The sequence below is a fragment of the Physella acuta genome, unplaced genomic scaffold (genome assembly GCF_028476545.2).
Source record: "Physella acuta isolate Inbredline_101_S28 unplaced genomic scaffold, ASM2847654v3 ptg000356l, whole genome shotgun sequence".
Classification (NCBI taxonomy): Eukaryota; Metazoa; Mollusca; class Gastropoda; family Physidae; genus Physella; species Physella acuta.
Genome location: NW_026731875.1, coordinates 9,833 through 81,921, shown reverse-complemented (window position 1 = coordinate 81,921; position 72,089 = coordinate 9,833). Strand labels below are relative to the sequence as shown.

General features: G+C 38.7%; 4 protein-coding genes across 4 annotated transcripts; 2 read left to right on the top strand and 2 right to left on the bottom strand.

The window, feature by feature from the left end:
• Window positions 1-1,247: 1,247 nt before the first annotated feature.
• Window positions 1,248-3,989, bottom strand: LOC131941300 (adhesion G-protein coupled receptor D1-like). The gene is made up of 3 exons (XM_059300490.1): window positions 3,687-3,989; window positions 3,276-3,377; window positions 1,248-2,186 (listed from the first exon to the last, which is right to left on the bottom strand). The coding sequence occupies exons 1-3, from the start codon at window positions 3,987-3,989 to the stop codon at window positions 1,248-1,250; spliced, it is 1,344 nt and encodes a 447-aa protein (XP_059156473.1).
• An 8,667-nt stretch (window positions 3,990-12,656) lies between these two features.
• On the top strand, window positions 12,657-24,216 carry LOC131941301 (uncharacterized). The gene is made up of 9 exons (XM_059300492.1): window positions 12,657-12,771; window positions 15,628-15,832; window positions 16,077-16,365; window positions 17,051-17,221; window positions 17,854-17,990; window positions 18,777-19,004; window positions 19,426-19,615; window positions 21,218-21,547; window positions 22,094-24,216. The coding sequence occupies exons 1-9, from the start codon at window positions 12,660-12,662 to the stop codon at window positions 24,026-24,028; spliced, it is 3,597 nt and encodes a 1,198-aa protein (XP_059156475.1). The 5' UTR covers window positions 12,657-12,659; the 3' UTR covers window positions 24,029-24,216.
• A 2,801-nt stretch (window positions 24,217-27,017) lies between these two features.
• On the bottom strand, window positions 27,018-46,292 carry LOC131941299 (neo-calmodulin-like). The gene is made up of 6 exons (XM_059300489.1): window positions 46,266-46,292; window positions 43,702-43,777; window positions 39,172-39,315; window positions 35,882-36,057; window positions 30,945-31,008; window positions 27,018-27,225 (listed from the first exon to the last, which is right to left on the bottom strand). The coding sequence occupies exons 1-6, from the start codon at window positions 46,290-46,292 to the stop codon at window positions 27,188-27,190; spliced, it is 525 nt and encodes a 174-aa protein (XP_059156472.1). The 3' UTR covers window positions 27,018-27,187.
• An 8,524-nt stretch (window positions 46,293-54,816) lies between these two features.
• Window positions 54,817-69,589, top strand: LOC131941302 (uncharacterized). Its single transcript, XM_059300493.1, has 9 exons — window positions 54,817-54,889; window positions 58,614-60,812; window positions 61,249-61,368; window positions 61,958-62,136; window positions 62,690-62,829; window positions 63,378-63,586; window positions 64,542-64,806; window positions 65,441-65,560; window positions 66,193-69,589. Exons 2-9 carry the CDS (start codon window positions 58,702-58,704, stop codon window positions 68,971-68,973), a joined length of 5,925 nt encoding a protein of 1,974 aa, XP_059156476.1. The 5' UTR covers window positions 54,817-54,889; window positions 58,614-58,701; the 3' UTR covers window positions 68,974-69,589.
• Window positions 69,590-72,089: the final 2,500 nt, after the last annotated feature.

Sequence of the window (72,089 nt, the reverse complement as noted above, 5' to 3'; positions counted from 1 at the left end):
AAATTAAATCACAATATTATAATGAAAGTTTCGTAAGCTGGAGCAGTCCTCACAAGCTTTATGGTGTCATTGCCGTCCTTTTTTTGTTCATGTCTGACTAAATGTGATCAGTGATTTCTGGTTTAACATGAATACTGTTTGAGTCTGAATTTTAGCCGTGATTTCATGTGATCACGGGTTGGTTGCGTACACTTAGGTTCTTTTAATGGGTTGTGTACATGTAGGTTCTTTTAATGGGGTGTGTACATGTAGGTTCTTTTAATGGGGTGTGTACATGTTGGTTCTTTTTATTGTGACTGTGTACATGTAGGTTCTAGTTATGGGTTGACTGTGTACATGTATGGTTTTGTTATGGGTTGACTGTGTACACGTAGGTTCTTGTTATTGTGAATGTGTACACGTAGGTTCTTTTAATGGATTGTGTACATGTTAGTTCTTGTTATTGTTACTGTGTACATGTAGGTTCTTGTAATGGGTTGACTGTGTACATGTAGGTTCTTGTAATGGGTTGACTGTGTATTTGTAGGTTCTTGTTATAGGTTTACTGTGTACAGGTAGGTTTTTGTTATAGGTTGACTGTGTACATGTAGGTTCTTGTTATAGGTTGACTGTATACATGTAGGTTCTTGTTATAGGTTGACTGTGTACATGCAGGTTCTTGTAATGGGTTGACTGTGTACATGTAGGTTCTTGTTATAGGTTGACTGTGTACATGTAGGTTCTTGTAATGGGTAGACTGTGTACATGCAGGTTCTTGTAATGGGTATGCTGTGTACACGTACATTCTCATCATGGATTAACTGTGTAAACGTAGGTCCTTGTTATGGGTTGACGGTGTACATTATCTGCTTGTCATCATGGGTTGACTGTACACGTAGGTTCTTGTTATTAAATCATGGATTGACTGTGTACACGTACATTCTTATCATGGATTGACTGTGTACACGTAGGTTCTTGTTATATGTTGACTGTGTACATGCAGGTTTTTGTAATGGCTTGACTGTGTACACGTACATTCTTATCATGGGTTGACTGTACACGTAGGTCCTTGTTATTAAATTATGGATTGACTGTGTACACGTACATTCTTATCATGGATTGACTGTGTACACGTACATTCTTATCATGGATTGACTGTGTACACGTACATTCTTATCATGGATTGACTGTGTACACATTCTTATCATGGGTTGACTGTGTACACGTACATTCTTATCATGGATTGACTGTGTACACGTACATTCTGATCATGGATTGACTGTGTACACGTAGGTCCTTGGGCTGAAGCGTGGGACTTGGTCTGTCAATGGCAACGTCCACAACGTGGTTGACCTGGTCAAGTCGATAGCGTCGGTGATGTTAGGTGGGATGGGTTTGAACCTTCTCAACATTCCAATGAGCTTAGCCAGGACCGACTTCCTGGCCAGGTAGCAGAGGAACACATAGAGCCCCTGGGAGCCGTTGGTCAGTATAAAGACAACCCACATGCAGCTTGTATTCATGGCGACCGCTAGAAAGTAAAACACCCAGGTGAGACCCATCATAAGGGACAGGTTCACACACAACACCAGTTGTGTTTTCTCTCGCTTGTGTTGTGAGTTCTTCTGTCTGAAATTTGAACTTTTTCTGATCGCTTTGATGACGAACACAGCACAAATGGCGTTGATGGATAGAAGTAAAAACATCGGAACGATAAAAACAGCGATGATTGATTTAAAGTTACCTATCCAGCAGACGCCGTTGATACCGTAGTTAATTTGGACTGTTCCGGTTTTATCCAGTGTAAAACAACTTCCGGCGATCAAAGATGGCAGCCCCCAGCAGAGGGAGGAGAAGACGTAAAAAATGGCGGAGCTTGACGGGTTAAACCAACGCTGGGATTGTACATGTAGAATACAGGCAAGATGTAGCGACATGGCGGCCAGCCAGGAGAACGACGCCAGCCATACGGCATGGTGAACAGCAGCGTAGATCTCACAGGCTAATCCCTGGGGGTGGGTGCAAAACAGGAACATCATTTGTGCGACCAGCAGGGCAGACGACATGGACATGACGATTTTTCCTGGCACGTTTCTCAAGTCTGGCACCAGCCCGTAGACGAGGAGAACGACAATCAGGCACGACACGGAGATGCCGCACGCGATGAGGGTCGCCGCACGTTCCACTTCAGAGTTTGGTATAACAGTCTGCGGCAGTTTTAGTTCATCAAAGCACACAAGAGCACCATTATCGGTTAACACATAATCTCCTATGTTGAGTACATAAAGTCTCTGATGTTTAAATTGTTCTTCACAAATTCTTCGTAGCTCATTTAAAGAAATAGAGGAATTACTGTAATGTAGTAGATATGACATTATTTCTTCCGAGTGTTTTGTTACAAGTAGATAATTCTGAAATACAACAATGTCTGATTTGTTGACATAGACATGTGGACATTTTAAGACGGGATTATCACACCAGCCAACAGTAGCCTTGTTTTTAGGATTATCACGTGACAGGGAATCACCGTTGTAGTGAAGGTAGAAGATAAAAAATTTCAGCGGTAAAGTTGTGAGGTTAAAGTCGACATGTTCTGTTCCATTTTGGTCGGTTACAAGCGCCATTTCCTTAAACACCCGTTTTCTACCCAAAGAACAGAACTGACCATCTCTCGTTGATAATTCGTTATCTTGATTAGTTAGTGTCACATTTTTAACGAGAAAATTACTTTCATGGGCTATGTCATTGAGCCTTGTCAGAATCCTTGTTTTTATGTTAGACATACCGTCAGTATCGCTCGATGTGGACATATTAAATCTGACCAGTACACATAGACCTGATTGTAGACTATCGTCGTCTTGTCCTGCCCCATGGAAGTCTAAACACCAACTAGCGTTCACCTGTGTTATTGAAAAATGATCAGAAGACGTATTTTTGAAGGCGGTCTTTAGATCATCTAACAGATTCGACGTCATTTCTGTTCTATTTATAGATCCTGTTCCTAACATCGCCTTCGTCCAAACCAAAGTAAAATACTGCAGCGACACCGCGTGTCTTGTATTGGGCTCGATAATTCGATTTAACATTATCTGAATTGGTTCCTCTGAGTTAGTACCGTTATTTGCTTCGCTGTAACAATAATCTTCACAACGTTGCCGATTATCTGCCAGTAGATATTTAAACCAGATGTACACGCCTATCTGGCTTGCCGGCGTTGGTAAGATCATGTTGTAACTCTCCATCACATGAGTAACATTGTTATCGTATGTGATGGTATCTCTTATTCCTGTCCTTACGCACTCTTGACCAATGAGATCACTTCCTTCTGGACACGTGATCTCCAAACACTTTTGATAAATCGGCGCAAAAATTTGATTTTCTTCGCAGTTTTCTTCTACCTTTGCAGTGGAATACGAGTTCAAATCAAACAAGTGTCTGAAACTAGACACCCTCTCGTTGGTGGGGATGGCGCTAGGGGCGAACACATTTTTTCCAGGTTTTTTTTTCCTAAGTTGTGGACACGTTCTTGTGTGGTATGGAGACGTTAACTCTAGTGTACACCAATCATGATCTAGGTTGTTCCTCTGTGTTAAAATTTGAAACGCGGATGTGCTTGTATTGTGGCAGATTAAGCTAGCGCCCCAATGTGTAACGGTAGCAGGGTCCACTCCATTGCAAATCACACAGAAGACGTTACGGAAATCTACCATGGTGGCGCCTGTTTCCAGGGTGACCGGGACACTGTTGATGGTGACATCCGAAGCAGAGGTGACGTCATGACAACGTGACGTGACATCCGGAAGTGACAAGCCGAAATACAAACGTCCGCTCTCGGTTGGATGGTTGAGTTTCTGGAGCAGGTCGTTGACCTTTTTAATGACGTCATCTTCCTCGCTGCATTGCGTCACCAGGTGGGCGTTCAACGTCAGCTCACACGTCGCGAGCTTAAACCATCGGTACAGCCCATACAACTTCATCAGTCGCGTGTAGGATTTCGTTTCGTTGAACATCGAGCCAAGAACATCCACTTTATTAAAGTGACTTTTAACATCTCTATAACTAGAACAGCAATCGCCGTGAAATACACAAACCTCATCTAAGTAACAATCGTCATTTCTATAATCAATACAGCTTTTGTTACCGTGGGGTCGACTGAGAATAGAATCCTCCATTGGTGAACATTTTGAACTGTTTTTATCTTCCCTAACTCTCTACATATTCTGGCTTCGAACAATCACCCTTGACCTTGCCGGTTTTATTTGTATCTCTGTGTCTGACGTATTTCCCACCTTTTGATTTGACTGCGGGAGTTTGGTCGAGTTTTGGCTCAGCACAAAATCACCTAGGATTGATCAAGTTCTTAAAGTTACTCAAGTTACTTCAAAATTACTCAAACTCTAGTGATAAGCGATTAAAACATGATGGTGTTTAGCAATCAGTAACTATATTATACAATATATATATATATATATATATATATATATATATATATATATATATATATATATATATATATATATATATATATATATATATCGTTTTAAAATGCCTGAGTCATTTTACAAATTAAAGGTTGAAGTTTAATGTATTACTATTACTTACCCGTGAGGTAGAGTAGGAATAATATTATCAAACAGAAACATAAGCCTGTCCTTTGTAGTGCTGCTCCTGTCATGATTATGTCAGGGATGTGAACAATTCATATCAACACTAAACAAAGACACTACGTATGATACCACCATCAGTGGACTGATAGCTGGAAACTGGACAAAAACTGACGGACTAGAAGTGGACAAAGTATGACCAGCGAGAACTGGACAAAGTATGACCAGCGAGAACTGGACAAAGTATGACCAGCGAGAACTGGACAAAGTATGACCAGCGAGAACTGGACAAAGTATGACCAGCGAGAACTGGACAAAGTATGACCAGCGAGAACTGGACAAAGTATGACCAGCGAGAACTGGACAAAGTATGACCAGCGAGAACTGGACAAAGTATGACCAGCGAGAACTGGACAAAGTATGACCAGCGAGAACTGGACAAAGTATGACCAGCGAGAATTGGACAAAGAATCACCAGTGACTACTAGACAAAGTATGACCAGCGACTACTGGACAAAGTATGACCAGCGAGAACTGGACAAAGTATGACCAGCGAGAACTGGACAAAGTATGACCAGCGAGAACTGGACAAAGTATGACCAGCGAGAACTGGACAAAGTATGACCAGCGAGAACTGGACAAAGTATGACCAGCGAGAACTGGACAAAGTATGACCTGCGAGAACTGGACAAGCAGCGAGAACTGGACAAAGTATGACCAGCGAGAACTGGACAAAGTATGACCAGCGAGAACTGGACAAAGTATGACCAGCGAGTAAAAGATGAAGTCTGGACAGTGAGTAGATAATTTCTTTAATCCCCTCATCCCGCTATCATAAATCTCCAATTGCGTCACCTCCAGACGTTAATTAATTCTAACGACAATTACATGCGGCTGAGACTGATTAATTAAATATTTTACATTTGCAGTCTTTACATCTATTACTGTTTGACTAGTTACGTCATTGTCCTCATGTCTCATAGCAAGGTATCGTTTCCTCGCGTTTTTAATTAACTTTTGAAACAATTTTTTGCTGCAGTCCATAAATCTTGAACAGAACCACAGCTCAGATTCAGCATTAATGTCTCCACGTTATAAAATCGTCACCGACAAAACCATATCAACAGTAGCGCATCGACAGTAGCACATCAACAGTAGCACATCGACAGTAGCACATCAACAGTAGCACATCAACAGTAGCACATCACCAATAGTACATCAACAGTAATACATCGACAGTAGCACATCAACAGTAGCACATCAACAGTAGCACATCATCGACAGTAGCACATCATCGACAGTAGCACATCAACAGTAGCACATCAACAGTAGCACATCGACAGTAGCACATCAACAGTAGCACATCGACAGTAGCACATCAACAGTAGCACATCAAAAGTAGCACATCAACAGTAGCACATCATCGACAGTAGCACATCATCGACAGTAGCACATCAACAGCAGCACATCGACAGTAGCACATCGACAGTAGCACATCAACAGTAGCACATCGGCAGTAGCACATCAACAGTAGCACATCAACAGCACATCAACAGTAACACATCAACAGTAGCACATCAACAGTAGCACATCAACAGTAGCACATCGGCAGTAGCACATCAACAGTAGCACATCAATAGCACATCAACAGTAACACATCAACAGTAGCACATCAACAGTGGTACCAGTGGCGTAGCCAGGATCGTCTCAAGGGGGGGGGGGGGTTCCAATTTTTACCCGGGGACAAACTTTTGATTTGCACCCCCCTCAAACTTTCGATTTGCACCCCCCCCCCTCATACTTTTTATATATACCGAGGGGTCTATGGGGGGGGGTTATGACCCCCCCTAACCCCCCTGCCTACGCCACTGAGTGGTACATACATCAACAGTAGTACATCAACAGAAGCACATCAACAGTAGAATATCAACAATAATACATCAATAGAATCACATAAACAATGTAACAAACTACGTCAGCAAAAGAAAATCTTTAGTACCTCAAGAAAACCTTACAGCTTAATGTAGGTAGATTAAATCCCCTTGAAGGTAAATACCACTTTTTAATCACTTATCAACAGAGATTTAAAAAATTAAATTAAAACCTTAATCTCCCTCCGGCTCAAATGATTGCTTCGGGGTTGGTTATGGCAAATCTTTAATCCCATTTGATACGTTTTTGACAAAAATGTTCTTTGTCTTGGAGGTAAGCCAAAAATGACGTCAGTAGCCACAAATGACGTCAAGTAGGCTACCTAGGTGAGATGGGCTCTGACTTTTGATTGGACTTTTTGTGACATGTGTGTGTGTGGGGGGGGGGGCTGGATGACGTCATACTGTAGCATTTAAAAATAATAATTTTAAAAACTAAATTGAATATTATATGTTGACCCAGCTCGGCACACATTTTTGGGGGAGACTAACGACTCACGAGTGAAGTCCTTTTAGGGGTGGTGAAACATCTGACATTACGTTAAAATGTGAGCTAAGACAATTTTAGTTTCAAGGTTTTTTTAATTTAAAAAAAAAATCGATAATTATAAAAAATATTCCATTGCTAAAAAAAGAACAGCTGATTCAAAATTGACCTTAAAAATTTTAAGGTAATACTTTAAAAAATAAACCGGTAGCGATCTCCCCTAAACTTTCTCGAATATTCTTATATAAAACAACAGGGGATGGTAACTGGGGATATAGTTATGATTTTTAATCCATTTTAAATACTGAAACTTTTAAAAATAGAATAGAATCTCAGTAAAAAACAATTGCGCACCAAGCGAACGCCTAATAAAGGTGTTTATAATAGTGCGCAATAGTATTAGTACTTTAAAAATTTACATTAGTTTTTTGAGAAATCGGAAGTAGCATAAATTACTACTTCCGGTCAACGGAAATTACTCAAAATTTAACAGAAGGTAGAGAATTAGATCTTTTACTTACATGTGAAATGTCATTTATCTATGTGAAATAGTACTCAAGTTATAGGCTTTTGAAAAATTCAAAGTAGAAAAAGTACCACTTCCGGTTGTCGGAAATCGCTCAAAAGTTGATACGGATCTACGATTTTGATATAATACTTATATATGAAATTTCATCAACCTAGCTGTAACGGTACTCAAGTTATCGTGTTTACACACGGACACACACACAGACACACACACACACACAGACATACGGACAAGATTGCAAAATTATGTTTTTCCGTATCAGTGAGGTGTAAAACGTCGAGATTTGTAAAAATCTCGATTTTTTTTTTTGCACGATTACAATACTTTCTCTATACTACGTATATACGAGAAAGTAAAAATACAACATAATTTTTACATGAAGATATAGAATCTAGATTCTATCTTGAGATATTTCACCAAGCTATTCACATAGTTATAGTAAATCGTAAATTAGATTTAGGTTTTTGGTAGAGGATATAATTTTATTTTATTTTTGCGAATTGTTTAAAACTGGGTTGTCTCGCTTGTTATTCAATTTTATAAGGCACGAACTACGATAATGTAATAAATAACAATGTAAGACTTCTAACAATAATAATAATATTAACACTCCTGAACAATCTATTTTTAGTTTTCTTATTTTTCATAAAAATGTTTTGATCTCTCTAAATTTGTTTACCTTTGATTTTTATTTAGGCCTATTTTATTTTCATCAACGCAATTTGTAAAATAGAGGGACGTAACTCTAAATTAAAAATAAAATAGTACGTAGATCTAGATAGATGTGGATCTATAAAAAATGTTTCGGCAGGTTGTTGAGTTTGACCTCATTTCAATGTTTACCAGCTGATAGACTGAAGTCTGTATTCCAACTGAAGAAAAGACCGGTCACTAGATTGAGATTCTACTGTGTATTTCGAATGGAACTTATTTTATTTTAAAGTTTCACAAAGCAACATTTAACAATAGGTCTAGGCTAGGTCTAAAGTCTAATCTAATGCTAATTTTAAAATTTAAGTTAATCATTTTATTTTAGTTAGCAGACTTACCAAGAGAAACTGAAAGGTAACTTGAGTCTTGAACTTCCTTGACTTTTTAAACTTTAAAATTTAAAGTTAAAGTAAAGTAAAGTAAAAAAAAAGGATGGTTAGCCTAAATTAATATTAGTTAGTAGGCCAATATAATAGTATAGACTATAGATACCAGTGAGTGTCCAACAATAACAATAGACTCTTCCATAAAATAGGTGTGTTTGGTTGTTAGTAGTAGTAGTATTATTGTAATCTCGACTAATTTTATGGTTAGAAATTGGTTGTTAACTTGTTAGGCATATTGACACATTGATATAATATTGTATTATTGTAGGACCAGGGTTGGGGTTAGGGTTAGGGACAGGGTTAGCATTGATATTAGCCTGCCATGTGTGTATTACTGTATTTAGTTAACTACTAGTAACCTAACAACCCCTTTTTAAAGAAGACACTGGCGTAAATATTCTCCCGAAAAAAGTAACTTATGGCCCCAAGCGCCTTTGTTTCCCTACCCATCAGAGCCAGTGTTTCTTCCAGACTTTTTTCTTTGGGGGGGGGGGGGGGGGGGCAACTTGATATTTTCAGGGGAGGGGGGCGGTCAACATTTTCTGGGGGGCAGACACTCGTAAAAGTATATATTTTCTATATAAATTCCTTTTTGTTTGGGTGGACTTAGGGACATTCCACTGACTTGAACCCGGATTCAAACTCGAGACTCTAGGGTTAGCAATCTAGCTCTCTACCACTAGGCCGCACCTTCCCATATTTACCATAGTATTATGGTCTAACTTAGATGACAGTCTGTTTCTACCACAATCTTTCTATATACAGAAAGTGGGTGGGGTTTAAGGCATCAGCATAATGTTTCTTTAGTTTTTGATAGAGGGGGTGGACAATGGCTAAAATAACTGTTAAAGTGGGCCTAGGAATCTATATATTTTCTACTTTTAAAAATATTTTTTTTGTTTCTTCCTGGTTGAGGGCAGTGGAGATTTCTACTAATTCAAGTATATCCTAATATAGAAAATATTGCGTCTTTATTGTAAGACATTTCTCAGAAAATAAAATTCATCAAAATGGAAATGAAATTTATGTAGAATAAGTTAAATTTAATATTTATAGCCAGACCCCCAAAAATCCAAATTTGGGGCATAAAACAAAGAGTGGTGCAACTACTTTGCATTTTATAGGCTAATTTCTCAATAGAAATTTTTTTTTTTAACTCCTCATTAGCTAGTGTTGTGTCCACACATTCTTTTCAATATCAACTATCGCTGAGTTCTCATTGGACCATTAAATAGGCCACATGTTACACATTTTTGCATAAAGTCTTGTGGTTCACAATAAAATGAACAGCTGTTCTGAAAGTTAAAAATCTTTGATGTCAAGTTCACAGGGGTATGATTAACTAATCAGACTAATCTCCCTTTTTGCTTTGCGTTTTGAGCCATATGTGCTATAAATAACAAAACATTGTGTTATAGAAGAGAAATATGTTGTGGGTAGAGTATGCCATCTCTGCTTGGCTCAGATCTAAAAGAAGCAATATGTATACACAGGTGTTATAAATTTTATGATGATCATATAATTGTGTTAAGGAGTTGAGAAATTTTAAGGGGAGGGCAGTGGTACTGATTCCTCTTTTTTGAACTCCTCCCTGCTGAGCCATGATGGTCATAAATTACATAACGTTATCTCTGCTGGGCTAAAATTTACAGTTAACTATACAGTTAACAGGTGGGATGTTTATTATCCCAATATAGAATTCAATGACACACATACACGAAAGATATTAGGAACAATATATCTTATAATAACTTTTCTAAAAATGCAAGCTGGGGGATAAAATTATTAGAATAAATTTAGATTTAGCTATTTTCTAAAAAATAAAACCTTTATAATGTTGATAAAATAAAGTTTTATTTCAAGTTGGTAGATCTTCTACTTCTAGACTATATTTAAAAGTTATATTCTACTTTAATAATTTAATGATGTCTTCATACACAACATACTTATAGTTTTGTCTATCTGTTTGAATCTAATTTGAATTAACACATTTTTACTTTTCAATATCACTTTTTAATTTGGTTGCCATAATTCTGGAAATATTCTAACTCCCCTTTTAGAGTCCAACCCATTAAATGTCATTAAATTATCTCTTGTGAAGCTCCTGATTGTTAGTGATTTATGTCAATGGTTGAGCATATTCTCATCCCATCTTATTTCTAATGGCAATGACGCATGATGAAAAATTAATTTAAGATTTTTAATGTCTTTCTTAAAATCTCTTACTGTTTGATTAGTAGTGTGCCTGGATGCCTTGTGGCAAAGTATTATTTCCTCATGGCATTTATTAACTTTTGAAAAAAAAAAAATTTAGCTTTAGTAATTATGTTGTAAAAACCTCCACTCAACCACATAAACAAAACCACAATAAATACCAACAAAACCACATTAACTTCATGTCAACAAAACCTTACAGTTTAATGTGATAAGATTGCTGATCTTCCTGTGCATGTCAAAATATATATGACAAAATAAATATGTTAGCATCCTAAATAACCATTGCTACAATAGAAATTCAAGTTTACAAAAATACTTTTGTCCTTAAAAAAACAAAACGTTATGACCCACTTCCTAAACTACAGTGCATTACACTTAGGCACATAAGTTCAAACCACTCCCTCCTTCAAGATAGTAATGTCATCTATAGTCGTTCCCTGATGACTTTCACAGTTGTATTAATTTTCTGTAGACATAGAACTAGCCAAACATTGACATATTCATCGTTTCCCGCTCTTACCCAAGACAGGTGGAGCAGGTTTAGTAGAGTTCACCAGTTTTGGAGATCTCAGCATATGAAAGAGTAGTGTGGTCAGCACTATACCCAGCCGCCTTTGTTTCCCTAATATGAGTCAGGTACCCATTAAAGCTGGGTGGACTCAGGGATGTCAGACAGACTCAAACCCAGGAGCCGAACTCTAGACTTTTGGGTTAGCAGTCGTAAGCTCACTGGGCATATTAAATGGGTTATTAATTCTTTTTTTTTAAAAGTCTGAAAACCTTTATAACAGCATTCTTATAAATAGTCTAAAAGTAAAAATTAAAAAAAAAAAAAAAAAAAAATAACAAACATTTTTCTTTAGTTCTAATGATGAAAGCATTGGTGCACTAGCAAGATTAACTTACTTTTAGTGCATTTGAAGCTTAGTTGATATACTAATATTTATTTACTTGTTTTATAATTTAATAAAATATAACTTTTTATTAAACTTATAAATGTGGGATTATATTTTAGTTTTAAAATCAATTAGTGCTACTGACTACTGTATTAACTCTTATCATAATAATTGTTCTTAGTCAGCACCCTTACTATCTAAAAGTATTTGCTTTAAAATTGATAGTAATAAGCTATACGTTATGAAATGGTGGGTTGTTATTAATGTTATGTATTTCAATTTGCTACTAGGTAACTATACACACCTATTACGTAAAAACTGGCTTATGAGAAATACCTTACAATTTAAACCGAGTGTCCAATATTTCTTTATGTCTACTTGAGTATGACCTGAGCAAACAGTGCTATTTGCTTTAAAGAGAAAATAGGATGTGTTTGCCTTTGTGCAAGAATGAAACTGAAATATTCAAATGTGTTAACCCTTTACTCTCCACCAGTTCAAGAAGGGAAACTGATATATTCAAATGTTTTAAACTTAATATCCGCCGGTACAAGAATGAAACTAATATATTTAATGTTTTAACCCTTTAATCTCCACCAGTAGAAGAATGAAAGTAATATATTTAATGTGTTATCCCTTTAATCTCCACCAGTACAAGAATGAAACTAATATATTTAATGTTTTAACCCTTTAATCTCCACCAGTACAAGAATGAAACTAATATATTTAATGTTTTAACCCTTAATCTCCCCCAGTAACAAGAATGAAAGTAATTTATTTAATGTGTTAACCCTTTAATCTCCACCAGTACAAGAATGAAACTAACATATTTAATGTTTTAACCCTTAAATCTCCACCAGTACTAGAGTAAAACTAATATATTTAATGTGTTAACCCTTTAATCTCCACCAGTACAAGAATGAGCCGTCTTGTTTCGCTGGTGAGTTGTCTCCTGCACCAACATAATAAGTTCCATCATGTCAAGGCCAGAGTTCAACAGTTCTGTGGCTATCCCAGGCAGTTGTCTGCAGGTAAAGTCATCACTTTTGTTTACTGTTGGCTTAAAATTAATGTTTTTTTTTTTAACATATGCTTACTCTTAAAGGTAAAAAAAGAAGTTAATTAATGAAGTTCATTTTTAAAGCCATTGTCAATTAATTACCATGCTAAAACTCTCTTCCTTTGTAATTCTTTTTGTATTAGTTTTTTTTGTGTTAGCATTTTTACTGTGTTCATTATCTAAGTTAAGTTGTAACTGGTAAATGCATTGCGTGCAGTAGGGTAGGGGCTTGGTTGGACATTATTTTGTTACTGATGGAAATCAGTTTAGTATGAAGGAACATTGAATTTTCCTTAAATGTTATAATATTTATAATTTAAGTTAAACTCCTACCTTATTTTCTGTATCCAGTATATTAGAAAAACAAACCTACAAAAGCTAACCAAATGAGCTTTGCTGGCTAAAACAGGATCTGTATTTTTAGAGTGTATTCCTGTGGAAAAAGTTGAAAAAAATACATAGAAATCTATAAATTAAGAGTAAAACTACTAGTTTATTATTATATGCCTATAAATAATACTTTAGTTATAGTGACTGTTTTTTTTTAACAACTGCTAGACATTTGCTCAGATCCACATTAGATCTAGAATTTGATACAGTTTTATTGTTTGATATACATTTAACTCCCTTAGGGGTCATCCATAAATGAAGTCACGCTTTTTTGGACGATTTTTACCTCCCCCCTGCCCTCCGTCACACGTCGTCACAAAAAGCCAGACCCCCCCCCTAAAAATGACATCGCACCTCAGCCTACAACACCCCTCAAGATTGCAGTTGAATTTTTTTTTAAACATCGATATTTTTCTAAAATCTTTTCTGAACTCTGTCAACATAGAGTATCAATTCCAATTCCAATTTATTAAAACAGTTTTCTAAAACGCGAAATAACGTCTAAAATTCGTTTTCTAACGTTGCCTTTTTATAATGCAAAAGTGTGACGTCTGACCCCCCCTCCCCCTCATCACACATCATCACAAAATTACGGACCCCCCCCCCCTCCCCCCTACGTGTGTGACGTCGTTTATGGACGACCCCTTAAACTGTTTACTTTCTGCATATTTTTTTCTTCTATAAAGTATTTAACGGCTATTGTGTACCTACATATGCTGTGGTAGTTGTTGAAAACAATTTAAAAATTCTAAAAGATGAAATATTTTTAAAGCAATAATGTTCTCTGAGCTCATTTCAGACTGTTTTTATCACTGGCTCTGAAAATAAAAGTTCACTTTATCAAAACCTTAACTATAAAAAAAAAGCTGATTAAAAATGATAGAAGGCCACATTTAAATATACCATTAATTAGCAGGTAAGTGTTTAATTATAGATAATGCTGGCACAGCACCTGTTTATGATGTACTTTAGCTAGTGTGACATTGAGATTTTGTTTTCCTAGCTGGACAAGTTATTTAATCAAAACATCTCAACTTGTTTACACTTGTCTGGTGAACTCATAAGGGAAGTAACTCTTATGTTGTTTTTTTTTCACAAGTACTTGTGTCTGTATTATTTTTTATAATCAAAATAGTACTTGACTTATACTGCTATTAGTTTTAAAGCATCCCTACCATTGAAGTCTTAAACAATTTTCTCTTTTAGTCAAACAGTTTAAGTTTTAAATTGTCTTTTTCCCATTATTCATTCTCCTGAAAGTGCTGAAATTATAAATTATTTACTTCCTATTCTCCATGCCACTAAAATTGCACATCAATACTGTATTAATTTTGTTGTTGTTTCCACTAATTATTGTGACAGCCACTGCCCCTAATGACATTTTGTTATCTTTGTGGTTTCCATTACAGAATGTTATGTGAAGCTTAATTAGTTTAATGATAATTAGTTTACCTAATCTGTACAGGTTTTCTATCATGCATGTATTGATGCTCGTGCACTAGTACCTAAGCTATAAATCTAATAGGAAAGCTTGACTGGATATTTGAAAAAAAACTTATACAATTTAATTTAAATTGCATAGTCATTAAGTAAGGCATAGAACAAACCAAGTTTATTAAAAGCCCTGTCATTTCAAACATGGAATGATTATAAAATGGTCAACAACTGAAGATTTTTAAAAAAATATCTTATCTGCTCTGTCCAGTTTGGGCAGGAATGGAAGTAAAAAATGTATCTGTGTGCATGATCTAGATTGCAGCCAATCTCTTGTTATTTCCCTTATCTAGCTTTATGTCAGTATTATGAAAGTTTTCAAACCTTGATTCACATTTTTATTCTTTCATTACATTTAATTTACGCACACGTTAATAGAGGCCTTTAATTTAATGAGAAACTTATTTGATATAGAAAATTAAATTGCTTGTTACAAAAAAATATAGCATATGAATCAGTTTATAACTGCGTTATTACTATTTTAATTAACAAGAAGGTACAAACCTGTTGTCCCACTTGCTCATACACTGCCAACTAGGGCTGTCCCCCTACAAGCCATGCTGTCAACCCATTTTATGTTGCTCTTCAACACCTGTCTCCAGGTGTTTCTTCACCTGTCTCATTTACTTTTACCCAGGTTTCATGTGAGGGCCTGTCTTACTTTGCTGGTGTCTGTTTCCTAAGTGTATAGCCATTCCATTGCCATTTTCTTTGGAGGAATTCATTTATTTGTTTGCTGCGATAGCTATCATGTGCTGCCCTACTTGACTACACACCCCTGTGCTGTTGATAAACAAGCAAATATTCTCTGTTTCAGATATTCAGTATACATCCTTCAGCTTTTGGAGTTAGCAATCATACATTCCTGCAGCTGGTGTTGATGAATGCCTGTATTTTCTATTTATTTCTTTTTAACTAAACCAATCACTATTCTCTACTGCAGGTCTACACTACACTTCCTACAGCTGGTCATCATTTGCAGAGACAGAGCCAGCAGGTAGAAAAAGTTTTGTCCATGAAACACTATGCAGTGCCAGACACAAGAAATCTGCCCAAGAGAAGGCTCAGCTGGTCATCTTTGATAAAGACGGAACTCTGATTTGTTTCCAGACTATGTGGTCGTCTTGGGCTGATAAAGTCATACAAGGGTAAGTAACTGAGCCTTCTGTTCGTGTCTATAGCTATGGTGATGAAGTTTATAAAAAAGTTTTTTCAAATCAAGGATAGCTGTTTAGATGCCCTTAGTAAATAAAATTAAAGAAAATAAATATCTGGAAGTGGGAGATGTACGTAAACATAGAGAACTCTATATCACACATGATTTCAACTCTAAACATTTTGGCATTATGTTGCCAATATATTTAATTTTAGAATATTTTTTTTCTTATGTAGCATTGCTAAAAGTGTAGGCCTGGCAGTTGAGGAGAAGCTGTATAAAACACTGGGTGTTGACCCCAAGACTAAGAGGATATTCCCCGGGCTACTTGCCGAGAAAACCACGGCTGAGATTCAGTCCGTCATCGTCCAGCTGCTGGTCAGTGAGGGCGTGGCTAAGGGCAAGGCCCAGCAGGCTGTGGTGGACAGCTGGCTGGAAGGGGACACAGGGAGAGGAAATGCCGCCAAGTCTATCCACCCTGATATGAGAACCTTGTTCAAGATTTTAAAAGACAATAAAATCAAGGTTAGTAACTCTGGATTTATTTATCTGGCTGTGTACATCAAACAAAGAATTAGTTCCCTTTTTACTCTTAATTTGTCAATATAGAGATCAATGGAGACAGCAGTATAATGTTCTGTATAGTAATGTCAGCTGACGACAGATGACATTGTGAACTCAAGAATGGCCTGCAGAGTTAAGATAAAGACTGGATTAGCTCCTTTATTCAGTCTCAGGCCTATTCGGATTGGAAAGTGATATCTATCTCTCTACCATACCTCCCGTCTTAAAGTCACCAAATCTATAACCTTTATTGTAAAAACATTGGTTTGTTTGGTTTTTTTAATTTGTTTTTATTTAGATATTTTAGGTATTAATGTAATAAAAAAAACTATATTACAATTACAATACTTTAATTTTTTTAAAATTATTTGAATAATTTGTTCGAATTTTTAGAATAATTAAAATTTTCCAAATTGTTAAATATTTTGTCTGGTTAGTAAATAAAACTTTGAATTTTTAAAAACCTTTGGATTAAAATTCCATAAACAAAACAACCATTAAAATATAAATAGTATTAGAAAAAATGAAATAAACTTTTCAAAACCCTCAGTATTTTTTTAAATTTTCTTTACTATTTTTTTGAATTTTCTTTACCATTTTTATATACTTTTTGTTTTGTTTATTAAGAAATTTTTTGCTTCAACAGATTGCCATTTGCACCGCAGACAACAGAAGAGGGACCATGAACACCTTGAAGAACCTGGGACTGTCCCAGTATGTGGACATGGTGGTGTGTGGGGATGACCCATGCACCCAGCCCAAACCCTCCCCTCACAACGCCTGGAAGATTTGTGGCGCCCTTGGAGTGGACCCGCAGGTACATGCACAGACCAACAGAAAATATTTTAAATATCTTTTGCTAATTTAAAAAATACCATCAGGACTAAACAATCACTGCATACACAGGAATAGTGTGGTCAGAGCTAGGCCCAGCCACCTTGGTTTCCTTAATAAGACTCAAGAACCCATCAGAGCTTGGTGAACTCAGGGAAGTTCTAAAGCCCAGGATTTAAAATTAGACTTTCTGGTTAGCAGTTTTGAGTTCTACTATCCTACTGCACTGTCCCCCATGTGTTGTAATGTAAAGTCAAGTTTCCCTTTCAAACCTGACGGTCTATAGGGCAAGTGAAGTAGAGTTCACTTGTTTCTGTGACCTCGGCATATGAAGAGATAGTGTGGTCAGCACTATGCCCAACTGCCTTTACTTTCCCTAACGTGAGTTAGGTACCCATCAGAGTTGGATGGACTCAGGGACAGTCTACTGACTTGAACCCGGATTTGAACTCGAGACTTACAGGTTAGCAGTCCAGCTCTCTACCGCTAGACCACTCCATACCTACTGTGTTGTAATGGATGACTTGTAATTAGTTAAGATTACTATCATGTTGAGTTTCAAAACTTAAACATTTTAACCCTTAGTAAAATCCTGTTTTTTTTAAAAATCTCCAGCTGGCTGCAATGGTTGGCGACACAAAGGCGGATGTAGGGATGGGACACAGTGCCAAGTTGGGCTGGGTTGTGGGGGTCCTCAGTGGTGTGGGGGACACAGCGGACCTGCTGCCTGAAGCTAATTATATCATACAAAAGTAGGTTGTTGGGAGGGAGGAACAGTAGTGTGATTTCAGGTAGTGAATTTACAGATGACTATTTGAGTTTTTTACTGATCTGAAATTTCTGATCCCGCAACATTTTCTATGTGAACACAAGACAATAAATGACGTTTATAGTAATCAAATCTCCAATGATTCCCAGCGCTTTCCTGTGACAAACTCGTTGTCTTTGTTGGTTTTGTTACACGTACTAGCAGCACAGAACTTACACTTAAGTCCAATCTCAGCGGAATATTCGAAGATGGTATCTAATTCAGCTGAAACATTCTTTGAAACTGGCATACCGGTGGTTACTTTAACTTTTAACCATTCCAGTTTAAACAAATCTCTCGCTTTCTTGTGCTGTCATGTTTTACCGCTTGTTACACACATTTTTCTTTTCAACAATTTCAAATAGCACACAATATTTGACTTTTATTCCTTATTTACCAAACCAGTCTGTGAACACTGAAACAGTTCGATCCACGTGTACGTAATAGTTACAAGAATCTGATATATAATATATAAATATCCTTAAACAGAGCAAAATTTTCTAGTGCATATAGCTCGTTTATGATATTGATAATCTGTGCGCGGGATCAGAAAATGACTGCTCAGCATATTTGTAAGTACTGCGCGACCGCACAGCTTTGAGGGGAAAAAGGCCTTTGTGCCTACTGTTGTTACCGTTATTGAATAAATAAAAAAAGAATAAATTAATTAATTAAAAAATTTAAAGTTAGAAAAGAAATAAACAATTTTGTCTGTATAATTTTTCACAAGTGTAAAAGATCTCCTCCCACTCATCCTCCCGTACAACGACTGGGTCAACTGTTACACGTACACATCTCATGAGCGCGTACTGCGGGAGCCTCTAGACTTGGTTTGCGCAGAGAAGCCGGTGGTTGAGATCAACCTGGACAAGTACGAAGTGGTCATCTTTGACCTCCATGGGACTCTGGTCTGCTCGGACAAAAAATATTTCACCTGGCTGGAGAAGCTGTCCGACAGGTGAGTCTTGTGGGGAGGGGATCATGTGGTTATGTGTGGAGAAACTGTCAGACAGGTAAGTCTTGTGGGGAGGGGATCATGTGGTTATGTGTGGAGAAGCTGTCCGACAGGTGAGTCTTGCGAGGAGGGGATCATGTGGTTAAGTGGTAGAGCATCTGCTTGCTAACACAAAAGCTTAGAGTTCAGTTCCTGAACAAACTCCTTAAAGAAAATTAACTCGTTAGACCAGACAGATACTATTGTCAAAAATCTACATGGAGGTTGACTGATATAATTCAGCTTTTTAAAAAAAATGCTCTAAGACAAGTAACCACAAATAACATTCTAATAAATATTTAACAAAATTCACCAGACTTGAAAAAGCAATAGGATCAAGTAATCACAAATAACATTCTATTAAATATCTAACAAAATTCACCAGACTTGAAAGCAAGACGGGGATGAAGCTGGCGTCTTTGATCTACTCGTACCTGGGAGGTTCGGCCGACACAAAGGAAGTCCACACAGGAATCTTGGAGCAGGGCTCACATGCCCAGCTGAAGGAGGCTCTAGTGAAACTACTCAGGCAGGAGGGCTTTCATTACGAGGAGGCCATCATTACAGTCAATCAGGTAAAAAAAAGTCAAACTTGGTTCCAAGGTATTCCATACTTTCATTTTGAGGAGGCCATCATTACAGTCAATCAGGTAAAGAAAAGTCAAATCTGGTTCCATGGTATTCCATACTTCCATTATGAGGAGGCCATCATTACAGTCAATCAGGTAAAGAAAAAGTCAAACTTGGTTCCATGGTATTCCATACTTCCATTATGAGGAGGCCATAACAGTTAATCAGGTAAAGAAAAGTCAAACCTGGTTCCATGGTATTCCATACTTTCATTTTGAGGAGGCCATCATTACAGTCAATCAGGTAAAGAAATGTCAAACTTGGTTCCATGGTATTCCATACTTTCATTACGAGGAGGCCATCATTACAGTCAATCAGGTAAAGATAAGTCAAACTTGGTTCCATGGTATTCCATACTTTCATTTTGAAAAAGTCTGAAAGAAACACTGTCGGTGGCCAACAACACCCTCGAGGTCCAAGTTTGCTCTCAAATTATTCTTCACGTATTTCAATCTTGAAAATATTTGTTCACACATGTATCTTGTTCAAAATTTGAAAGGTACTTTGATGCAAAAGTTTTAATATTAAGAAAATCTTCCTTTTGCAAAAACTTATAAAAACCCACCAGCCCTTCTTTGAATGTGTCTCTAATGACCTCCAGCTGCAGTTCATCTTTGCAACTGGCCACATTCTGAAACAGTCTCAATTTTTTACTGCCTTTGAATCCAAGTCATAAAATCGCTACTGAAACTGCAGCTTGAAGTCTTTGATGATCTCGTATGCAAATGATTTGGGGAACTAAGTGTTTGCTTCAGCCGTAAAGACCTTGCACTACTGAGAGTGCGTCAAGTTGTTGGCTTGTACTTTTTGCAAAAACATGACCTGAAAGCCTTTAGGTGGGTGTATAGATCAGAAACTAAATTTCCATCTCTTGTAGTTTAAGTTTAGAAATTTTAAATGACTAGTTATGTTTGCAGCAGAGGCCAATTTCTATGCCCACTCTTCATCAGACAGTAAGTACATCAGATTGTGGCTTGCTTTTACTTTCAAAGAAGTCACCTATTTCCTTTCTTAACTTAAATACTCTTCTGAGAAAAATTTCTCGCAAATTAGTCATCTTACTGCTGTGAAATACAGTAAATCTTGCGATTCTGTGTTTCTATCTTTTAACATGTATCTGAACTATCTATATTCTCTCCGGTAACAGTGCCACACATTCTATGTAGGGAAGCCAGCTCTTGTGTTATGTTTATGTCTTCATCCACACCTCAAATGAACACAAGCAGCTGAGAAGTCGAACAGCTGTCCAGTAACTAATCCATTACAATTAAAAAATTGTGAAACGTGCTTGCATTTTTCGCTATTTGAGTCAAGATGTTTTCACCAATGTCTGCAACACGGCGGGCAATGGTATTTGCACCCAAAGCTACATTTTCAAATTGTTTTGAATTTTCTGGGCAAAGTTTCTCAGCTACCTCTAACAAACATTTATTCCGTGGACAAAAAGATCGCCGAGGGCCAGATAAGAAGACCTTGCGGGCCGTATCTGGCCCGCGGGCCGTAGTTTGGAGACCCCTGGACTAAAATAACCAACTATTTATTTCCAGGCTTTCAAAGACTGTGAAGAGACCTTCAAAGTTGCAGACGTTGTCTCCCTTGATAAAGACGTCAAAATCTTGTTCCATACGCTGAAGGATAACGGGGTGAAGATTGCCATCAACACGTCAGAGACGAGAGAAACTGCCGTCGCTGATTTGAAGGCCATTGGCCTGACGTCATGTGTGGACATGATGGTGTGCGGAGATGACCCAATGTCCCGCATGAAGCCAGACCCCCACAACGCCATCTTGATAGCGGAGGAGATGGGAGCCAAGCCAGAGAAGGTTGTTGTGGTGGGGGACACCAAGGAGGACATCTCAATGGGTCTCAGTGCTAAGGTAAGAACACTTCAATAGCTCTTCAACTTCTGAAGTTTAAATGTTATTTTAAGTTAAACAAAAAAAACAACTACAGTATGATGAACAGAAATATTTTTTAAAGTAATAATCCTGTTTATTGCTAATTAAAAAAGTCTGGCATCCTTGCAGAACTAATGAGGGTTGATAAAGTAGATTTTGTCTGGTTAAGAGATTATTTACTCAGTACTGTGCCCAGCAGCCTTAACTTTCTTATACTTAAAATAAGTGTCCATCATTGCTGACTGGATTCAGAATAATCAATCTCTGTACCCTTTCAGACCAGAAGGTCCGTGGGGCTGATAAAGTAGAGTAATTCTGTTTCTCTGATCTTGGCCTATGTAGTTTTAGTAAGATCAGCATTATGTCTAGCCAGTTCAGACTAAAAGCCGGAAAACAATACAAAAAACCAAATATAACAAATAAACAAATAAAAGTTTAAATTAAAAAATTTAACATTAAGAATTTACAAAGTTGTAAATAGTGATTGCTCCTTACTGCAATGTCTGATGGTATTTATCTTTCCAGGTCGGCCTGACCATTGGTGTGTTAACTGGCGTTGGGACACACACGGACCTGGTGCAAGCTGACCATATAGTGCCCAGTGTCAGTGAGATACTGTACCACATGAGCTGCCACAAGGACGCATCCCAGACGTCACCTCCCCACACCTCAGCACCCCACACCTCACCACCTCACTCCCCATGCCACCAAACTCGGCATTACTCCACACTTTCCCCTGCTAGACGAAGAAATCAACCAAACACTATACAAAGCCCACCTTCACTAATCCAAGGCTTAACACGACCCAAGTATGACTACATCATTGTTGGTGCCGGCTCAGCCGGTTGCGTTCTAGCTAACCGCCTCACTGAGGATGGGAAATCAACCGTCCTGCTCATAGAAGCCGGTCCTAGGGACAACTCGTGGAAAATTCACATGCCAGCTGCGCTCATGTACAACTTATGTGATGACCAGTATAACTGGTTTTATCATACGGAACCGGAACCGCATATGAACAACCGGGTGATGTACCAGCCTAGAGGTAGGGTGTGGGGAGGGAGTTCCTCACTCAACGCTATGGTTTACATTCGAGGTCATGCATTTGATTACGACAGATGGGAGAAAGAAGGTGCTGACGGCTGGGCCTACGCTGACTGCCTGCCTTACTTTCGTAAAGCACAAGACCACGAGCTGGGTGGTAACGAATATCGAGGTGATTCCGGACCTTTAAAGGTGACTCGTGGTAAGACGAATCACCCGCTTCATCAGGCATTTATAGAAGCAGGGCAGCAGGCTGGGTATCCATTCACAGATGATATGAACGGGTACCAACAGGAGGGGTTTGGGTGGATGGATATGACAATATTCAGTGGCAGAAGGTGGAGCGCTGCCACCGCCTACTTGCTGCCTGCTACTGTCAGGAAGAACTTGGACACGTTGACTAAAACAATAACGACAAGAGTTCTGTTTTCTGGGCAGCGAGCTATCGGAGTAGAGATTGATCAGGCAGGAATGCTGGAAACTATTGAGGCAGAGAAGGAGGTTATTCTGTGCGGTGGGGCATTCAACTCTCCCCAGCTGTTGAGTTTATCCGGGGTCGGGGACGGCGATCTTCTTAAATCCCTGGACATCCCAGTTGTCCAGCACTTGCCAGGTGTTGGCCAGAACCTGCAGGACCACCTGGAAACCTACGTCCAGCAAGCCTGCACCAAGCCGGTCACCTTGTACTCCGCACAGTGGAAGTACCCACACAACATGATTCGCATCGGCGTGGAGTGGTTCCTCCACCAAACAGGATACGGAGCAACCGCTCATCTAGAATCTGGAGCTTTCATACGTAGCAGAGGAGGACTCCAACACCCAAATATTCAGTATCACTTTTTGCCTTCAACTGTTGTTGACCACGGTAGAAAAATTGGACCGTGCCATGCGTACCAAGTCCATGTGGGACCTGAGAGACCCACCTCTCGCGGTAGTGTCACCATCAGGTCTAAGAATCCAAAAGACCACCCAAAAATCATTTTTAATTATCTCTCCACGCCTGAAGATGTTGAAGAGTTTGCAGAAAGCATCAAGCTGACCCGTGAAATCTTTGCCCAGAAAGCTTTTGATGAGTTTCGTGGGAGAGAACTCCAGCCTGGCCCTGACGTCACCAGTGACAAAGACATTGAAGCTTTTCTTAGAAAAATGGGCGACACCGCCTATCACCCCTCCTGCACATGCAAGATGGGAGCTGTGACTGACCCCATGGCGGTTGTGGACTCCAGCTGTCGTGTCATCGGCTTAGAAGGTCTGCGTGTCGTCGATGCCTCTGTCATGCCTTCAGTCGTCACTGGCAACCTCAATGCACCAACCATCATGATAGCGGAGAAGGCGGCAGATATAATCCGAGGCAGAGATCCTCTCCCCAAGTCTAGTGCACCTGTGTGGCAGCCTAAAGACCCCAGTAAACAGAGGTAAAAGTTCTTGTATGCTTTGTGCTGCTTAGTTAAGTGAGTTCCACTAGGAAGCATTAGTTTATTTATTAGATGTGTTCAACTTGTCTACATTTTCATCTCACATTTCTGAAATCAAGGATAAATTAACTTAATCTATGAGTTAATGAATTTAATATTGCTTAAATTAATTATTATGCTTCACTGATTATGCAGCCCCACGAAAATGTTTTCAAACAAAGCAGTATTGTCAAACATTTCATGTTTTGACCTTAGGTTTTTTTTCCAAATGAAATTTTTTATAAAAATACAAGATTTAAAATCTTATAAAAAAAAAAAACTTTAACTTTAACAAAAATGTGGAAATTTAACTTGCCTTTACATTATCTCCATTGTTTACTTGAAAAATTACTTTAAGTGTGATGATAGTTTTCTATTGTTATATTATTGAGTAAATTCTTTATAAAAGATTGTTAGACCTATCTATATACTCAGTATATACATTTAAAAAGTTTGGTTAGATTTAATGCAATTTTAATTTTCTTTATCTCAAATGTTTTAAGAATACATATCTTAACTGTTCTTTCTTATTGTGATAATGGTATTAGTGCTTAACTAAGACTAAACATATCTTATTGTAATGAGCTTTAGTAACTGTTTTGTTAAAGTCAAGGTTTGACATTTGTTTATGTATCTGTATAATACTATTTCAGTAGGACATTCTTATGTTGTTACATTAGTCCTGCTACTTGCTCTTTAAACAGAAGCGTGGCCATGGTGCATAAAAGAAATATGTTTTAAACTATTTTACGATGCTAAATCTCAGAATTCGTTTGAATTGCCTTTTTACATTTCCTTTTGTTTTAAAATTATTTTTTTAAAATCATGGAACTGAATACCCTGTTAATCTCTTCTCAATATTATTTGTATGAATATTCTTCTTATAATTTATTCACTTATATATTTCTTTATGGCTATACATTGCTGTTCTGTGATTATTTCATTTTTTTAATATATTTTTTTAAATTTTATTTTTTGTTGTGTGATATTTGTGAATGTTTAAAATGTGTAACAACACCCCTCCCCCATGTAAACATTATGCACATCCCTGATCATATATTTTTGAATAATGTTTCTATACCATTTTGGTAAATAAAACTAGATGATTTCATTTTCTTATTCAGATCTTTTTTTTTAAAAAGTTGAATTACATCTAGCCAAAAATAGATGGTTGATAATTTAAAACTTTAATTATGACAGTGCCAATCAATAAAAAGTATTTATTGTAAAATGTGTTCATGATTTATTTTTATATAGATGTTTTGTTTTATTTTTGTTTCATTATTTCCAAAATAACTTTATCAAATTGTGTCAATTAGCCAGTGAATCAATGACATGCAGTAGCCACTGGATTGAATAGCCTTTATAGTAGGTAACTATTGGTGAGTGGTAGCCACTGGCATGATTGGTGTGAGGTCAAGCAGATTGAATATCCATTGCTTTTGTTAACTCATGCTGTGAGATAGCCACTAGATTGGGTGGAAATTGTAGCAGTTAATAATGTAGCCCATAGTGTGACGTCAGATAGGGACTAGATGGAGTAGCCATTGTAGTAGGTATCTCATGGCATGATGTAGCCTCCAGATTAGGTAGCCATTGTAGTAGAGCATCCACCGACTACACCCAATGAAAAGACCTCACCAATCTGCAACCATTGTCAATGCATAACACTGGTCTGCTGGTCTGGCACTAGTTATCCTGAGTTAATCTCTCCAGGTGCCCAGGTTGGCATTTAATACCAGCCTGTTTTATAAAAAAAAATTATCGTCTGCTTCTTCTCTTCTACAGTATCATTAGGTAAAAACTGCTAAAAATTTGAAACGCTGATTTTTTGTTGAGGTCGTTTGCTAGCATCAAGTTTTTATACTGGTACGGTAATGGTAAAGTTGTGGTGCAGATGGTGAGATTGTCATACAGATGGTGCAGATGGAGAGATGATGGTGCAGATGGAGAGATGGTGGTGCAGATGGAGAGATTGTCATACAGATGGTGAGATGGTGGTGCAGATGGTGAGATGGTGGTGCAGATGGGGAGATGGTGAGATTGGCATACAGATGGAGAAATGGTGGTGCAGATGGAGAGATGGTGGTGCAGATGGAGAGGGGGTGGTGCAGATGGTGACATGGTGGTGCAGATGGTGACATGGTGGTTCAGATGGGATGGTAGTACTAAAGAGTGAGATTGTGGTTTGGATGAGAAGGTGAATTGCTATAAACGGCTTATCCAATTGTGAAATATGACTTCATGATGGATTTAAATGGTGATACAGCTGGGATGGCAAAATGTAAAACATGTAGGATTTCATTGTCTTTGACCTGCCTCCCTAGCCATGGACATAACTTATCTATGAACTGCCTCTCTACGACCTTAACATGAAATAACCGGTACTAACACCACACTGTCCGCCCCTCCTCCACACCCAGCAACACCCAGTTCACCAGAGCTGGCTTCCTTCAACTCTATTTTGTTTACAATTTTACAGTGTAACTAACAGCAGATCAGCTTACCTGCCAAACATTTAGCTGTTTCCCATGTTATGGGATACTTTTCTCAGGGTGAGTGATTCAAGCATTTTTTGCTAGACTCTAAATAAAAGATATCCTTGCTAACACCCACACGAAGAATTCAGTTTCAAAACATTTATTGGAAGCATTGTTTATAATAATTTACATCATATGTACATACACACATCACAAATAAAAAATACACTAATAGATATAGATATATATATATATATGTATATATATATATATATATATGTATATATATATATGTATATATATATATATATATGTATATATATATATATATATATATATATATATATATATATATATATATATGCAGTTGTATTTATTTGTATATGAAATGAACATACATCAAAGAAACAAAAAAGGAATTAAGATATATAAATATATATATTTATATGTATATATATATATATATGCATCAAATATTTAAAATGACCAGTTTAAATCAAATGTATACAAAAGTAGCCGAGCGCACATCTGCAAAACTTGCGTAAGCCGTGTGCCATACACAGAAACATCCATTGTCAAGCTGGGCCTATAGCCCTACATGTATAGAACAAGATGATGACCACTGACCACTTAGCTCGTGTTGGTCAAGATTTAGGGGACGACCAGTAGATGGCTTTAAACTCTGTTGTGGTAAAAAACCAAGGGAAACAACTCATGATTATTTACATTTTTTTTTTAAACTTACATTTTTAAGTACAATTTTTAAAAGGTTAAATCAGTAAACTTAACAATTAAAAAAAAATTAGTAAACAAGAAACAACTTAAGCAGTACATGAATAAAATAAATTGTCTTAACTATCAGTTTATTAATTGATGACTACCTTTTAGTGCAACCTTTACATATAACTACAATTCGGACTAACATTTCACTAAAAAAATACCTTTTGTTAATAATTATAAACAACTAGGCATACTGCCTAGCTTCGCTTAGGTTTTCAAAAACATTTGATAATTTGAATAGTAATTATTAGGTGATGGATGAGGCGTGGAGTGCTTAAATGTAAACAGTAATGCTAATTTTAGAGAAGATGTTGTATGCCTATGCCAGGGGTCGGCAACCTGCGGCTCGCGAGCCGCATGCGGCTCTTTTGATATCAAGATGCGGCTCTCCAGCTCCTTGAACAAATACTAATAATCTTAATAAAAAATAAAATATATGACATAAAAAAATGTTAGTGGCTCTTTAAAGCCAGGAAAATTTTGAAAATTGTAACTTTTGGCTCTTCCGCTTCAAAAGGTTGCCGACCCCTGGCCTATGCTCTTTAACATCAGCTTTCAGAGAAAATGTTCGAAAGTACGCAATTTATAACTAAGATGGAAATAGAACTACAGAGGTTCCATGAACAGTATATCTCATTATTTATATTACATTGACTTTTAAAATTAATTTTTTATTTAATTATGATACGTAGCTTAATTAATAACTTATTTTTATCAAACACAAATGCTATACTTTGTTGTTTTCTGTTTCTGTTTAAAATAGTATACAATTATTTGAAAAATAATTATTTAAAAAGGTTACCTCCCTTGGAAATTAACCGAATGACGTATCTCTGTGTTTACTTTTTTTTTAAACAAACAGTTACTATGCTTATATAAGAAAATACGATATATAAACATATTTAACGACTACAATAGCTTTTTCCGACGGGAATAAAGTTTTTTTGTTACCCTCCAGGGTCGGTCTACGACCTCAAATAATATTAACGGGATCGATCGTCAAATTATTTATAAATATCTCATATAAGGAGAATTTCACTCGCGGTCATCTTTTAGCACTGGTCGAGGGCTTTGAGTCTGACCAACAGTTTTTCCATACGGCCTAGTCATCTATAGAAGTGTATGCAAAACATTAGCATGATGTACAGAGGTTAAGTAGCGTAAAAATTGTGTTGAAATTACCCTGTTTTTTCCATAAAATACAAAGGTTATATAGGGAAATACGACTGGTCAGTTTTGACCCATTTCCCGATTTTTCCCGGACATGGCGAGTTTTTTGTGATACCCCTAGGTGTTCTTCTACCACCTCACAAAATATCAAGGGGGGTCGTCGGAGGAAATTTTTTTTCGTAATAGAGCTCATATAAAGAGAATTTCACTCGCGGTCACTTTTTAGCCCTCGTCGAGGGCTTTGAGTGTAACCTACAGTTTTCCCTAAAGGTCAAGCCATTGACCCATGAGCATGCAAAACATTAGCCAGATATACTGAGCTTAAGTACCCTAAAGTCTGCGTTGAAATGACCCTCTGTTTTTCCCATAAAATACAAAGATTATATAGGGAAATACAACTGGTCAGTTTTGACCGCTTTACGAAGTTTTCCCAGATATGCCGAGTTTTTTGTGACACCCCAAGGCGTTCTCCTACCACCTCACAAAATATCAAGGGGGGTCGTCGGAGGAAATTTTTTTTCGTAATAGAGCTCATATAAAGAGAATTTCACTCGCGGTCACTTTTTAGCCCTCGTCAAGGGCTTTGAGTGAAACCGACAGTTTTCCCTAAAGGTCAAGCCATTGACCTAAGAGTATGCAAAAAAAATAGCCAGATATACTGAGTTTAAGTAACCTAAAGCCTGCGTTGAAATGACCCTCTGTTTTTCCCATAAAATACAAAGATTATATAGGGAAATACGACTGGTCAGTTTTGACCCATTTCCCGATTTTTCCCGGACATGGCGAGTTTTTTGTGACACCCCAAGGCGTTCTCCTACCACCTCACAAAATTTCAAGGGGGGTCGTCGGAGGAAATTTTTATTCGTAATAGAGCTCATATAAAGAGAATTTCACTCGCGGTCACTTTTTAGCCCTCGTCGAGGGCTTTGAGTGAAACCGACAGTTTTCCCTAAAGGTCAAGCCATTGACCTAAGAGTATGCAAAAAAATAGCCAGATATACTGAGTTTAAGTACCCTAAAGCCTGCGTTGAAATGACCCTCTGTTTTTCCAATAAAATACAAAGATTATATAGGGAAATACAACTGGTCAGTTTTGACCCACTTCCCGATTTTTCCGAGATATGCCGAGTTTTTTTTGACACCCCAAGGCGTTCTCCTACCACCTCACGAAATTTCAAGGGGGGTCGTCGGAGGAAATTTTTTTTCGTAATAGAGCTCATATAAAGAGAATTTCACTCGCGGTCACTTTTTAGCCCTCGTCGAGGGCTTTGAGTAAAACCGACATGTCTGCCCTACGGTCAAGCCATTTACCTATAAGCATGCCAAAACTTAGCCAGATGTAAAGAAAGTAAGTGCCCTAAAATCCGTTTTGAAATGACCCTCTGTTTTCCCCATAAAATACAAAGATTATATAGGGAAATACGACTGGTCAGTTTTGACCCCTTTACGAAGTTTTCCCAGATATGCCGAGTTTTTTGTGACACCCCCAGGCGTTCTCCTACCACCTCACAAAATATCAAGGGGGGTCGTCGGAGGAAATTTTTTTTCGTAATAGAGCTCATATAAAGAGAATTTCACTCGCGGTCACTTTTTAGCCCTCGTCGAGGGCTTTGAGTGAAACTGACAGGTCAGCCGTACGGCCAAACCATTTACCTATAAACATGCCGAAAATTAGCGACATGTAAAGAGGGTAAGTGCCCTAAAATCCGTTTTGAAATGACCCTCTGTTTTTCCCATAAAATACAAAGATTATATAGGGAAATACAACTGGTCAGTTTTGACCGCTTTACGAAGTTTTCCCAGATATGCCGAGTTTTTTGTGATACCCCTAGGTGTTCTTCTACCACCTCACAAAATATCAAGGGGGGACGTCGGAGGAAATTTTTTTTCGTAATAGAGCTCATATAAAGAGGATTTCACTCGCGGTCACTTTTTAGCCCTCGTCGAGGGCTTTGAGTGTAACCGACAGTTTTCCCTAAAGGTCAAGCCATTGACCTAGAAGCATGCAAAAAATTAGCCAGATATACTGCGCTTAAGTACCCTAAAGTCTGCGTTGAAATGACCCTCTGTTTTTCCCATAAAATACAAAGATTATATAGGGAAATACAACTGGTCAGTTTTGACCCCTTTACGAAGTTTTCCCAGATATGCCGAGTTTTTTGTGACACCCCAAGGTGTTCTCCTACCACCTCACAAAATTTCAAGGGGGGTCGTCGGAGGAATTTTTTTTTCGTAATATAGCCCATATAAGGCGCCGGTCAGTCGAGGTCAGTTTTGACCCCCTCTCCGTAGACTTTTTGCCGAACCGTCACCGGCCCTCGTGTTCTATCGCCATAAGGCACCTTCGTGCCAAATTTGACGCGCCTGCGGCGCCGGGAAGTGCCCTATCGGGCACCCGACCACTTTGCTTTATATATATAGATTACTCATAAAGTTTGAAAACTATTTTACCTGAATAATCCACTTTGCCATCTTTGTTTGTGTCGGCTTCTATAACCATTTCTCGAGCCTCAGCCTATAAGGTTATACGTGAATAGTGAATCTTAATACGTGAATAGTCAAACGTGAATTGTCAAAAGTGAATAGTTAAAAGAGAATCGTAACACTAAAATAGTGAATCATAACAAGTGAATGCAGTGTTTCTTCCAGACTTTTTTCTCCGGGGGGGGGGGGGGGGGGCGGTAGACTTTCTTCTGGGGGGGGGGGGGGGCGGACACTGTTAAAAGTATATATTTTCTATATAAATTATATACATATTTCGTTCGGGGGGGCGGGGGGGGGTAGAATTTTTTCGGGGGGGGGGGGGGGGGGGGGGGCGAAGAGATGCCTGAGTGAATAATCAAAAGAGAATCGTAACACTAAAATAGTGAATCATAAAACGTGAATCGTAAAAAAGGAAATTATAAAACATGAACGGTAAATAGCGGACCAAGACGCAACTTGTTTGTTATTTTAATCATGGGAAAAATTACCAACTATAGCTTGGCCTGAGTGGTCATCCTCTCCCCCACTCTTTCTTTTATTATTATATCAGACTGGTATCGCAGATTAGTTTACATGCACCCAGAGGCGTAGCGACCCTTCCCGGCGCCCAGGGACAAACTTTCGATTTGCGCCCCCTCAAACTTTCGATTTGCACCCCCCCCCCTCAAACTTTCATTTTGATTTTCCAAATTTTTCAACCCATTTTGTTCCCCCCCCCCCCCCCCCCCCCCCCCGCCCCCTCTGCAATCACCCCCCCCCCCCACCCCCCATGCTCGCCGATTAAACGGTTAGAGGCGTAGCGACCCATTCCGGCGCCCGGGGCGAACCATCCATGTTGCGCCTCTCACGCTCATTTTTATATATATATATATATATATATATATATATATATATATATATATATATATATATATATATATATATATATATATATATATATATATATATATACTAGCCGTCCCGGCCAGGCCCTGCTCTGGCTTCTGTGAAAAACCTTTCCGTTAAAGACCATTACCTGTGTGTTTAGTAATCATCATAAACCCGGCATTGCCCACCCAAACCACAACCAACCAAAACAACAAAACGCAAACATAACGCTAACACAATTAGAAATACAAACGAAAACAAAAACCTAACAACAAACCCAACCACAACCACAAACACCAATACAAACACAAAGAAAAAACAAACGAAAACAAAAACCTAACAACAAACCCAACCACAAACACCAATACCAAAACAAAAAAACGAAAAAGCAAACGAAAACAAACCAAATCCAAACGCAAAACCAACCAAAAACACAAATACAAACCCAAACAAAAAAAAAACAAAAACGAAAAAAGAAAGAACAAAAACGAACCAAATCAAAACGCAACCACTAACGCAAACCCACCTAAACACAAAGAAAACACTAACGCGAACATAAACGCCCGGGGCAGAATCGCCTGTTTTAGCTTAATAAACGACTATAGTACCCCAACTTATTCATAGTTTTTGCACTCACTTAAACGAACGCGCCTGTTTCAATTTAATGAACAATTATAATACTCCAAGCTTATCCGTAAAATACCTAAAACATTTGCACTTGATCAATCCCCGCTAATTATGTAATTATTTTTTTTCCCAACACCAAAACAAAGTAATTAAAAAGTAAATGCTTTTCAACTAATGCAATGGGTTTCATAAAGGGAAGTAATTGTGTTTTGCCTAATTTATTAAAGGGAAGTAAGCGCTATAGGACTAAATAAAAACATAATTAGAATTTTTGTAAAAGATGATATTTGTTTTAAAACTTGTGTTTACTGAACATGCCGACAATTATTACTATAATTTAAAAAATGAAAATGATTTCCCAACACTTTTAATAGTAATTTTTTAACTCATAAATTTAGACAAACGCGCACGATAATTGATCTAACACTTAAATCCGTAGAAATGCCAACGACAAACATGTGCGTTATAGAATTGAGCTTTATATATATACTAGCCGTCCCGGCCAGGCCCTGCTCTGGCTTCTGTGAAAAACCTTTCTGTTAAAGACCATCATCTGTGTGTTTAGTAATCATCATGAACCCGGCATTGCCCACCCAAACCATAACCAACCAAAACCAAAACAACAAAACGCAAACATAACGCTAACACAATTACAAATACAAACGAAAACAAAAACTTACAACAAACCAACCACAACCACAAACACCAATACGAACACAAAGAAAAAAGCAAACGAAAACATCCAAACGCAAAACCAACCACAAACACATATACAAACCCAAATAAAAAAACACAAACGAAAAAGCAAACGAAAACAAACCAAATCCAAACGCAAAACCAACCACAAACCCAAAGAAAAAAACACAAAAGAAAAAACAAACGAAAACAAACCAAATCCAAACGCAAAACCAACCTCAAACACAAATACAAACACAAACCCAATGAAAATAAAACACAAACGAAAACGAAAAAAGAAAGAACAAAAACGAACCAAATCAAAACGCAACCTCTAACGCAAACCTAACCTAAACACAAAGAAAACACTAACGCGAATATAAACGCAAAGTGCTCACGGGGCTGAATCGTCTGCTTCAACTTAATAAACGACTATAGTACCCCAACTTATTCATATCTTTTGCACTCTCTTTAATGAACGTAGGCGCGAAACCGAACACGGGAGGCCCGGGACCCCAAAAAGCACCCTGTCTGGGCGCCAGAGGACGCACCATGACGTCACCGCCTGATTGAACTTAGTAAACGCCTATAGTGCATAACTTATTCATAGTCTTTTGAACTCACGCGAACGTATATACCATAGCTAACACGAGAAGGCCCGGGGCGCCAAATAGCACCCTTTCGGGGTGCCGGAGGACGCCCGGATTTGATTCACTTAAAGACTATAGTAACCTTTCTTATCCATAGTCTATCGCACTGTTAAAAACAAAACTATGCAGCATAGCGCTCACATGATAGCCCAGGGTGCCAAATCGAACCGTGCAAGGGCGCCGGCGGACGTGCCTGTTTCAATTTAGTGAACAAAAATGATAATACTCCAAGCTTATCCGTAAATGGAAAGAAATAAACGTATAGGATTTGTAGGACCTGGCTTATTAAATGTTATTGATTTAAAAAAAAATATTGAACAGTATGTTCGGTGTATAGAATAAATAAAAGGCAGTGTTAAAAATACCTAACGACATTGCACTTAATCAATCCCCGCTAATTATGTAATTATTTTTTTTTCTTAACACCAAAAACAAAGTAATAAAATGTAAATTCTTTCTTCTTAAGAATTTTTTTTATTAAAGGGAAGTAACTGTGCAGTCAATACATTTCCGACACAATTTTAGAAATTTTATAAACGTCGATACCCTTTTTAAAAATTTTATGTCGTGTTCATAATTGAAAATTATTTTTCTAAGTAAATAGAGTGAGAATTGTTTTTAAAGACTTTCAATGGTAATTTTTTGACTCGTAAATTTAGACTATGAGCACGATAAAAAATCTAACACTTAAATCCATAGAACTGTCAACGACAAACTTTTTTGCCACACGTTACAGAACTGAGCTTTATATATTAGATATATATATAGTTATTCAAGTTGGTGAACTCCCCCCCCCCATCCAAACAATTGGAAAGGTATGTGGCGCTTTTAACCACACACTATTCATTAAGGTTTCTATTGTGGTGATTCACAATTAATGTCTAATTGTATATATAATTCAAACCCCTACTTAAAATAAGCTTTTTTTAAAAACCCTTTTTGGTGCCCCCTTAGGGGTCGGCGCCCGGGGCGGCCGTCCTACCCGCCCTCCCCTAGCTACGCCACTGTAAACGGTACAGTATATATGCAAAGGCGCCAATACTATACATAGGTCAAATGGGGACGAATGAACCAAGCCCCGCCCTTTGCCACTAATTAACCCTTTGAGCCCGCTAGGCCGGTAAACCGGCTTCAACATTAGGCATATATGTCCGAAAAGCCGGTTTTCCGGCCCGATGATCTAGCGTCATATTCCTAGCGGCCGGCATACCGTCTAATTAAATATAATTAGCGGAAGACTGACTAAAACTGCGCATATGTCTTTTGAGTGCGGGATTATGATTTTAAAAATTGATTTTTAGGAAAAGTGAAAGTGAAAGTGTTTACATTTCTTAGCAATGCCGCCGAAACGAAAAGCTGAGCCACAGCCGTCGACTTCATCACATAAAGTTGGTGAAAAAGATGAAGCAAAAGACCGAAATATCAACAAAAGAAGTAGAATGACTGCATCTCAGGCAATACAACTACTTATTGATTCTGATGAAGAAGATAATAATCCTTGTCTATATTGTGATGATAGTGACGTTGAATTTGAAACTGAACACAAAGACATTAAAATTGACAGTGACAATGAAACTGTTCAAGTACGTTCTGATGCACGCGGTGTCAAGGACAAAGACTTGCCGAAACTAAAAAGAAAATGTTTACTTGTGCAAAACATGCGAAGTTTTTCTTTGCATCGGGTCCGGCAGTGATAACTGTTTTGAAAGTTATCACACAAAAGTGGACTTCTGGCGATGAACTAGTATGGCCAGGTATCAATAATAACAAAACAATTACTAATTGTAAATTGGTTTCTTCTATATTCTATAAAAAATAATGTGTTCGTTTTATATACATTGTTCTGTTCAAACATAGTAAAAAAAAAAAAAGAATTTCAGAATCTTGCTGCATTGTTGTTTGATCCTGAGTTTGGATACCAAATTTGGCTTGATTATCTCAAACGGTTCAAAAGTTATAGGCAAAGATAGAAGCAGATAAGTGAACATTTGGTTTGGCCCTGGGAGCTCAGGAAATGGGAGAAATTAGGTCAGGGAGGCCCGGGCTCAAAGGGTTAACTTATATATCTTGTATTGTGTGATTTACCAGCGTGATTTTTTCCCCGAGTTTCCTCAAGACGTTGAAGAGTTCCTCCGGTGAAATGAAGCCGTCGTGGTTCCCGTCAAAAGCCTTGAAGACTTCCCGGAGCTCGGCCTCTGGGTCCATTGTGACCTTCCGTGCGAAGATGTCGACAAACTCTTCAAAGTCAATGGTGCCACTTCCTGCAGGTGGAAAGGTGACTTGAGAGGCTGGTGGAGGCTTGGGGGTGATCATGAATTGGTGATATGGTGTAAAAGGTGATCATGGATTGGTGACATGGTGTAAAAGGTGATTATGGATTGGTGACATGGTGTAAAAGGTGATTATGGATTGGTGACATGGTGTAAAAGGTGATCATGGATTGGTGACATGGTGTTAAAGGTGATCATGGATTGGTGATATGGTGTAAAAGGTGATCATGGATTGGTGACATGGTGTAAAAGGTGATCATGGATTGGTGACATGGTGTTAAAGGTGATCATGGATTGGTGATATGGTGTAAAAGGTGATCATGGATTGGTGACATGGTGTAAAAGGTGATCATGGATTGGTGATATGGTGTAAAAGGTGATCATGGATTGGTGACATGGTGTAAAAGGTGATCATGGATTGATGACATGGTGTAAAAGGTGATCATGGATTGGTGACATGGTGTAAAAGGTGATCATGGATTGGTGACATGGTGTAAAGGGTGATCATGGATTGGTGACATGGTGTAAAAGAGAGTTTGGTGATGTGGTTGCAAACAGTGGCGTCATTAGGATGGGTGTCATTCTGGTGTGATAAATGAGACAGACAACACCCCCCCCCCCACATACATCATCATTTCTCGTTCGTGCCCAAGACACATGAGGCTGATAAAGTAGAGTTCAACTATTTTAGAGACCTCGGCATATGAAGGGATAACGTGGTCAGCACTATGCCCAGCCGCGTTTGTTTCCCTAGCGTGAGTTAGGTACCCATCTGAGCAGGGTGGACTCCACTTATTTGTTCCCGGATTCGAACTCTCGGGTTAGAAGTCTAGCCCTCTACCGCTAGGCCACGCCGTCTCATCCTAACCCCAATAGTCACATACTTCCATAAATATAGCATTTTCGGTTTCGTGTCACCCTTCTCCTCTACTATTTTATAATTTCAACTGAATAAAACAATGTTTTGACAGTACATTTTATGAATTGGTGTCACCCCTTATATGGTGAAACTCGGTGCGGACCACACCCCGCCTTAACCATGTGATGTTACTGGTTAAAGAGAGAGATTGGTGACATGGTTACAGAGTGAGATGGGTGAGTTTGTTACCGAGACTGGAGAAATGGATTGATGATCTAGTTATAGAGAAGAATACACATAAAGATATTAGTGCTAAACTCAGAACGTTACTGTAGCTCGTATCAATGCTCTGATCCATATTGTCATACTGCCTGAAATAAATTTTAAAGAAAGGAGGAAAACGGTGCTTATTCATTAAAAAAAACAGCTTCAGAATTTAAAAAAAAATATCCGGGTAATCAGGCAGTTCAAGTTGGTTAAACACTTAACTGTCCTCGATATCACTTATCGCGAATGCTTTGGAATCTCTTAAAGATTAATATTTAATATCTGCCAGATGCCGGTCATTAGCCTTTGCAAACCCTGGCTCCTTCTGTAACCACATATATACACACATGCACACACACATGCACATGCACACACACATGCACACACACACACATTCTCCAACATTTTCGTACCTGCATGTACACACACAAATCCGCGCACTTTTCACACACACACGCCTACCCACACACACTTCTCCTAGGTTTAATTAAATATTTTGACGCCTCATGTTCTGACATAAGTTTAAATATAAACAGAGTAGGTTGAGAAAAAAAACGCACCAAGTATTCGCTTAGGTCGAGTCGTAAGCGATCCTGCGTATAATATACAACGCACAGAAATTGGGTTAATTTCAATCCAACTCATACCCCATAAAATGATATGCATTACATTGACCAATACCCATCACATCATATGTTATTTCTTAGTACCCCAGCTAATTACAAAACAGTTTAGAAGTTCAAATATGGATTTTTTTTTTTTTAAAAAAAAGGATAATATTTTAAAAGAAAAAAAACCGCGGTTTTATTCCTGTTAGAAACAGATATAAAGCCGTGTATAAACAGAAGGAAGGTGTAAATCGATTGTTTCAATATATTCATCAAACTAATTCATCTAGCTGATATTTTGCTTGAAACAATAAGATGAAAGTATTCTGCTATATACTATCACTCCCTACCCCACACTATATAACAATAATATTCCAACCTCCTACCGTAGTTGTTATTTTATCTGTGCCCGACCCCATAAGCTAAAAGAACACCACCCTTCTGTGCATAGTGTGCACGACCCCTAAAGAGGGGTGCATCACATTGCTGTGCTCGACCGGTTTCTTTCATGCATAAAGAAATATAATTTTTATAGAAAATATACATTATTACCAGTGTGTGTCCACTCCCAGATAAATTTATCCCCTTCCACAAAATTTTCAAGTACCCCCCACCACCACCACCCCCGGAGAAATCGGTGCACCACCCTTAGCAAGACCCCTAAAGAGAAGTGCCCCACCCTCCTGTGCACGACCCCTAAAGAGAAGTGCCCCACCCTGCTGTGCACGACCCCTAAAGAGAAGTGCCCCACCCTGCTGTGCACGACCCCTAAAGAAAATGCCCCACCCTCCTGTGCACGACCCCTAAAGAGAAGTGCCCCACCCTCCTGTGCACGAGCCTTAGCACGACCCCTAAAGAGAAGTGCCCCACCCTGCTGTGCACGACCCCTAAAGAAAATGCCCCACCCTCCTGTGCGCGACCCCTAAAGAGAAGTGCCCCACCCTCCTGTGCACGAGCCTTAGCACGACCCCTAAAGAGAAGTGCCCCACCCTCCTGTGCACGACCCCTAAAGAGAAGTGCCCCACCCTCCTGTGCACGAGCCTTAGCACGACCCCTAAAGAGAAGTGCGCCACCCTCCTGTGCGCGACCCCTAAAGAGAAGTGCCACACTCTCCTGTGCGCGACCCCTAAAGAGAAGTGTCACACCCTCCTGTGCGCGACCCCTAAAGAGAAGTGCCCCACCCTCATGTGCGTGACCCCTAAAGAGAAGTGCCCCACCCTCATGTGCGCGACCCCTAAAGAGAAGTGCCCCACCCTCCCGTGCGCTACCCTAAAGTGCCCCACCCTCCTGTGCACGACCCCTAAAGAGAAGCGCCCCACCCTCCTGTGCACCGCGCCAACCCGTGCAGAACGACCGTGCAGAAAGACTCACTGTCTGTGTCCACTGCCCGGATAAAGTTCCGTAACTCGTGGAACGACGGTCTCTGGCCAAGGGAGATCATCACTGAACCCAGCTCGTCTGATGTGATCATCCCGTCGCCATTTTTGTCGAACATGTGAAAAGCATCTCGTATTTCTGAAAAACAAATGTTAACGTTGGGCCTATTAGTTTTAACATTATTTTCAACATTATTATATTTGTCATTGTTTTTTATATATATCGAAACCTATAGCGTATCATCTCTCTCAGATTTTACAAATCATCCATTTAAAAGCTCCCCAATTTTTTTTAGAGTCATATACCCTACCGTGTGCGTCATAAAGGCGGTTTTTGGAACACTTAGGGTACAAAAGGGGAAACAACGTTTTTAAAGAGCTAAAGGGCGAAAACCAGCCCAAGGGATTTTTATTTTTTTAAAGGTATTTTTTTTTTAGAGAGACGAAGACCAAACCCAAAGGTGTTGGAAAACTCAGAATTGTGAGGAAAAAAAAACTAGGGGAGACAAGCAGGTGGTGGGGGGGGGGGGGGGTGGAAGAAGGTGAAAATAGAAACTGGTCAATTTACTTTACTGAAAGCTTGCATCTATTTTTAGCAACACAGGTAAAATTATCGTTCCCTTAATCTGGGAAGAGGAACAAGCCAGCTGTTATTTTAATTTTTTTTTCCCCTCCCTAAAACTCAAAGACAAGACAAGGTAATTCTGTCGAGTGCAAGAAAAAATATTCCCAGTGCTGAAAGTTCCATTCTGCATACAAACCCTTCCTGGTTGTGTTTCAAATTTGGGCACCAAATTTTTTTTTTAAAGTTGTAAAAAAAACTTTTTGCTGATGTTGCGGATCTGAGACTAGGCTAAAAGTTATGTTGAAAAAAAACCACACAATCATAACATCTTCTTTAAAGCTACATAATTAAATTAGGGAGGCTAAAGTTATTTTCTTTTTATTTCGCGTCAACAAACTCCCAGCTTTCACACTTAGTTTAGCAACGTTAGTCCTTTAGCTTTTATCTCATTAGCTGCATCGGTGGGTTCTACCTTCTCTCTCACTTTTTATAGGTATTTTTAAGATTTCTGGTTCATCAGGCGGCCTATATATATAACATATATATATATATATATATATATATATATATATATATATATATATATATATATATATATATATATATATATATATATATACATATATATATGTATATATATATATATATACTAGAATACCCGTCATCCGTTGGATAACTGTGGGTTTCGGGGGTCATCCATCAAAAAACATCACGTCTGTCACTCAGAGGCATAGCGACCCTTCCCGGCGCCCGGGGACAAAGTTTTCGATTTGAACCCCCCCCCCCCCTCAAACTTTTGATGTGCACCCCCCACTCAAACTTTCGATTTGAACCCCCCTCAACCTATCAATTTATTTTTCCAAACCATTTTGGCGCCCCAACATATGTCCCCCCCCTTCCCCCCTCCACCTCCCCACCCCCCGCCTCCCCTTTATCTGACCACACTATCCTTTCATATGCTTAGGACAAAGAAACAGATGAACTCTACTTCACCTGCCCTGTATCTTGCCAAGTTCAGATAGGCAACGTTATCATTCACATCTAAAAAAAAAAATTGAAAAAAAAAATTTCATTGACATATTGGTCTAGAACCCGTGCCTCCTGCATGAGAGCTGACTACGCTACCATTTTAGCTATTTACTCGTGACGTCACAAGTGAATTTTTATACTATACTATGTGTCTCCTTATGCAACTTGATTTACGCGTATAGATTCTAGATCTAGATCTAATAAACCGGGAGTGATCTCCCCTAAACTTTCTCGAATATTCTTATATAAAATAACAGGGGATGGGAACTCGGGCTATAGAAATGATTTTTAATCCATTTTAAATACTTAAAGTTTTAAAAATAGAATAAAATCTCGTAGACAAATTAATTGCACACCAAGTGAACGCTAAATAAAAAACGCATAATAGTGCGCAATATTATTAGTACTTTTAAAATTTACATTAGTTTTTTGAGAAATCGGAAGTAGCGTAAAGTACTACTTCCAGTCAACGTAAATTACTCAAAATTTTACAGAAGGTAGAGAATTAGATCTTTTACTTACATGTGAAAAATCATTTATCTATCTGAAATACTACTCAAGTTATAGGCTTTTGAAAAATTCAAAGTAGAAAAAGTACCACTTCCGGTTGTCGGAAATCGCTCAAAAGTTGATACGGATCTACGATTTTGATATAATACTTATATATGAAATTTCATCAACCTAGCTGTAACGGTACTCAAGTAATCGTGTTTACACACGGACAGACACACAGACACACACACACACAGACATACGGACAAGATTGCAAAATTATGTTTTTCCGTATCAGTGAGGTGTAAAACGTCGAGATTTGTAAAAATCTCGATTTTTTTTTTTTGCACGATTACAATACTTTCTCTATACTTCGTATATACGAGAAAGTAAAAATAAGTCTAGTAGTACTAACTTTCAAATTAAATTTTATCTTAAATAAGCCAAACAAAGATTTATATAAAATAATTAAGGCCTGAAATAGATTCTAGATGTAGAATTTACATTGAATCTAGTGACCTACATCTAGGCTAGATCTAGAATAGATCTAGATCTAGCTAGGCTAGATTCATAAATTTCCTTCGATAGCTGATCTTTAGATCTAGAGAAATTTATCGTAAAACTAAATGAAAAAGACAGTTGAAAATTGATATAAGTGTTGGAACGTAATAAATACAGCAAACGGGCGTATTGTTTAAGTTATAGCCGGCAGAAAATTAGCTTTGTAACGCGTGAAACTTTTGAATGGGCCACAAAGTCTATGATGGGGTCCGCCATTTTTATTGTACCAAAAATGTAAACACATCAAGGGACGTCACTATCCCCACAAAGTTTATTCAAAGTATTAACATTTTTTAAAAAATACGGTTAATTTAACTATGAATAAATCAATAAATTAATTAACGTCTTTAAATAAATTTGTGATTAACAGTCTGTCTGCATTAAAAAATTATTCTCTACCTACATACTATTTTACAGCTCTCCACATAGAGTCGAACATATCACAATAGTCGATCAGGCAAACAAACAAACAAACAAACAAATAAATATTCAAACATGTAAACAAACTTGACTTTTAGTAGTATATAGATATATATACATATATATATATATACATATATATATATATATATATATATACATATATATATATATATATACATATATATATATATATACATATATATATATATATATATATATATATATATATATATATATATATATATATATATATATATATATATGTATATATATATATATATATATATATATGGTAAAACAAAATTGCTGACTCATCAGATCTGAGAACAGAACTACGGGCTGTAAGAAGGCGTTGTTGTGTACAATATCATTGTGATGCCTTTTTGTGTGTAACAGTTTTTTTTTTACTCACTACAATACCATCTTGATGTCTATTTGTGTAACACGTATTTACTTCCGTTGCACACGGTACTTTTATTCTCGACTGTTTTTACAGAACTATCTAAATCATCGTTTACACATATCAGTTAGTGTTGTCCACAGCTCACTACTTACACATAAAACTATCTACTTTACACAAACACTGTTTACACATATTTTAAATTACTGTGCACAAACTACCATCTACACATAACACTAGCTAGTTTAAACAATTCGAATCAACATTTACACATTTCTCTACATACTTTACACAACTCATCCTTTATAAATATGACTAACTTTTTTAACACAACTTAAAATTTACACCAACCACCATCTACTGTAAACATTTATTTTGACTACACGATTTTCCCGCTTGTCACGTAATGCATCTTACACAAACCATCTTTATGATATCGTCCCTAACCACCCTTAACGATACACATTCGACTCAATATAGGACAAACGCAGTTTGTCAAAAAACATAATCTTGAGAAAAATGAGTGTATAATCAATATACAGCTTATTCCTATATTAAAATAGTGCTAAATATTATCTCAAAACGGTCAAAAAATAAATATTTGCGTTCTAGTTTTCTTACATTTTACTTAAGTGCTCTGACAGCTTGTATTATTGGTAATAATCTTAATACAAGTACAGTGGCGTCGCTAGGTCGGGTGTCACCCGGTGTGGTCCGCACCCCCCCCCCCCCCCTCGCGCCGCCTCTTTATAAGTACAAATGTACATCGATTTCAGACAAAAAAGAGTGAATTGTGCAGTTGTCTTCCATCCAGTCGGATACACGACTTTATATACAATATGCTTCTCTTTACATTACTTATATTAAGTTATAATCCTTTTACAAATTTAATCATATACCGAATCTTACATGATACATATACGCTTTAATAAGTTTTTCCACAGCTTACTTTTAATATTGACACCATCATTAAAGTCAACACCCGTTAATATTACACACAACACCCTTTTATATACAAAGCTCACACCACCACCTTTCACAACAGAAAAACCCACCTTGTATTTTCTCATCAGTGAACATGTGTTTTTTGGCCAGTCGTCTTGGCTTGCGTCTTTGTACCCTCTCAGAGGCCTAGGGACAAAGTAAAATGTCCATCACGAGGCTAATTCACACATCACCAGGCTAATTCACTCATCACCAGGCTAATTCACTCATCACCAGGCTAATTCACTCATCACCAGGCTAATTCACTCATCACCAGGCTAATTCACACATCACCAGGCTAATTCACTCATCACCAGGCTAATTCACACATCACCAGGCTAATTCACACATCACCAGGCTAATTCACACATGACAAGGCTAATTCACACATCACCAGGCTTATTTACACATCACCAGGCTAATTAACACATCACCAGGCTTATTCACTCATCACGAGGCTAATTCACACATCACCAGGCTAATTCACACATCACCAGGCTTATTTACACATCACCAGGCTAATTCACACATCACCAGGCTAATTCACACATCACCAGGCTAATTCACTCATCACCAGGCTAATTCACTCATCACCAGGCTAATTCACTCATCACCAGGCTAATTCACTCATCACCAGGCTCATTCACTCATCACCAGGCTCATTCACTCATCACCAGGCTAATTCACTCATCACCAGGCTAATTCACACATCACCAGGCTAATTCACTCATCACCAGGCTAATTCACACATCACCAGGCTAATTCACACATCACCAGGCTTATTCACTCATCACGAGGCTAATTCACACATCACCAGGCTAATTCACACATCACCAGACTTATTTACACATCACCAGGCTAATTCACACATCACCAGGCTAATTCACACATGACAAGGCTAATTCAACCATCACCAGGTTAATTCACACATCACCGGGCTAATTCACCCATCACCAGGCTAATTCACTTATCACCAGGCTAATTCACACATCATTAGGCTTATTCACTCATCACGAGGCTAATTCACACATCACCAGGCTAATTCACACATCACCAGGCTTATTTACACATCACCAGGCTAATTCACACATCACCAGGCTAATTCACACATGACAAGGCTAATTCACTCATCACCGGCTTATTTACACATCACCAGGCTAATTCAGACATCACCAGGCTAATTCACTCATCACCAGGCTAATTCAGACATCACCAGGCTAATTCACTCATCACCAGGCTAATTCACACATCACCAGGCTTATTTACACATGACAAGGCGAATTCACACATCGCCAGGCTAATTCAGTCATCACCAGGCTAATTCAGTCATCACAAGGCTAATTCACTCATCACCAGGCTAATTCAGACATCACCAGGCTAATTCACTCATCACCAGGCTAATTCACTCATCACAAGGCTAATTCACTCATCACCAGGCTAATTCACACATCATCAGGCTAATTCACACATGACAAGGCTAATTCACTCATCACTAGGCTAATTCACTCATCACCAGGCTAATTCACTCATCACCAGGCTAATTCACACATGACAAGGCTAATTCACACATCATCAGGCTAATTCACACATGACAAGGCTAATTCACTCATCACCAGGCTAATTCACACATGACAAGGCTAATTCAGACATCACCAGGCTAATTTACACAAGGCTAATTCACTCATCACCAGGCTAATTCACACATGACAAGGCTAATTCACTCATCACCAGGCTAATTCACACATGACAAGGTTAATTCACTCATCACCAGGCTAATTCACACATGACAAGGCTAATTCACTCATCACCAGGCTAATTCACACATGACAAGGCTAATTCACTCATCACCAGGCTAATTCACACATGACAAGGCGAATTCACACATCACCAGGCTAATTCACACATGACAAGGCGAATTCACACATCACCAGGTTAATTCACTCATGACCAGGCTAATTCACTCATCACCAGGCTAATTTACTCATCACCAGGCTAATTCACTCATCACCAGGCTAATTCACACATCACCAGGCTAATTCACACATCACCAGGCTTATTTACTCATCACGAGGCTAATTCACACATCACCAGGCTAATTCACACATCACCAGGCTAATTCACACGTCACCAGGCTAATTCACACATCACCAGGCTAACTTAGCCATCACCAGGCTAATTCACACATCACCAGGCTAATTCACTCATCACCAGGCTAATTCACACATCACCAGGCTAATTCACACATCACCAGGCTAATTCACACATCACATCACCAGGCTATTTCAGACATCACCAGGCTAATTCACTCATCACCAGGCTAATTCACACATCACCAGGCTAATTCACACATCACCAGGCTAATTCACACATCACATCACCAGGCTATTTCAGACATCACCAGGCTAATTCACTCATCACCAGGCTAATTCACACATCGCCAGGCTAATTCTGACATCACCAGGCTAATTCTGGCTAATCAACACAACGCGGTGGTAATGAAATTAAGACCGGGACGTCATTCTTATTAGGGAAAGTTCCACAGGCTACCTCTGTATAAAAACTAAACATATAAGACATTATAAGACCAGCGAGGGTAATGTATTTCACCTTTCAAGTGAAGAGCTCTTTAGCTCACTTGCATGTTGATAATGAGTACCGGCATTTAGTTAGGTGAGTTCTGCTGAGACGTTGATGTACTGGTTGCTCATAAAGCTGATACAAGATGCACATGCACGCACACACACACACGCTTATACTTAAACACACATAAAGTTTTCACTAGGGAAACAGTAAGTTTATAAACGGCACCGTGTTTTTAAACTCAAGATATATGTAACAGTGTGTGTTTGCATACGTCTGTGCATGCGTGCGTAAGCTAATGTATGTGTGTGTGTGTGTGTGTGTGTTTGTGTGTGTGTGTGTGTTCCAATATCAAGAAATGAGTTGACAGTAAAACAAAAAGAAAACAATGAGATAGGGGAGATAGTACGTAAAAACAAAGGCAAATTTATTACCCAGGATCAGTTTTGAAAACACAGGTACAGTTTATTTTGAGAAACGATTTAAACCCCTGCTTTACGTTATGCCGGCTGTAGACTTTTGATTAATCTGTATTGCTATTGTGTGATAAAACGGATACATTGTGATTACACGCATCCTGCCTGGAACAACAATAATCAATTTACTTCTTCTTCGCCGTTTTTATCCCTGTTGAGCAAAATTCATTTACAACATCGTTTCATGCTTTTTTCTGTTCTTTTTATATTCATTTCTTTCCAACGCCTTAGAGTAACTTTCATGTATGTTTAAATTTATCTGCTCCGTGTGTATTTTGGGTCTCTTTTCTGTTGTTTGATCCTTGTGGAATCCCAGAATTGCTTTTGTTACATTAGTGTCCGGTTTCGTCGATGTATGGTCTAACTTCTACTTCTTTCCTGAACGCCTAGCTCTATTGGGATTTCTCTATTCATCTTCTACTTCTTCTCTCAATATCCATTTCCACTTTCGTGTCCATTTCCATAATGTAAGATACTTTATTTACATGTTTACATTACCCTTCAAATTATAGTCTCTTTTAGTTATATTGAGATTTAAAAGTAAACAAGTAGTAAACACACATCTGTAGCATAGAAACAATGGGGAGGAAAGTGACATAGACAAGATTTAGAACTTAGGGGTTAGGTAGGGTGTAATAGGTGGGGTCAGGAAAGTTGTTTATTTTGGGGGGGGGGGGGGTTCATTCTCTCAATGACAGCCATATGTTATTGATGTCAGATCGACACGAAATAAAATAAGATTTAATCGCATGTTGTTTAATTGATAAAAATATTCAAGTGTCGACCTCTACTCAACTAATTTCGCAACCACTTTGAATTTAGTATTCACTCCAGGAATCTATTCATAAAACGTGTCGTTCTACAGCGATGAAATTTGGCTAACAACTAAAAAAGACTGGAACATGCTTCATATTTTACGATAGGGTTAACAGTTCGTAGTTTGGTCTTATAGTTATTTGTTTAGAACCCCATATGTATTGATACAACGCAAAGGTTCCATTTGCAGTCTGTATTCTGTCTTATGTCTGATCCAGAACGCCAATTCCTATCAACTATACTGCCTAGCTCTGTAAACGTTTCTACTCTTTCCGTTCTCTTTCACCTATCTTAACTGTCTCTGTTATTTAAACTTTTCCACTTTTTCAAGCGCTCCTGCTCCTATATCAATTGCCTGTGTGTTATTTGAATTTATTCTTATCAGCTTTATTGCCCTCGCTTTAAAACTGTCTCACGTTTGAAATAGTTTTACCAACAGCTCTCATCTGTTTACCTTTCCGTGACAAAACTCGTAACAACAAAAGCTGCCTTAATCCCAGCCCCCTTTCATCCAAGATACGAACAATTATCATCAAGAATACGAGCGGTTATGGTACAGGATACGAACTGTTACCGCCCAGAATACTAACAGTTATCGTCCAGGATACGAACATTTATCCTCCAGGATACGAACTGTTACCGCCCAGGATACTAACAGTTATCGTCAAGGATACGAACATTTATCCTCCAGGATACGAAATGTTATCCTCCAGCATACGACCTTCCACCGCCCAGTATACGAACAGTCGTGTCCAGGATACGAACTGCTACCGTCCAGGATACAAACATTTACCGTTCAGAATAAGAACATTTATCCTCCATGATACGAACAGTTATCGTCCATGATACGAACATTTATCGTCCAGGATACGAACTGCTACCATCCAGGATACGAACATTTATCGTCCAGGATACGAACTGATACCGTCCAGGATACGAAAATCTACCGTTTATGATACGAACATTTATCCTCCAGGATACGAACTGCTCCAGGTGTAAGCAGACATGCTAAGCAAGCAGAGATAAGCAAGCATGACGCGCCTGTTGTCTATCAGTTTTGCTATCCGCGCCCTGCCATATAAAATCTGCTCTAATGGTGCAGTAAGTTTACATTAGACGAAACGGAATCTCAAAAATTTAACACGTTATATTTGAAAGTGAGTACAGTATTACGGCTTGTTTATTCAAAAAGATACGGGTTTTTTTTTGAGTCAACTTACATTATTTATATTTACAGATCGTTTAATTAGATTGTAAATAGTTTTTTTTTACCCTGGTTCAACTAGTTACCCCTCCAATGTTTTTTTCATACCAAACTGATATAACATTACCCAAAAATGGATGGACAACGGCAGACGTAGGTTACAACAACGGGAACTACGGTGATTCGTTCGTCTTGCCAACACCCCGACAACTGAATGAAAGCTAGTCTACACTCGGTAAATCTATTGTGTGCATTCATGTTTACCCCAATCCCCCCCCCCCCAACCGAAACCCCACAGATCGTTTCTTTTTTTGTTATTATTTTTACCTACGGTACGTCTTTTGAGTATCTGGAAGACACCTTACGATTTCTAGATGAATCATTCAAGTTTTCTCCCATGTTTCTATTTGCTAAGAACAGGCCCGTAACACAATGGTACAATGTGGAACTTAGTTAACTCATGCTATAGATCTAGTAGATACTAACTAGGAGATCCAAGTTTTACTGCTGTGTGATTTCTGTAGTATGTAGGTATCCACAAACGCGGATATTAATCTTTCTGTAAATAGATTTTCCAGATTCTTGGGGAGAGAATAATCCAGCTGACGTGTGATATTTACAAATGTCTTTACGACACATGTGAAGTAGGATCTATCACTTTCTCCAGCAAGTCACTCATAGAGCAGAAAGGTGCAATGTTTAAAAAAGAACACTGTATTTTAAGGAGGTTTGGCCAGATATTACTCCAGCAAGTCACTCATTGAGCAGATAGGTGCAACGGTTAGAAAAACCACTTTATTTTTAAGGTGGTAAAGAAAAACCACTTTAATTTTTTAAGGTGGTTTAGCCACAGCTTACTGCTGCAAGTCACTCACTGAGCAGAAAGATGCAATGTTTATAAAACAAGGGAGGGTAACCCGCATTCAGGGGACGCTACTCTGAATGAAAACAATGTTCACCGAGTATAGAGATACCTTGTATAAATGTTTACACCGAGCAACGCTTTTGGATCCACACCCGTGTATTTTATACCAGGCTATAGCGCCACCTGGTGGCGGCTGTTAGATTTAACTTGTAAAGGCTGGACAAGTAGCATATGTGCACAGCCAACAGGGAGACTAGCCATGGTCGGCTTGACCTTTTCGATGACCATCGCGCACGCATATTATATAATACTTATCCATTTATTGGGTCCGACAAAATGTTGACGTGGGGGAGTGATCCAAATAATGAATTTAACATCGAAGTACTTACATTAAAAAAAAACAACTGATAAAACTCGTATCCTGCATGTAAGAAGTAAAATAAGAACGACAGTGCTCGTGGTTTTTTTTAAATTCAGCTCTACTTGTAAATATAGCACAGTATTAAAACCAACAAGGCAAATAATCTTGATTAATTGTTACACTTTATAAAGGTTTATGAAAATCTGACTTCGGATATTGTACGAAGTCAACTCTACCTAGATAAACTTCGTGTATACGTCGGTGTTTTAAAGTTAGGCTAAAAACGAACAAAACATAGGCCCTAGTTAGAAAGTTGTGTATACCTGGAATGTTGTAGATTTACACCGTCGTAAATGGAATCTACCTCTCCATTACATGGGAGCTCATCTGGTTGCCATGGCAACGACTAACAGAAAATGGAACTACTTTAACTAAAAAGTGTTCACTTATCCGCCTTGTTTTTTACTCCTATTTAACGCGAACAAGAAAAATTACTTGGAATATAAGTTGTAGGGAGTGATTAAGAAAACAAGAACATATACGACTTGGTCATACATAGGTTTAAAATTTAACAAACTTCAGAAACTTGATGAATTACGCTACTATACTGCAAGTGGTAGGCCGCGTTTAAGGAAGAAATCTAAAAGAATCAGACACAAGATTAGAATTCTTAACTATACCTACACATATTATAAATTAGTAAAGAAGCTCAAGCCTGATTGGTTTTTGTTTTTGTGGTTACTTATGTGATTTTATCTTTCATTGTTTGTTCGCAAAACCTACTAAGCCAAAACATATAGACCCTATATTTTGTCTTTGGCTTACCTGGTTTTGTTGTCGAGACTGTTGGCTTATTCGAAATGGTTTGGGTTGTTGGGCTGTTGAGGTTAATAAAGTTCCCTTTCAAACCTGACGGTCTATAGGGCAAGTAAAGTAGAGTGCACTTGTTCCTGTGACCTCGGCATATGAAGAGATGGTGTGGTCAGCACTATGCCCAACCGCCTTTACTTTCTTTCCCTAACGTGAGTTAGGTACCCAGCAGATTTGGGTGGACTCAGGGACTAGTTAGACGGGTTAGTAGTCCAACTCTCTACCGCTAGACCACTCCGTCCCTGGGGTTGTTGAGGACGGTGGTATTATTGGTAAAGGTGGGATAGTTGTGAAGGGTGGGATTAGTGGAAAAGGTGTGATTGCTGTAACGGGTCGTATGGTTAGATCCTGGTTGGCTGTTGCGACTAGCGTGGTTGTTGAAACTCTACAAGAATTGCATGTGTGAGAAACAGACAACACTGTGGGTTGAAATACTGCGTGTATGTTGAATTTTTTTCTGGTATGTGTATGTTGATATTCAATAGAACAACACAACCATCACATCTACCGGTACATCATATAGCTTGCCAGACATTACAATTAATTTCCTAGCCCATAAATAATTATCAAGGAGGCAATATTAAATTAATTAGCAACGCTATAAAAAGTGTTCGAAAATATTTTTCAGATGGAAAAATTAAAGAAAAATTTAAAGTATATAAAACCTTTACAGCAGTACTTACCATGGTAGTATGTTGAACAGCTGTGTTCAGTAAACTATTGGATGTAGACTAGATCTAGTACTCAAAAATTTGTGGTGCTAAATGTCTGTGTCCAATTAGAGTGGGTATGGCACTTTTTCTTTCATGTTTTCTTTTGATGTGAGTTTCTGGCGCCAGGATTTTAAGAAAAAAAATCTTATGCACCGTCTAAATCTTAAATTATTCTTCTGACTGAGTATATACCTTACATTCACAACCTCTTGCTTTGGTCCCTATCCAAAATCCTTTACTTGACTGTATATCCTTATATCTTCTTGACTTAGTCCCTATCCTTTATCCGCATATAGATAATTTATGTTTCTTCACAAATCCTTTTTAACGAGCCGTTATCCTAAATTCTCCGGTTGAATGAAAATATCCTAAATTCTCATCCCGACTGTGTATCAGTGTATGTTTATAAGTATCTTAAATTCCAAGACTGAGTCTATTTCCCGTATCAACTTGTCACTTCCATTGAGAAATCACATTCACTAGATGAAAAGCTATCTTACCTCAACACAAGCACGACCCTGCTCTACACGAGAATGCACTCACAGAGCAGATCTCAATGCCGTCTGCTACGCAAGTGCAATGTGAACTTCTGCCACTGTCTATAAACAGTGCGACAAGTGCACTATCAATAACGAGCAGCTACGAACTATGTCTATAATTACAATATATGCAGCAAAATACTTTTGTACATTGTGCTAAAATGGCATATGAATATGGTACAGCAATGCGATAAATATAGTATACGCTGTATATAAACTATAATAAGTGCAGCACAGAACGATGTAAATAGGGTTGTAAATAACGACCAATGACCACGTAGCCTACGTCACACAGATAAATATAAACAAGGATCTACTACTAGCATCACCCTGACACGACTAGCCCTAGCCTCGACTGCCAGTGAGGAGATGCAGGTAGTATTTGAAATAAGCGGGGAAACCAGCTTCGCTTTATCCGCCCATTAACCCACTTCTACCCATGCGTTCTCTGCTCACCGTTGAGAAAACGAGATGAGATAAACACAACTGATCCAGATTGCTTATTAAGATTCGTTCAGTTGTATTATTTTAAACTTGCTTTTTTTTTTCTTTCAGAGAAAAGCTTAACTTGATGAATACAAGCAGAAATAGCGCACGTGAGAGTGGAAATAGGTGGCGGTTGTGGGTGGGGGTAGTTGGGGGTGGGAAGGATAGATAATGTACCTGAAGGGGGGCAGGGGTGGGGTGAAACACAGGAAATGCCTCTACTTTATAATTAAGACTTTACCATTGTAATTGCTGTGATAAAAATAATTCAAAGAATGAGATTTTAATTTGTTTCACTCTTCAACGTGTGTGGGAATAGGGAGAAAGATGGGGTGGGGGATGAAATTGTGGTCTTTTATCTTTAGGCCTATACGTGAAATCCTATCCAAAGCACGCTTTAAGGATGTTTTTTTCTTTTTACCTTTTTTTTACACTTTTGAAACACAAGAACTAGACGTATAAAATGAAGTTCCCAAATCATTTAAACTCTAACTTACATCCAGTGGCGTAGCGGGGTCGGGTGTCACCCAATGCGGCACTTAATGGTGTCACCCCCCCCCCCCCAGAGGCGTAACGACCCTTCTCGGGGACAAACTTTCAATTTTCAATTTGCACCCCCCCCCCCCCCTCAAACTTTCGATTTGCACCTCTTAAAAGACTATTTAACACTCGAATTAATCACTTATTTAAGTGGAATTATCATTTTTCTCTATATATATTGCTATTTTTTGCCTTGGTGTCACCCCCCTAAATGGTGTCACCCGGTGCAGTCCGCATCCCCCTCGCTACGCCCCTGCTTACATCCACCACGTTTCTAGTCAATTTCGTTTATGTTAAAACATCGTATACCTCACATTCTACAGAAGTACACGTAACCTAGGCTATATCTGAGGCTTATCTAATAATAATCACATACAGAAGTTCAGGCCATTAACTTGCCATGTTTTTTTCATAAAGCAGGCCTATACATAGGTTAGATAATTAAATTGTTGGCACTGCGTACTCATTAGCTCTCAGCTAAAATGTCGTCTGGATGAAACGCGTATCTTCAAGCGCAGCTTAACGATCGTGTTGTGTGAATATAAAGTCCAATCAAGTTATCAACGAAGGTTTAAGCAGAATAATAATGTTTTCGTTGGTTGTAGGTAGTGAGGTCAAAATTTCACTTTTGACCTTGTTAAAGGAATATTTAACATTTTTGAAATAGTATCCAATCCCCTTGTCGAGTGTATTTTGTTTTGTTTTTTGCATTGTGTTTTCAATCCCTTCGACATAAGGAACAAAGATAAACCTTAGTAGATCTTTGTTGAATATCTTAAATCTAGCTCGTTATATTTTTTACTACATCTATAATCTATATTTTAATTTTCTGTTAATTGTTTAGGTTAGTACTGGTTATTAAGTAGAAATAGTTAATCTAGTCTGAGCACAAGTATTCCTTAAAATAATTATTTTATTTCTAATTTTAAAAGAAACAACAACGTGTAGGCCTATCAAACAAACAACCAAATATAAATTAATTCCAATCTGCAGATCATGTATAATGCGAAAATGATTTTGTAAAAATGGTGCATGCGATCAGAGCTGTTGCCATCGTTTTTTTATCAATGTCGCTAAGGTACGGGAATCGGCCGATATTATTTTCTAGTCTCTTTCTTTTAAAATATAAGAAAAGACCAAGTTTCCTATATACTTTATAAAATTTAAAATACACTATCCCTTTGTATCTGATTAAAAACTGGTATGAAAATTTGATTCCATTAAATATAATTTCTTAGTTAAAAATATTTAGTAAAACTGCTAAACTGGCAATAATGTTCGATATCGACAGATATCGACTACTATATATTCTTGGTTGATTATAATCTGTCTAAGATTGATAAAAAAAAATATTACTTTGATAAGATTTAACCATCAGTAAACATTTTATAAAAGTGATCGGACTAAAATAATATATTATTACATACATGACTTTACTTTAAGTGTGTTTGAGTTATTTTAACCTTTAGTTGTTAAAAGACACTTTATATAAAGAGGTGTATTCATCTAAACTGACTTTTTTTCTTCTAATTTATAATTAATAATATAAGATAAAACATCTCTTCAACTACAACTATTAAAGCTTCATACATATGCAGCAGACCTGAATAATATTAAAATACTGAAGGGTTGATAAAGTGTAAATTATAACAGTTTTAAAGTAGTCTTGTACTTATAATCTAGTCATAATTTGAAATAATCGATTTTCCAGTACAGCAATATCGAAAACGTAACTATGCACCGTTGAAGTAGTGTTGAACGTTCAAAGCATCGCTTTTTTCGTAAGATCAGGGAACAAGGTTGATTTAGGTTTGTTTTATTTAATATGGATATTTGTTTGTAATTTAAGAATATATTTTTATCTATTCGTAAATATTTAGCGTAAATTATCCGTTTGAAATACTGCACAGTTAAACTTCTTTTTTGTATTCGATGACTTTCTCCGAAAACTTTCGAAGAAAACAATTTTAATTATTTTCATAAAACTAGAATAGTCTTCCAGAGTAGAGTCGAGATAGAAACTAAGAAAGTCTAGATTAGATCTAGACTAGTGTATATCTATCTAAATCTAGATTTCCATAACTTGGTAACACATAGATCTAGATCTAGATCTAGAAGTCTAGAGATCTATTAGAAATAACCCAAAGAATTATTTTTATTTATTCTGCCAGTTTATTGTTTTTAAAGTTTTTACTTTTGCCGTCTTTTGCACAAGATGATAAGCAAGATCTCTCTCTAGAAATTTTAGATCTAATCTAGACTAGACTAGATCTAGAATCTAGATCTAGATCTAGAATCTAGATGTAGTCTAGAATCTAGACTAGATATTCTAGATCTATCTAAATCGAGATGTAGATTCTAGAAAAAGTATAGATCTAGTATAATTACTTTCTCATTTCTCTGACTTTTTATCATCATCATCATCATAGATTTCTAGATCTAGATCTCTCTAGATATCTAGATCTAGAGTCTAGATCTAGATCTAGAATCTAGATCTAGATTCCTAGATCTAGATTTCTAGATCTAAGATCTAGACTTAGACGTCTAGATTTCTAGATCTAGAGATATGTAGAGTCAGGACTTTAAACCTCTAGCTTAGTCTAGCTAGCTAGACTAGCAGTACATCTTGATCTCCATAAATCTAGATCTAGATCATAGATACTACTAGATTCTAGATCTAGAATCTAGATAGATATCAATCTAAACTAGATCTAGACCCTAGAATCTTATTCTAATCTAGATTCTCTAGTCTAGCTTACTAGAACTAGATCTAGGCCTAGATCTAGAATCTAGATTAACTAGATCTAGATTAGATCTATCTAGGTCAATCTAGGATCTAGATCTAGAAAATCTAGACCCCTCTAGAGTCTAGACAGTCTACTCTACACTATAGATCTAGATCTAACTAGCCTACTGCTACTAGATCTAGATCTAGACTCTAGATCTAGAATCTAGTAACTGAGATCTAGATCTATGTTAGTAAATAGGCTTAAGTTAAGTATCATAAATTATTACTAGATCTATGTAATATATAATATATAGACTTCCATTCTATACTATTCTAGATAATTTACATAGCCTATAAATGGTTAATTACAGTATAGAAAATGGATCTAGACTCTAGATCTAGATTCTAGTTCTACTTACTTCTCAGATCTAGATCTAGACTAGTTCTAGTAATCTAGTCGCCTAGGCCCTACAAGAAGAGCCTAGATTTAGCTAGTCTATAGTAGCTTTATATTATTATTAGATCAGAGATCTAGATTCTAGATCTAGCTAATTTATATATTAATAATTGGATTCTAGTAGGCTTAGAATCTAGACTAGATCTATATATCTAATGAGATCTACTCACTAGTTTAAATTTATAGTGTTGTTTGGTAATTCATAAATTGTAGATTCCCCACTAGTAGTTTAATTAATGCAATGCTAGTTCTAGATCTAGTAGTGCCTATTAAATTAAACTAAAAATAGAAATCATAATTTTAATTTGATAGGTTATTTAGAAGACCATTCTATCTGTTTTATGGTTTTAAAATCGATTCTAATGGTACACAATATGTCAAAAATATCAACTAGACAGATCTATCTCCAACTCTTTAAGAAATGGTTAAACATTTGAAGGAAGAAACTAATAACTTTGCTGCATCAATATGTAGTACTTAGCATGTAAAGATGTAATAATAGGGATTTGGACTCACATCACAGGACACAAATAATTTGGATAGTTTAAGCGACCGCTCCCTCCATATAGGCTTAATTGTTAAATAGACCAGCACCACAATATCATAAAACATTTTAGGAACCTCCCCCCACCCCTACCAAGCTACGCAGTTTGATATAAACACCAGAAACCCCATATAAATATGATAAAACTGTCAACATAGCTGTTGCATATGTGCACTATTCTTTATAATAAGCAACGTTATTTTCACATAAACCTTTAGATTTTTTAAATATATAGACTCTAATACCCTTTTTTTTTGGCATTATCAATACTTTTTATCGCCAGTATATTTGGCCTAGCCTTTATGTTTTTCTTGACCCTCCATATTCCTAACACTGACCCATCGCTACTCACGCTTTTAAAAAAAGCCGTATGTATTTCATAATACTGTACACACAGTGTACATTCAATTATACTGTTTGCTAGTATTATAACACTGACCCAAAACATAACACTGACCTAAGCCCTGACCCTAACTGCGATGTCGACATCGTCAAAAAAAAAGTCTAAACGATGCCGTATTTTGGCTAATATGCGTTTATTTTTAATTTAACCCTTGTTTTTTTAGTTTTCTTTTGTTAAAACATTAAAAAAAGCTTTTTAAAAAAACCCTTTGCTTTATCAAAGCGGATACATGAACTTGAGAACATACCCCGAACCCTACCCAACATGAAAGTTAAATACGAGGAATGCTTACCTTTTCATAGAGTTGTCACATGTTCTTTATCTTTACACCACGAATTCAACTCGTGCTTGCTTAGGGGGGGGGGGGGGGGGCGGCTCACCATGTCACGTGACTTCCTCAAATAATATCTATAACTATCGTTGAGCGCTGAACTGGCTAGTTAAGTTAATTAAGCTAACGTTACATGCGATACACCATGTGTACAACAGCCGATCAGTAAGAAGAAAATGGTCAGTGATTCAGCATACCGTTAGGGAGCGCGCTTTTTATGTGACGCTCGTTTTAATATTTAAGAGGCGTATTTAGCAGGAATTATTACTAAAACTATAAAATCTAACCTTTATTATTTACTATTATTATAAAATTTGATAATAATTTGTGAACATCTATCTGCTCTCCTAGTTTACTGCAGTATTGTATCGAGGTTTTGCCATTATTACTGTTAGTTGTTAGGTTTAGAAAGGTGAAAAAGTAGCTTTGGCGCGGCCTTAGATTAAAGAGACTGAAACAATGGTCAGATGGGCATATGCCCACTTAATGAGAGAAGGTCGGATAGAAACAAAAATTTCCCATGTATTATTCTAGTTTCCCCCCCCCCCCCCCCAGAGGTTATTAACGTGTAAGTATTACTGAAACGCAGAATCCGTTATGAAGTAGATTTTAATTAATGAAACGAGGGGATGAAATAGCGGTAGATGTAGGATAGAGAGATTAATGCGCAGGTGGGGAGATTGGTCTAGATTGGCATGTTGTGATAATAGCGTGTCAGCATGCTAAACACGGTACGCGGTCGGAAGTAGGTAAACATATTTTTTACAATGATAAACAAGCGGATAGGAAAATACAATATTTGGATTATTATTTAATCTGTAATTAAATATACTTTTATTGTTTAGTGTCTACTCTGTCTGAAATATACGTTCTCGTCGATAAGCTATACCTACATATTCGAATAGCATGTTTCGCTAATCATAAACCAACCACGTACATAGACCTAAGCTTGACCCTAAATATATAAAGTATCGTTATACGAATATATGGGTACGGCTAATTGACAATAACCGAAAGTTAGATCTAATTTATAAATGAAATTTTGAACACAAATGTATTCTTCAATTTAGAATTTGACTAGAAGTTTAATAATGAAAGACAAATAAGGAAGCCGGGGAAATGATTGAAATCAAATAAAAGCTAGGATAACTCCAGTCCATGTCTGTTCGACGTACACGCAGTGGTACCCCACTCGGTGGCTCGTGTGAGTCTCGCAGACTTCGGCAAACCCCGTCCAGAAAACAGCACCATTCCAAACCTATCGAGGATGCCGGAGCTGATACAAACGTGGAACCATCCCGGGGAGCGGTCACTAGAGACAGATCTTCGCATCATGCTTCAGCGAAGAAACCTCCTGTTGCTGAGCCATCGGCAGTAGTTAGTCCCACGCCTAATGTAAGTTTAAATATATGGGAGCGGTTAGAAAAAGAGAAGCAGGGTTTCCCTACGTGTGTTCAAGAAGCTGGAGTAGAAAAGTCGTCTAAACCTGAGCGAGGCTCGGAACAATCTGACCCAGAACTCGCCAAGAAAGGTAGAAAACCCGAGCTGTTGTTATCGCTGCTAGAAGGTGAAGGACACTTTCAAGGTGACAAAGCTAAACATGCCGTGCCTGTTAGGACTGTATCTGAGAAAAAATGTACCGGAGAATCGGAAAAGGCTAAGGCTAGCGGTTCTAAAACTGAAGTGGCCGAGAACAAAAAGAAAGGGAAAGAAGAGCAAGCTCCGGTTCACAACAGCTTCTCCCATTCCATTTGCATCTTCCCAAACTGTGACCACCACAGCAGCGAAATCGCCAATGATTTTTCGCACATCCCTGAAGTACCGGGCGAGCCTTTTTTCGTGTCGTTGTCTAAAGACAAGAACAAGGAACTCAACATGGTGAAGACGTCTTCTGGTCTAGTGCGAGTCGGCTGTGGTCTACATAAATTCTTGCCATCTTCTGCTCATTCGTTCCACGACTCACTCAAAGAGAAATCGACATGCTCTAAAAACTCACATAGCACGGGAGAATCCAAAACTGAAGATAGAAATGGGAACACTCTGTGTCCATCCGAGGCTAGGGTACACGTTGTTAGAATAGATAAGGATAGTAAAAGAATGTGGAGCAATGGAGACGTGGATTCAACCAAGTCAACAAAGGCCGACAGAGAAGACACGGCTACTGGATCCAAGTTTTTAAATCTGGCCGATGGTGAATGTGAAAGTTTCGAACTTGGGTCCATGTCCGACAACCCGAACTTGAAGAACGGAATCTCCGGCAAGTCCTCGCAGTTCCCGTTGATGGAGGAAATTTTAACCGAGCCAAACTTTGCTGGCTTTACCGGCGCCATCAGCATTCGCGAAATGGCGCAGATACCAAAAGATGACGTTAACCAGCAGTACAAGAGAGCGGTCAGTTTGTTGAAGGCGAGTGTTGTCAACACGGGAGTGGCAGCGTTTAAGGTCGAAGAAAACAGCGAGTTGGACAATAAACACGTGAAGCGCAGCGAGAGGATACGCAGTAAAAGTGGGGTGAACAACCTGGGGATTCAGCAGGCCGTCATATCAACAATGAAACCCACCGATAACAGGCCCAAAGTCAAGTCAACCCTGCAGAGATCGAAGAAAAAGTCGAAAACGTTCACGGCCAAGGAGGTGCAGAAGAAAACGAAAAAGGTGAGCGTGAGTAAGAAAGTAAAGTCCAAGGGCGGCTCGAAGAACAAGTCGACGATGTCGAGGGAGGTGATGGACGCCATCATTCAGTCCATCGAGGAGACCATCTCGCGGGCCAGAGAGGACGACGACGACGACAAGCTTGACTCCTCGGGTTACCATGACAACGACGGTGCCGCTAACGTTCCGTCTCAGATGATGGACCCCTGGCCCAATGATAAGGACGACAGTTCCAGCTTGTCCGAGCTGTCACTGACGGTACCAGAATCCCCCGCCACATTCGCCACTGAGGGGAAACCAAAGAAAGACCGCAAGCAGCCTCCCAACAAGCGGATGTCAAGTCAGTCCAAGAAAGTCAAGAAACGCTCGCCATCCAAGTCTAACACCTCCAGGAAGAAAACCAAGGATCCTGCCCCTGTCTGTGACAGTATGGAAGTTTCCACCACTGATCCTGGGACCTCGGATGTCACCATCCCCAGTGCCATCACCGTGGGGGACGTTGGGGCTGTCGGTGGGAAGAGGTCACGGAAAAGGACGAGAAAGGCCGAGGAGGCCATGGGGGACTACGATGTCTTCTGTGATGACGACTGGCCTGTAAAGAAGTCGAAAAGAAAAAGGTAAGCGGAACTTACCAAAAGAAAATACCGCAACTGTACTGTACTGTAAATTTCGCTTGCCAAAGTAAACATCTATCAAAATGTTGTTGTAGTACAATTAAGGTTCGCATAGATTAGCCATACCCACAATTTCTTATAACGGGTATCATTCGTAACGTTAATAGACACTTAAGTATAGCTTTAGGGTTAAAATTAATGGTTACCTTTAGTCATGAGATTGAAGGATCATAATCGCCGAATCCCGTTATACGCATATGTGGGTATGGCTATTCGATGATGACTACAAAAGTTGTTTTTGTTTTCTTTGTTCTCTATTCGCAGACATGCGATTAGTGCAATTTTATTTAAAATAAAATCTACAAATAAAAACAAACTTTTAAAAAAAAAAATTTGATAACATACGTAATTAGTGTAGCGAATCCGTTGGTATTTACAGAAGTAGCAGTTCAGAATCTGCTTCTAGCTCAAGTCAGAAAAGGCCGAGGCGGTCTGTACCTATGGGAGATTTAATGACTGATCCAGTCCTAGAGGAACACGCCTTTATTTTGTGGGCCAGGTGAGATCCACCTTCATTTGTACTCAGAGGCGTAGCAACCCTTCCCGGCGCCCGGGGACAAACTTTCGATTTGCAACCCCCCCCCTCAAACTTTCAATTTGGCGCCCCTCTCTAATGTCGGCGCCCGGGGACATAAGTCCCCCCCCCCCCCGCCCCCCCCCCCCCCCTCACTACGCCTCTGTTTGTACTGGGCTGATAAGATTTTTGGTTGGGCCAGCTGTATTAGGCTGATTGTTGTTTTTAGCTGATGTTTTTTTGTTACTGGACTGCCCTTTCTCTTGTACCGATATTGCAGACAGCGACATAATGAAGGACATTCCTCACGCTCAGAGCCAAAGTAGATACTCTTTTTAAAAAGAAATGTGGTCTAGAAATCATGAAACACACTTAAGTGATATTTGTTCTTAATAAACCGGGTTGTAACATGTGAGGGAAATAGTGTGGTCTTTATCTTATAGTTACGTTAAAATATTATTTATTAAAGGCACGCATATTTAGTTACCAGGCCCACGGATTATTAATAGAAAATTGGCAACTGACGTCACTATCACCGTAAGTTCTACATCTTGTAAACTTTGATAATTGACAGTGAAAACCGTAGTCAAATCGAGGTCCAGCATCCCGGCTCATCAACTTGTGAGGTAGACGCCATGTTGTCTTCACGTTGGTGTGACGTCACTGACAATGTCAAGGCCAGGTTTTTCGGCAGGGCGCGCGAGGCCTTCAGTGATGATGACCGTCACATGATTCGCTCCACAGCTATGGCAGGTAACCCCTATGTCACGTGATACGCTCCACAGCTATGGCAGGTAACCCTTATGTCACGTGATACGCTCTACTGCTATGGCAGGTAACCCTTATGTCACGTGATATGCTCCAGTGCTCCTAGTACATAAGCCTTGTCGATAAGCCTTTCAGTACTTTTCCCAAAATTTAAACCTAATCCAAACAAAAAAAAAATTACGTGCTCTCTAATGAGCTGTAAGGAATAATATTTTTCTGCATTCTGATAGTAAATTAATTTGATTCTAAAATTGCATTTTACTCTAAATAACCTTATCTTTACTAATCATAGTTGCATTACTTATCCAATCAATGGTTTTAATGCCGGTTATGTCATTCTGCGTTTTTAAATAAAATGAATAATATAATCACGTATACAATAGTTTTAATATTCTACTTTAAAAACAAAAAGAAATCAGTGTTTATCGTGTCTATAAAAATGTTAAAGCATACGTAAATGTATGTGCCTACAGTAACAGTAGTATTTTTTCCCATCCGTATGTTGCCGCTATCGTCCTTGGCTATCTAAACAACACAGAATTAGAACTTGGTGCACTTGGAGATTTCTTCAACGACCGTGACCCTGTGTTTATCGAGTTCATCAGACTGCCAATAGATAGACAGAGAGAGCTTCTTAGGAAATGGCTCAAATTCTTCCAGAAAATGCTGCCCAAAAAGGTATTACAAGGTCTATGAGTGGGTACAGATTGGTAGCCTGAAAGTCCACTAAAATGACATCACACCTCAGCCTAGCATTTTTTTTAAACATCGATTTGTTTTTCTAAAATATTGACTAAATTGTTCAACGGAAAATTTTAATCCATTTCTATTACAACTTATTAAAATGCTTTTCTAAAACGCGCCAAAAACGGCTGAAAATCGGTTTTTAATCATACTTTTTTAAAATGCAAAAGTGACTTCACAGTATCTAAACCCTCCCCAATCATCACACATCGTCACAAAATTACGGACACACCCCCTACAAGTGTGACGTCAGTTATGGACAACCCCTTTGCTAGACCTGCTCACCATACCTTTCTCTCGTGCATTTGTGAGAAAATAATTCAGTTCTTTTTTATTTCAGTCATTTTTCTGTGTCGATACACTTTCTTCTGTTTTGCTATCACCCACATTTTTTAACAGCAATAGGCCCTGATTTTACTATTGTTAAAATATAGATATGCTACTGTTGAAAGTAGTTGTATAATGTCTGTGATATTTTGTAGGAATACATCGAATTCATCGTCACGTTTAAGCGCGCATGCGCGAGAGATGGCAAGACTAACGGCAAACCCAAGCGGACACGCATGAGATGTTTAGACCCGTCCCATTACAAAATGTTGTTTGACATGATACGCTTGACTAAACCCCGCGTACTTGAGGTGTACAAGGAGAAAAAAATTAAAGAAAAAAAAATTGTGTCGGATACATACAGGTAAGTGGCAAGGGAAGCAACCCATAAAAACATTTATGTTTTGTCTGTAAAGGTTTAGCTACCCTTGAAAGATGTCTTTTTAAAAAAAAATAAAAAAAACTGGTCTTTGCTCTGTAAAATAATTAAAACCTTTATTTAATAATAATATTATTCTGAGAAAGGTTGGTTATGTTGTACCATAAGGCTTTAGTGAAAGGTGAATGTGTTAATAGCTGTGCTTTCATAAACACAAATTAAATAAGTTCATAACTTTATACACAAATAGAAACATTAGAAATTGTTTTAATATTTACTGCCTAACTTTTTCAAAATGAATCAGCCTAATTATTCACAGATTATATTTTTACTTCAATTCAGCTTAATTATTCACAATGAGGTAAACACTTTTACAATTAAACAAACTAATTATTTACTAACTCTTTCCACATGTAAAACAACCTAGTTATTCTTTAACACTTATTACATTAAAACATAATCATTTCCCCCTTAGCACTTTTTACCTTAAAAATTAACCACCATTAAATTTTAAATTGTAAACAACCTAATTATTCACTTTATATATTTTTCATTAAACAAAACTAATTGTTTGCTAAACAAAAATATTTCCACTTAATCAGTCCAATTATTAAATAAAAAATATTTCTATTGATAATAACCAAATTATTTGCTTACACATTTTTCTATTTCAAGTTCTCAATTATTCACTTACATTTTTTTTCCTATGGAAACAGCCTAGCTATTCACTAATACATTTTCCCCTTCAAGTGCTGAATTATTCATCAATATGTTTCTCGTGTCTACAATCTAATTCTTCACTATGAAATGCTTTATTGGTCAACAGTCTAATCATTCACTATCTAATGTTCCATATGTCAACAACGAAATTATTCACAATCAGATTTTTCCCATGTCAACAGTTTAATTATTCACAATCAATTATTTCCCATGTCAACAGCCTAATGCTCCACAAGCTTGTAGCCAGTGAGACCTGGCCACATGTTGTCATTGGCTGCAAGTCACAGCTGCTGACAGAAATTCTACAAGACCTGGAGATTCCAGACTGTGAAGTGGCCGGCACTGAGCCATCTCTGGTCTACAACAGGAGTAGTAATGTGACGCTAGTGGAGAACGATGAGGCTGGTGTTGATGATGAAGTCAGTGCTGCGTTTGACCCAGAGGCGGGACATGATGCTAGGGTCTCCATCACTGTGGTCAATAAGGTATTTCTTGTTTTTTTAGTAAATTATGTTCTCTATATGTTTTAATCAATATGTGCAATAAGATAGTTCTTGTTTTTTTTAGTTAGTTATGTCGTCAACATGTTTTAATCAATTAATGTGGTCACTATTGCAGATATTTTTATTTATTAACTCAGGTAATATGGAGGTTTTTATTTTTCTGCAACTTTACTTTTGTCTGTAAGTTTTTTTTAAAGATAGCTCACTATGCACTATGGTATGTGTATTTAGAAAATTACTCTGGTCTACACTGTAGTTTTCTTTAGTACTGGATTTTGTTTAGTAACTTACTGTGATCTTAATGGTAGGTTTTTGTAAAACATATCTGTGGTCTATTTTGTATCTTTTTTGGTGTAAATTTTTCTGATTTATAAGGTAGCACATTGTAAGCAAGTTAGTTGGTCTAAATGGTGTGTAAATTATTGGGGTCTAAATGTTAGGGTTCGTTCTGTGTAAATTGTTGTGGTCTTTGAGTTCCGATTTCTCAGAAAATACTTCATCTAAAATTATGCAATGGTTTAAAATATGAAATTATGAATTAGATTGTTTAAAACTAAACTAAAAGTAAAAGTTTTTAACATTTCTCCCTAATGGTGTTATTAAATGGTATTTTAAGACTCCCCAGATCCTGGAGTTTAAGCTGGACCATGGGTTGATGGATGTGAGCTTAGATGAAGCTGACTACAGTGTTTTAAACTCTGATTTGGCTCTCAATCTGCTCTCAGAGTTAACTGAGGTAATTATTTTGTCAAGATAGAAATTAGAATTGGTGAGGTTTTTAATAAATGACGTCCTTTTGGTGAATTGGAAAAAAATTTGTTTTCAAAGTAAGAACACCAACCTGAAAATAGAAACGAGTCCTTTCTCAGAGATCATAGTAATATATTCTGAGGGAATTAATCGGAAATTGTTACCTCTACTTCTAATTTTTTCTTAATTTATTTGCAGTATTTTTTTGTAATTAAAAATATTGACGGTTTAATTTTAAAAATCTTTAAAGGGAAATAACTACATTGAAAAGAAAATATTTAGTATTTTATGAATAAACTCCCTTTGATATGTAGTAAACAAAATTCTAGTCAGAATTTAGAGTACGAGTTTTGGGTAATAAGTTAATGGATTTATGTATTTCGTAATTTAGCTATGTATTCTTAACTATTTGAAAACATTAGTTTTCAACTGTTAATTAAACTACACAGTCCAAATTATTTCTATCGTCTGTTCATTTTTCCTTACAAACACCAGGCATCTCCCTATTCCAGTCACTATATCCAGTCACTATACCATTGTAAATGTTGGTACTCGAGTTTCTTTCAATTTTTAGCTATTGTCTTCTGTTCAACATATTTGTTTCTTTCGTCGTTTCAGCTGAAGGAGCTCCCATCTTTAGATCAGCAAATGTTGGACCAAGTCTTTCTAGCCCCTCCCCGCGTGTCAGTGACCCCGACCCCAACCCGACGGGTCGTCAACCTCTATGGCCGGAGACTGGAATCTCCGACCCTGTCGCCCAGCCTCCCCCCAGTGGTGGGCTCCCCCTGCCCGCCGCGTCAGTCCGCCACCAGTTGCGTCCCTTACTCCAAGATGAACATCCACTACCCGACCAACAGCTCCACCTCCTCCAGCGTCATACTCCACCACCTGCCCCCTACCCACACCTCCAACACCCTGGTCCCCCACAAATGCCTGCCGCGGGACGTCCCACACGCGTCACCATCCAGGACTGTGTGTTGCCGGAAAGATTCCCCCATGGACATGCACAGCTACAGCATCACCATGGACAGCTCGTCCCACGGGGACCAGCCGCTCCCCAAGTGCATCAAAGTCCACCCCAGCACCATGCCGCAACAAACCAAGGTCAACTTCCAGCCCTTCCAGCTGCCCGTCGCCTCCAGGACACACCCCCAGACCAAACTCCACCCCCGGGTGGTGCCCGTGTCCTGCGGCTTCCAGCCCCGGTTCCCTGGCCAGAACGTGATCGACAAGCTCGGCTCGCATAATGTCTATCACTTGGGCGCTCAGGCCACGCCCACCACAGCCTCAAGGGTCTACCCCCCGCCCCTAAGCCTTAACGCCCAAAGCCCGCTCATCACCTCGCTGTCCCCGCTCCGTGGTGTCAAGTACAACCAGGGCAGTAAGGTCTACGGCCAGCACTGCCAGATGATGCCGTACCGCTCTAGGATGCAGCTGGCCACCTCCACCATCGGCCACTGCCACCGGCGGTCCCCCCACACCGTGCCGGTCAACACCAGTTTAAAGCCGGGAGCCATCCGGGCCCAGACAAACTTGCACCAAATCAAAGTCTGCCTCCCCACGCAGTCCTTGAAGATTCCCATCGCGAAGCTCAGAGGCTCGAGAAAAACGTCCTACGTCAAAGGGAAGTTAAAACACATGGACCTACAACCCGGAGCAGTGGAGCCTTACACGTCACTTCCGGCTAGCGGTCAGACGAGTCCGTTTAACCTGAGAACCGGGACGCCGACTAGTCTTCTAGCCAAAGTCTTGAACCTGCAGGTGAAGAACGAGACTCAGGTAACCAACAAAACCCCATCGGAGGCGGCGGCACCCAGCACAGTGTTAAACACCAAGTCAGCGGCCTCGGCGTTTATAGGCACCATGCGTCCAGTCGGCCTGCCACAGAACAGCTCACTGGTCAAGCCCAACACCCAGGTCCAGCTCATATCCGTGGTCAGCAGCTCTGGACACACCTACGATATCCGCTCGCCCATGTCCACGCAGACGGCCGTCGTGGTCAGCCCTCTGACCATCCATCGCAGCGCAGGTACCTCACAGTCGCCCATCGTCTTCACCAGCTCAAACTCCGCCTACACCTTGGCAACCACGCCCTACAGCATCGCCTCCACCACCAAATACAAAACGTGCTCCTGCGTGACCACGCCCACCTACGCCGTGAGCATCGCCTCCAAGACGAGCTCCGGCATTGGGAACTTCACCTTCCCCCAAAACTCTGTGAAAACGTGCCGGGCGACAGCTGTCAAGTACCCGGAGGGAGGTCTGGCTCAGGGTGATCCCCCTGAGCTAGTCCCCGGGGAGGGTTTAGTCGATGAAGAGGGTGCGGCTGAGGACGACGAATTTGTCATCGTTGGCACCTGTACTTCAGAGTCCAGTGGGAACTGCTCAGATGACGTCATGGTCACTGGCGTCACTAGTCTCATCCAAACTAGGAATAGTGACGTAGATGGGAGCAACGTGGATATGTGCAGCGGGCAGGGAAGTCCTGTGGAAGGTGTGGGGTCGGTAGTACCACGTGATGGGGAGGTTGGTTGTCTTGTGAAAAAGAACGACCTGCCGCTCCGCCCTGAAGAGTGCGCCAAAACTGTGAAGGTTGGGGTCACGCATGCTAAAGACTTCTCGTCTTTTCGGGATTGTTTCTTCGTCATCTCCAGCCAGGTCTCCGGTAAAACTGGCAACTCGGAGGCTGTGAAATCTGGCCAGTCTCAGCTACTTCCGGGTGTCTCAAACATGCTTCGCCAGGATGGCGGTTCCGGTGTTTCTACCTGCAGCGTTGTTAGGTCCGAGAAATCACCGGACAATCTGTTCTTGACCTATCCGAAAAAACTTGTAGAGAAAGTCAAAGATTTATCGGATGCTGGTGACAATCAGTGCATCGACCTGACCTCTTCCCGTCTAGACGGCCGGTCAGAGGTCGATGCCAGACCGGAAACACCCGAATCCATGATGTGCTCGTCTGCAGACCCGCTCAGACATCACGCGCCCTCCGACCCAGATCTGGTGAGTTTGTTGGATGACGGCTCATCTTTGTGGGACAGGGAACGGAAGTCAGCCAGAGAGGGTTCTGGAACCGTCACGCCACCTGTTTCCAGTCACATGGAACTTGACACTGTTACTCCCGTACGGTCTCTGCTAGCCGGCAGACGACCGTCAGACGGCAAGCCGGAGAGTAAACTCGCCGCCGGGCCGGAGGTGGTGAAGACGAAGATGACGATGTGCTCCGTGACGGTCCAGCCGGACACGGGCTGTATCCTGGTGGAGAGTCTGGCCACACGGGACAAGCACAAGTCTCTGGCGGAGTCAGCCCCCAGAGGGCTCTACGACTCGGCCACACCACTCCACCACACATCCGGTCCCAGAAAACGTGCGCACTATATCCACGAATATCTTCCGACCTGAGACAGCAGTAAGAATGACTTGTGTCAATAGCGCTACTTATAAAGTGTTTGACTAGTATTTTTTTTTAATTACTTCACCTGTAGAATTTGTATGATATGTATCATTGTATCTTGTGATAATGGTTATAGCGATAGCTGCTGTATAAAATGTATAGTATATTTGTATCAATGTATAAAGTATTGTGCTTATAACGACGGGCAAACTCCTGTTACTGTACATTCTATAAATCTGATGCTATGCACTGTGCGACCGCTAATGCATGACTATCAGAATCAAACTAGACATACGTCGCACAAATTGAGATATTTTTGGATTGAATTGTTTTTTATTGATTCGATTATTCTACCTCTAATTACATAATTCCCGCATACAAAACATTTGTATGCATGTGCATACCTTATAGCAGCAACAGAATCACATTGGCGAGTTCCTTTAGAAGCTCGTATCAAAAATATCATGTCTTGAATGGTGAGCGCTATATTAACTTACCTGATGTGTTAAGAACAACTCTATATAACAGTGCTAGAGACTGTCCATTAAGGCCCACTTCACTGTCCCTATATGCCAATTGAGTTTTTGATTATATAAAATATCAAAGGTTTTTTTGTATGGATTACTTTGTATTCTTTTTTAACTTGAAATAAATTTGTGTTATCTCTTTTAACATGGCTCCATCAATGATCAAGTTATTTTCTTGTTTAAATGTGATTTTTTAAAGTTCGTAGTGTTAACATGGTTATGATAGCACAAAGTTACAGGGCATTGAGTTATCCCATTGTTGCAGGGATAATTTGAGTAGTATAATTTACTTTTTGACGCGTGGGTCTAGTGACCAATGTTTTGGTTACTGCTTCAGGGGTGTGTCCAACGCAGTGGGGGGGGGGTCACTGTTAAAAGTATATATTCTAAACAGCTTCCTTCATTTCGTTGGGGGGGGGGGGGGGATGGCTCCAAAAGCATGCCTGGAAGTCAGTGGCGTAGCGAGGTCGGGTGTCACCCGGTGCGGCACTTAATAGTGTCACGTCACCCCCCCCCCCCAGAGGCATAGAGACCCTTCCCAGGGACAAACTTTCAAATTTTCGATTTGCACCCCCCCCCCTCAAGTTTTCGATTTGCACCCCCCCCCCCCCCCTCAAACTTTCGATTTGCACCCTCCCCCCCCTCGAGTTTTTCTCTATATATTTTGCTATTGTTTGCCTTGGTGTCACCCCCCCTAAATGGTATCACCCGGTGCGGTCCGCACCCCCGCCCCCCCCCCCCCTCGCTACGCCCCTGCTGGAAGTAACTGTAATTTGCATAGAGCATTTTTTTCCATCACAGGTCTCTCTACAAAGTGCAATTTACTATACAAACGACAACTCGGAATGGTTAATTAAATTAAAGACATTTTATTAAAAGATCATAACAATTAAACTGATCATCAATATGTGTTATCGTCCATTCTAATATTTCTAATACGATACAGCACATGTCGAAACAACAGTTGTTTTTTTTTGTAAGAATTATTCATTAGGCTTTTATTTTTCCATTTATTTAGATGTCTACTTCCAAGCCACCCTCGTTGGCAAAGTCACGAGTGTCTTATTTTATTTTTTTGGTTTACTAGCAAACATAACTGAAACTTTACTTTCTTTTTTCAACTTGTAGGTCAATTTTTGTATAATATTGAACGGCCAACATCGACCATTAGACGTATTAACTCTTAAAAGAAAAAAAAAAGGGCCTCAAAAATTTTATTTCATTGAATAACTATATATTTATCTCCTAACAAATTTAATAGTCAAACAAAACAGCGTACATTGGAAAATTTGTGGTTGCGCTGTAGATGGCGAACACTATGGTGTAGGTAGAGACACACTCCCACTTTCTAAAAATACCGTTTGTTGATTTATATTTGCCCCTCTCTACCTAGACCAAATAGTGAGCAATTAAAATAATCGAGTAAATTAAAACGGCACTCGACCTCTGTCGGCCTCTCCCCGCCCAGCAGTACTCACGCTGGTAGCTCGTGTTTGTTTGCTTAGCAACATCGCACCATTCATTCACGCATGCGCGCGACCAGCTCGGGTGGTGACCGGACATGACGTCAAGACCGCGAGCGTCACGTCTCGCCAACAACAATCTGAATCTCGCGAGAGTTGGCAAAAATAACAGTCCAGGGTATAGGGGGAGATTAAGGGACGTGAAGTAACGAATATTCGATTCACTGACTAGTTCAGAGTTTCGAGATATCGAGTACTCAATTTAGTAGCTAGTTCAGATTTGTGAAGTAACATAAGCAATAGACCCAATGTTTCGTGTGAAGTTTGTTTTGTCTACAGGAATCACATATAGGGTCAGGATTATGATATGGCAGCAACAAATATCACGTGCAAACTTTTTAATCAGTACGGAAGTAATGAATTCTCAATTCGCTGACTACATCTAACTGAAGTATGGAATATTCGCTTCGCTGACGAAATTATCTAATACTTGATGCACTACACACTGACTACATCAGGCTGGATTATTAGTTAAATACTCGATTCGCTGACAAAAGTATCGAACACCTAATGCACTGACTAGATTATATATTAAAGTATCGAATACGCAATTCAATGACTACATCAGACTGACGTATGGAATACTCGATTCTCTGACAAAAGTATCGATACTTTTTCACAGGGTTTATCAGAATGTATCAAATACTGGGTTCAGTACATCAGCCACTACCTTGGGTTGGGAGTGTTTTTTTTTTTTTTTTAAATTACACTGGTTCGTGGTTCTGTGGTGTTAAGAGTAGTAACATACTAACACATAGAAATAGCAAGTACGTATGCCTATATGTCCCTAGGTTTTTTTTTAAAATTAAAAGTGTTGTTGACACAGTCAAGTAAAATATCACTAACAGTAGGCCTATATAATAAAGTACAATAATATCACTAACAGTAGGCCTATATAGTATAGTACAATAACACCAGAAGTGCTACACAGTAAAGTACAATATTAGCAGAAGGACACAGCGAAGTACAATATCACTAACAGTAGGCCTATATAGTAAAGTACAATAACACCAGAAGTACTACATTGCAAAGTACAATATTAGCAGAAGGACATGGCGAAGTACAATATCACTA

Coding starts and splice junctions, on each gene's coding strand:
- LOC131941299 (XM_059300489.1), bottom strand. CDS start 46,292: ATGCCGGTACTCATTATCAACATGCAA. Junction 36,058..39,171: donor CCGGGCAGTGGACACAGACA/GTGAGTCTTTCT, acceptor TTCCACCTGCAG/GAAGTGGCACCATTGACTTT. Junction 31,009..35,881: donor TCGGGGAAAAAATCACGCTG/GTAAATCACACA, acceptor ATAACCTTATAG/GCTGAGGCTCGAGAAATGGT.
- LOC131941301 (XM_059300492.1), top strand. CDS start 12,660: ATGAGCCGTCTTGTTTCGCTGGTGAGTTGTCTCCTGCACCAACATAAT. Junction 12,772..15,627: donor TCCCAGGCAGTTGTCTGCAG/GTAAAGTCATCA, acceptor TCTCTACTGCAG/GTCTACACTACACTTCCTAC. Junction 15,833..16,076: donor GCTGATAAAGTCATACAAGG/GTAAGTAACTGA, acceptor TTTCTTATGTAG/CATTGCTAAAAGTGTAGGCC.
- LOC131941302 (XM_059300493.1), top strand. CDS start 58,702: ATGTCTGTTCGACGTACACGCAGTGGTACCCCACTCGGTGGCTCGTGT. Junction 60,813..61,248: donor AAGAAGTCGAAAAGAAAAAG/GTAAGCGGAACT, acceptor TGGTATTTACAG/AAGTAGCAGTTCAGAATCTG. Junction 62,137..62,689: donor TCGCTCCACAGCTATGGCAG/GTAACCCCTATG, acceptor TAAACAACACAG/AATTAGAACTTGGTGCACTT.
- LOC131941300 (XM_059300490.1), bottom strand. CDS start 3,989: ATGTTCAACGAAACGAAATCCTACACGCGACTGATGAAGTTGTATGGG. Junction 3,378..3,686: donor TGGAAACAGGCGCCACCATG/GTAGATTTCCGT, acceptor TCCACTGCAAAG/GTAGAAGAAAACTGCGAAGA. Junction 2,187..3,275: donor ATCTCATTGGTCAAGAGTGC/GTAAGGACAGGA, acceptor AAACTGCCGCAG/ACTGTTATACCAAACTCTGA.